At 49.9% G+C, this 70,070-nt stretch overlaps 2 protein-coding genes and 1 long non-coding RNA gene across 10 annotated transcripts; 1 reads left to right on the top strand and 2 right to left on the bottom strand.

Annotated features, from left to right (window-relative positions):
- Positions 1-5,908: 5,908 nt before the first annotated feature.
- On the bottom strand, positions 5,909-12,933 carry TAMALIN (trafficking regulator and scaffold protein tamalin). The gene is made up of 8 exons (XM_042992341.1): positions 12,618-12,933; positions 10,429-10,478; positions 8,762-8,816; positions 8,555-8,657; positions 7,312-7,405; positions 7,142-7,208; positions 6,860-6,926; positions 5,909-6,420 (listed from the first exon to the last, which is right to left on the bottom strand). The coding sequence occupies exons 1-8, from the start codon at positions 12,867-12,869 to the stop codon at positions 5,909-5,911; spliced, it is 1,200 nt and encodes a 399-aa protein (XP_042848275.1). The 5' UTR covers positions 12,870-12,933.
- Positions 11,900-21,703, top strand: LOC107180804. The gene is made up of 3 exons (XR_006219958.1): positions 11,900-11,992; positions 18,924-19,821; positions 21,050-21,703. It is a non-coding gene; the product is annotated as an uncharacterized LOC107180804 (long non-coding RNA).
- A 1,785-nt stretch (positions 21,704-23,488) lies between these two features.
- Positions 23,489-56,376, bottom strand: ACVR1B (activin A receptor type 1B). Of its 8 annotated transcripts, XM_042992337.1 has the most exons (11): positions 55,299-56,211; positions 54,853-55,001; positions 49,912-53,060; positions 39,638-39,877; positions 38,596-38,844; positions 35,186-35,416; positions 32,205-32,372; positions 30,999-31,155; positions 29,647-29,771; positions 26,306-26,436; positions 23,489-24,802 (listed from the first exon to the last, which is right to left on the bottom strand). In XM_042992337.1, the coding sequence occupies exons 4-11, from the start codon at positions 39,810-39,812 to the stop codon at positions 24,677-24,679; spliced, it is 1,362 nt and encodes a 453-aa protein (XP_042848271.1). In that variant the 5' UTR covers positions 39,813-39,877; positions 49,912-53,060; positions 54,853-55,001; positions 55,299-56,211; the 3' UTR covers positions 23,489-24,676. The 8 variants fall into 8 exon arrangements, with proteins under 8 accessions (XP_042848271.1, XP_042848274.1, XP_042848269.1 ...); XM_042992340.1 differs by lacking the exons at positions 49,912-53,060; positions 54,853-55,001; positions 55,299-56,211 and adding exons at positions 33,825-33,947; positions 56,238-56,376; XM_042992335.1 differs by lacking the exon at positions 55,299-56,211 and adding an exon at positions 56,238-56,323 and having other exon boundaries at positions 49,912-55,001.
- Positions 56,377-70,070: the final 13,694 nt, after the last annotated feature.

Below are 70,070 nucleotides of genomic sequence, written 5' to 3'. Positions count from 1 at the left end.
AATTTAGTCCATTTACATTTAAAGTCATTATGGATAGGTATGTGCTTCTTACCATTTTGTTAATTGTTTTCTGGCTGTTTTTGTAATTCCTCTCTGTTCCTTTCTTCTTCTCTTGATCTTATCCTTTGTGGCTTAATGACTTTCTTTATGGTATGCTTACGTTCCCTTCTCTTTATTTTTTGTGTATTTCCTATAGTTTTTTGCTTTGTGGTTACCATGAGGCTTACGTATCACAACATTTTAAAGAGATAACTTAAGCTTGATCTCATTCTAATGCTCAAAATGTTTACTCTCCCCCCACCTACACTTTGTTTTTGATGCCTCGTTTTACATCATTTTACCTTTGTGTCCCTTACCTGATTATTGTAATCATTGTTATTGTTACTACTGTTGTCTTTTAACCTTCACACTAGCTTTATAATTAATCTACTACCTTTAGTATATATTTACTTTTCCAATGAGATTTATTCTTACGTGTCTTCTTGTTACTAATTAGCACCCCTTCTTTTCCATAATTTTTACTTTTTGCATAAATGTGTGTGTTCTATAAATTCCAGGAACGAAACAGTCACTGAAGTTTAGGAGGTCTCCCTTATGGTAAAAATTCTGGGTCTTGCAGGTCAGCAGGTGTGATTCCTCCCCACTTCCCCCACTCCAGCCCAGTCTCTAAGCCTTCAGACTAAGTGGGGTTCCACGCAGAGAAGGTATGTTGGTTGAAATAAATTAAGTTTGATCATTTGTAAGTTCCGAATGCATTATTCATTCATTCAGACACACGTGCCTTCAATCGATGTTGTTTGAATGCCTACTCAGTGCTGGGCAAATTCAGATGGCAGAGAGCTTCAGATGGGTTGTGTGATTCAGAGGAGACTCCACTTTGTGGGGCAGGGCACTAGGCTGATGGGGCACCCCCCTTCTGCCAGATCTGGTGCCTGTTAAGGTCAGGGCCAAGAGAGATGCAGTGTTCTGAGGCCACCACCAGGGGTCAGGCACACCTCTACTCTGGCCATTTCATTGCATGGAGGCGCCCTCCTTGGTCCCCTGCCTTCTCAACCTCAAGGTCTTTTCTCTCTCACTTCTCTCAGCCCATTCCTCCTTCCTCTAGGCCATCCCATCCCGCCATCACTGCAGGGCCAAGCAGCCTCCCAACTAGACAGCCTGGCATTTCTCCTGACCCTTGGGGAGTCCCAAAGCCTCTCACTTCCCCAATTTTAGGAGTGACTGACTGGTGAGCAGAAAGTGCCTTCTACTATCTTATCTCTTCTTGTCCTGCCGCCATTCAGCTCAAGTTCTCTGGTTTTGTCTCCGAGCAAAATGGGAGTGTTTATGGATTACTCCTAATAAGTTTTCTTATGTGTGTCAACAAAGCTCTTCTCCAAGCCCAAGCCCCTTTTGTGGCCCCCAGAATCCAGTGTCAAGAGCCCCTCAATGTTTTGATGGGAATGTTCTCACCTCACTCCAGCACAGCACCCACATCCATGGAGCCTTGATCCCTCTGGACCTGATCTCCTTCTGCTGTCTGGCACATATCAGACCCTGCTCCCTCAGGTCCCCCCTTTCATCCACCCTCCATGCTCCCACTTTCCCTCCCCACACATGAGTTGCACTGCCTTAGAGGTTTAGCTCCTCTAAATGGTTTCTTACCATCTTTTTGTTTGTTTGTTTTTAGTGTTTACTTATTTTTGAGAGAGAGAGCGGGGAAGGAGCAGAGAGAGGGGTACAGAGGATCTGAAGCAAGCACTGTGCTGATAGCAGAAAGCCTGATGCAGGGCTTGAACTCATGAACTGAACCGTGAGATCATGACCTGAGCCGACGTTGGACGCTTAACCGACTGAACCACCCAGGCTCCCTGGTTCCTTACCATCTTGACATCCTGTCCTCATTCTCCCTCGGGACGCCTTCCCTCTGCCCAGTCCGGGCCCTTCAGACAAACATAGATGAGGGAATGCTGTCTCTTCCAGGTACCACCTATGTTCCCTTAACCTCTCCACTTCTTAGTTTCTTCATCTGTGAAACAGGGACAGTGGCGAATGGCTCTCGGATATGCGGTGAGGCCTAAGCGGCCGATGGCTCTGGAAGTGTTCAGTACAGTACCAGTACGTAGAGGTGCTCTGGGATAGGGTCCCTCATCCTTTCCTTCAGGTACAGCTCCTGCCTCCACTGCCACCCCCCACTCCACCCGCCAGTGGAAACCTTCCCTTGTCTCTGTGCACTGGCTACTTCTGCCCCATCCCCCACTTCTGAGCAGAGCGGTGGCCCCGGGCAGAGTGGGAGGAGAACCAGGGGACTCCGGGGCACGCTGCCACCATGCTGAGGAGATGGGGGCAGACGCAGAGAGCTCTGCAGGGGCCTCAGACCAGAACTCCCATCTGCAGGGCTGGGTCGACCTAGAATGGCGTCCACTCTTGTCCCTGGGGTTATTGGGGACCGCTCTTCTGGCCTGGGGATGAGGAAGGGCTCCCACAGAGTCCCTTGAGGCACTGAAAGGACCAGAAGACTGGTGGGAGATGAAGGAGGGGAGGCAGGGCAGGGGAATACCAACCACACACTATTCCCCATCCCTGCTCCCTTCCCATCCACCCCCATCCTCCACCAAACACGATCCCTGGGTTAATTTTTAGCATCGCAGCTCGTACATTAGTCACTCCCTGTCACCCACCTACACGGCAGGAGGCTGCTGTGCTGGTGCCGTCATCCCATCATCTGTGAGGTGGGATCCAGCCCCGCTCTGGGCACCCCCTCAGCCTCCTCCAGGAGCCCCTTCAGCCTGGGTGAGGGGTACCGACATCACCCCCAAGACTAGCCGCAGGGGAGGAGGGGAGGAACAGGCTGGTCAGAGAGAGACTGGGTGTCCCTGCTAGGAGGCAAAAGCCGGGGAGGCCCCTGCAGACCCCGCCCCCAGTAAGGTGCTAGCCTCTGCCCAGGCAGCTGGTCTCCTGGCAGTCCCAGGCTCTGGGAACAAAGGTATGAGAGGGCCCCTCCCTTAGACCTGAGCCTCTAAGAGCTGCTGTTTGTCATGGCTGCAGAGCAGCTGTTCAAACAGGGAGCTTAGGGAGGCTCCATTTGCTTAATCAAATGTCTTCCCTTCCCCGGAACGAGGGTGGCCAGGTGCAGGGACCCTGGCTGGAGCCGACACCCAGCCCCAAAGGGACAGCAGGAGAGGGGCTCACAGTTGCCAGCATCAGCTGGAGCAGAGGTAGGGCCTCCTCACCACCCCTACCCCAGGGCTGAGAGCTGGGGAGGTGGCCAGTCAACCCTCTGCTGGCCTGGCCCCAAGGAAGCATTCCTGTTTATTGAGCACCTGCTGTGTACCACAGCAGTGTTAGGCCCTGGAGGCACAATGTCAACAGGGCTGAGTTTCCTGCCTTAGGAAGGCAAAAGATCTATACAAAGGAAGTCAGTATAATCACCAATGGGGCGTTAAGTGTCGTAAAGAAAAGAAAATTAAATAAATAAATAAATAACTAGAGGGCTCAAGATAAAGAATAATGAGAACAGGAGAACTACTGATCTGATCTGGGAAAGCTGAGCAAGTGTTTAAGCTGAAGTCACTATGGAGGAATCAGTCTTGTAAAGAAGAGTGTCCAGGCAGAGAGCACAGCATAGGCAAAGGGCAGAGACAGGAAAGAGTTGAGCATATTTGAGGATTAGGACTAGGAAAAACAGTGTGGCTTAAGCATGAGAAATGACATGGAAGGAGAAACAATTTGAGCTTGAAGAGAGAGATAGGGACCTGACCCCCGAGGGCCTCCTACAAGGCATCCCAATACAATTGCAGAGGTTGTGCACTGCACAGTCTCCCAGTTGCCAAATTCTGGGACCTGCGTGGCTGCTGTCAACTCAGAGGAAGGGATGCCTTGTTGTAATTTGTCTGCCCAGAGGGACAACATGTTATGGATAAGCATAGGAAGTAGTTTGGAATTTATTCTTTTATTCCAGGGGAAGCCATGATGGATTTTAAGTGAGAAGGGTTGTGATCCGATTTCCTTTTTGGAAAGATCACCCTAATACTAGGTGAAAGGATGGTCCAGGGGCAAGAGAGGAAGCAGGGAGCGCATTCAAGTGCAGTGGGGCAGGAGGGGGAGGGTAGGAGGTGGCCTGGCCGGGGGAGGGTGCCACTTAGACCTCTTAAAGCCACCCCTTGCGTGCTGGTTACTGCCAGGGAGGAACACTGGCATGGAGCCTCAAGTCTCAGGCCTAGCTCTGCTACTTACTCTCTGACCCTAGACAGGTCACTTGCCCTGGGTCACTTCAAAGAAAGGTGGCGTCCACCTCTTGGAGATGCTGTGAGCACACACTATCGTTCTTGAGCTAGCATCTACTATGAGCTAGTATCAGGCATGAAATAAAGCAGCAGAGGAGACAGGAAAGGTCCCTGGGCTCTGCTACAAGGAGTGTGTGTCGTAATAGAGAGGGGAGCCAGGCAAACACCAAAATCCCCCAAAGTCGAGACAGTTGTGGCTGGTCAGGAGTAGTATGACAGAAAAAGCCAGTGGAAGGTGTGACTGCATTTTGGACTGGGTGAGGAGGCCTTTGGGAGGCAGAGCGGAGTACTGAAGGGGCTGATTAGGAGAAGAGTGAATGCAGAGGCCTCCAGTGGATGGGGTCTGAAACATACCAGGTACAGCAAGGGAGCCAGAGCAGAAAGCGAGAAGGGAGACAAAATGAGGCAGGCAAGGGTCAGAGAACCCAGCACAGGAGTTAGAATCTTCTTGTAGGAATGCTGGGGAACGGCTGAGGAGTCCTAGAACAATGGAGTAGTCCCTGGTTAGGCCTGTCACAGGTTGGGTGGCTGGTTGCTAAGGTCTCTAAGGGAGACCCAGGCCCTGAGGGTTCCAGGCACCGGTTATTTATTTGCACAGGGATAGTTAAGGACTTTAGACAAGCCTTGGGCACCACCTGTTGTGGGTATTTGGGAAGGGAGGCTCCAGATTCATTTAAACAAGAGGCCCAAGTTCTGAAGAGGGTGTGGGGCCTCTAGTTCAGGTTCATACATGTAAGTTAAAATCCACCAGACTGTTTCCCTGGCTGCAGGCTCCAAGCAAATAAGATGTAAAATATAGTGTGTGTGTGTGTGTGTGTGTGTGTGTGTGTGTGTGTTGGGGGAGGTGTTGGGGGGCAGGGTGTGTGTTTGAGTCAGAGCATGCGGGACCCCAATCCTGCCCCCCACCAGGCAGTCACCACGCTGACACAGATGCAAAAAACCATCAATTTTATACAGTTTGTGGTTCAGAAGCAACAATATGCAAAATGCTGGAACAGTCTGTGCTGCCCCCACCCAGCTGGACATGCCCATTCCTGTCCCCCAAGGGTTAGAGAACCCAGGACCCCTGCCCGGCAGGACCCAACTTAGTTATAGGCCCCTGGGAGGGGGCCAAGCCCTTAGGGGTCAAGGCCGGGAAGGAGGGGGACCAGCACCTTTGGCTGGTTAACTGGAACTCTGTATGTGTGTGGAGGGTGGGCGAGCGACCGGCCACCGGCCATCGGCCATTGCGGCCCCAGGCCAAGGGTGAGGAGCAAGTAAAGCTGAGGAGAGGGCTTCGTGGGACAGGGTTCCTCCCCTCCAGGGGAGTTGTTTCCCTGGACACCCCACAAGGCACTACTGACCCAGATGTAGGATGGACGCCCCCAAACCTCTCCCAACCCAAGCTCGCCTGGTTCTCCCTGCCCCGCCTCCCACTGTGGTTTAGGGGAGGAGGAGTAAAGGGTACTGGGGCCTGGGGTCAGCGGTCCGCAGAGGCAGCCAGGCACCGGCAGGCCAGCTGGGGCCGGCCAGGACCCTCTCCCGCTGCTGCGCTGGGCTCCTGGGGTCCCCTCGGACCCGGCCTCCCGCCCCTTCCCCCCGCCCCCTTTTTGCACTGGCTGGAACGAATAAATAAATAAATACCTCCCCCGCCCACCCCGCCCCTACAGCTGGCTCTCCTCCTCCTCCAGGGAGCGATTGAGTCCGGGGATGAACTTGAGCAGCCGCCGGCGGAAGCTGCGGTACTTGGCTTTGCGGAGGCCGGGGCCGCACAGGGCCTGCTCGCGGGCCTCAGTCCAGAGCGCGCCCGGCGCCCCGCCGCCGCCGCCGCCGCCGCCCCCGCCGCCCCCGGGGCCCGCGCACCGCACGCTGGCGCTGCGGCTCAGCGCGGCCCGGGGCGCGGACGCCAGAGCCTCGGCGGGGCCCCGGCCCGGCGCGCGGGTGGGGGGCGGCGGCGGCGGCGGCGGCGCGGGTGGCTCGGCGCCCCCGAAGAAGCACGTGTGGTAGACGGCGTCGTCCGCGTCGCGCCCCGCCTGCCGCGCGCCCCCGCGGGGACCCCCGGGCGCGGCCAGCAGGGGGCCGAAGGGCAGCGAGCCCGGGAGCAGGCCCGCGCCGTACAGGCAGGAGCGCACCGACTCCAATGTATCATAAATGCTCGGGTCCTTCACCACCAGGCCTGCAGGGGCAGAAGACACGAGGAAGGGTTGTCAGAGGGCATGGAGAGGGGACCTCAGCTCCTTCCTGCTGACCATCCGTGTGGCCCCTGGCCTAAGCCCCGCTTCCCTCCTCTGTATAACAGGGATTATACACTCGAGTCCTTATGAGGACCACTGTGACACAAGAGCCCCGGAAGGCATTTGAAACGAGCTCACTGAGCCTCGCTGTTCCTATCGGTAAAATGGAGAAGATACTAACGCTCGCCTTCAGAAAGCTATTGGGAGAAGGAACTAAAAATGTGTGTGCAGCGGCCCAGGGCAATATTGTACCCATAGCAGTAGCTCAACAAATTTTTCTTCACTTTGGAGAGGGAAGTAACCCACGAGTGCTGAGGGGGGAGCATGCATAGGGACATCAGTAGGGGTGAAAGAGACCCTTTGCACCCCCAATCTACTCACCGTGCACCAGCCGCTGCTCTTGGACCATTAGGGACCTGTATTCTCCCCACTTCTCATACAGGGTTTGCTGCAAGAGACACCCCCCGCCTCACTGTCAGGAGCTAAGCAAGAAACAAGCAGGAGGTGGGTATAGACGGAGGGATCAGGCAGTGCACAGAAGAAATCTGAAGGTTAAAAGCATATTCGGACAGGTAAATGAGCCCCTAAAAGAAGAGTGAGGGCCGGAGGGGCAGGAGCTTGGAAGAAGAGGGTGGAGGCTGGACGTTATCTGGGCTGCCCTACCTTTAGGTACTGCAGACGTGCCTCCAATTCAGCCTTCCGGATTGACGTCCCATACAGAGTTTCCAGCCTGAGGAGGTTGGGGAATTAAAGGCTAAGTGAGCCCACAGGGTGTGGACACACTGAGAGAAGCTGGGCTCAGGAACCCTCAGGATGACAGCGTCCAGACATACCTGAGAACATTGCCAGACGCCTTAATGATGTCAACAATCTCTCGATGCCGGATACCTTCCACGTTCAGGCCATTAACGCTGGCGATGGTGTCCCCTGCCAGGCAGAGAGGGGGTGAGCTTGTGTTCCACGGGGCAGGATGGAAGAATTGCAGCCCCCTACCCTAGCCAGGAAGGGTAGGGGTAATACACAGAACGCTCCTGAATTCCCTCCTGCCACTCCTGATGGCTGTGTGGAAACCTTGTCCTGGCCCAGCGCCCCAGCATAGGGCCCTCATAGACCCAACACCTCCACTCCCCCCTCAGGAAACTGTCCCCAAAGGCTGAGCCCTCTCAGCAACCCTGGGTTGCCTGCCCCCAGAGTTGGTTGTTTCTGTCTGGCCCACAGGCTATCATGAGACCCAGCCGAGACAGGAAGGGGTCAGGGTGAGTAGCACCACGCTGAGAGCTAACAGTGGCCCCAGGCATGAGAGGCCTCAGCTTCTGACACCCTGTGCCGCTGCGGAACCTTCTGACTTCAGACAGGGCAAGCCACATTCTCTACGGGTCCATTTCCCATCTATAAAAAGGGCGTGTGATCCCTACTGTGGCTACTTCAGGGATCAGGAGGGAGAGTGAATATGAAACTATTTTGCAAAGTTGCAACATACCACTTGGCTACCGGGGGCTGCTGGTAAGTGGGCAAGGAGGTGAGGGCTTAGGGAAGAAAGTGGTGCTAGAAGGGGACTTAGCTCTTGCAGTCTCAATCCCCTTCCTGGGGTCTGGGGACTCTAGATTTGGCTAATCCCAAGGGCCCCCAGTGGAGGCATCATTTCCTTGTTAGAGGACGTCACGCAGGTACCCCAGAGTTGGGCCGGGTCGGCACAGGAGAGGCCCTGATGTCCAGTATCCGAGCAGATCTAAGGGAATGTCGCCCCCTCCCCGGCTCCTGCACAGGCTGGGTTGCCAGACGGCCAGGAGACAAAACAGCAGCAGCGACATCTGCCATTTAACAGGTCCTGGCTCTGTGCCTAGGGAACCCCTAGGCATGTTAGTGCCCCCATTTCACAGATGGGACTGCTCCATGTCACGCAGTCAATGGCAAGTTTGCCTAGATCCCAAGCCCGCACTCTATCCATTCTTCTTGGCCTTCTCAAAACAGGGGGAAGAAAGGAAATGGGTTTCAGAAGCGATTTCTCACCCCCTCTGCTTGGGAGCAAGGTCCTACCCTCTTCCCAGGGCCCTGTGTCCCAGGCTCGGGCCTCACCTGGTGTGAGCCCAGCCAGCTGGGCAGGGCTGGAGTCATGAACCCGGCAGACAAAGGTCACCATCTCCACTCGCTGCTCCTCCCGGTGGTGAAGGCCGTAAGTCTGTAACAGACAAGGGGCCCATAAGCCAGGGGTGTGGCAGGGCCCCGCCATCTGTCAGAGTGGCCTTCCAACCCTGCGCTCCCTCTGTGCCCAGCTTCTCCCACCTGGATCTCAAAGCCGAAGGTCTGGTTCTCCTCCTTCTCCAAAGTCAGCACTTTCCTGCAAAGGGACACAGGGGCCATCTCATCAAGACAGTCAGGACTAAGAGGAGCTTGGCGGTCCCACAGCGTGGTCTTTCGCTGATGCTGGAGGTCTGCTCCAGAACATCCAGGCAGGGCTCACCGTCTCCAGCGCCAATTCAACTCTCTTCGCGGGTTGTCGGAATGCCCGTCCCGATCCCCGGCTGACCTCCGCCCCACGGAGCCGCGGAGACTCAATCTCGCCTCCAGTGGAGGCAGGCTCTGGAATGGCTGGTCCCCGGAGGGAATGGGCTTCCCGAGTTTTTCAGCCACACCTCCAGCTTTCTAGTGAGCCCGAGAGACTAGCCGACTAGCCGAGGCCCCACATACGGCCCCAGCCCTGAGCCTCTGGGCTCCACAGCCTTGGGGAGAGGGCTGGCCCCACCCCCAGAGGCCAGTCACGAGGCTCGACCACAGCTGCTCCTCCCAGCTGCGACCGGCCAGCCCACCAGATGTGAGGCTGCTGGGGGGGGGAGGGGAGCCTCGAGGCCGCCCCTTCCCGCACTGAAGGCCTGCCCACTGGACACAATGGTCTGGAGCGCCTCCAGATCCCCGCCTGCTGGGGGAGCCCAGAGTTTCCTCTGCCCACCCCCACCCCCTTCCTTCCCGCCTGGCCAGGGGCAGAGTGAAAGCAGCCTCCAAAGGCCCCTTCAAGTCTCGGCCGCTGAAAGGCCCTGGAGACCCAGGCCTGCAGTGCCCAGCCTGACCCAGATGCCCCCCAAATGCTGCACAGCAACTCTGGGCCCTGACTCCTCCCCACTGTAAACGCAGGCCTTTCCCCGCTCTGTGTGAGCTGGGGCGGGGAATAGGGTGACCCAAGTGCTGTGTTACCCCAGCGCGCTCTCAGGGTTTTCTGCAAGTGTTGGCGAACTTTTTCTGTAAAGGGCCAGAGAGTAAATATTTTGGGCTTTCTTTGTGGACTCCATTCGGCCTCTGTCATACATTGTTCTGTTTTTATTTTTACAACCCTTTAGAAATATAAAAACAACTCTTAGCTCAAGGGCCAAACAGGCCAATCCCGGCTGGCAGGCTACAGTCAGCTGATCTATTCTAGAAGCCAGGCCCAAGTCTGCATGGGCCAGGGCCAGGGCCAGCACGAGGCCCGAGGTCAGGGCCTACTTCTTCCCCTCACCTCCGATGCTTCCTAAGAGGGCCGCCACAGGCTGGGACCAGCATAGGACTGGACTTCTGCAGGCAGGGCAGCCAGACTCAAGCAGCTGGACCCAGCTGGGCTGTGGTCTGGGCCCCCGGGGCTTGCTGGGGCTGGGAGAACTCAGGGGAGCCCGAAGGCTTCTGCTTCCTCCACCTCCCAGATCCAGATCTCCCCAGGGAGGGCTAACTGGCAGGGACTGCGGGTGGCATGAGGAACACCTGATGACTCAAAAGTCCCTACCTCCTTTCTCTGCCACCCCCTTAGCACAGCCCACACCCCCACCTGCCCCTCACTCCTAGCAAGGGAGCCGTGCAGAAAGGGTGGGAGAGTGACACCCCCTGGGCTGACAGCGGTGTCGTGCTGCCCCCCCCACCCCCATCCCCACCCCAGCACCTCACACTTTTGGACCAGGGCAGGGGCTGGGGTGCTGGTGACTCACCTCTGCTGTTCGGGACTCTGGCTGAGATTCTTCCAGCGGAATCCTGAGCCCTGCGGGGGAAGACAGAGGAAGGAGCAGGTGAGAGGGGAACTGTTCTTGAGCAGGTACTGAGAATCCTATTCTGGGAGGTCCCTCCCCTGGGCTCCAGCCCTGGACCGTGCACCTCACTTCCTGCTGCCTGCCTGTCGGGTCCCAGTTCCACACCTGCTTTGCTGCCAGTGTAACTGCCCAGTACCACTCCAGCATCACTCCACAGTTCTCCCTAAGGCTCTACCCCATAACTGAGACTGGGGACACCACAGTCCTACCAGTTTCCAGATGCACGACGCTTAATGGTTCTGTGCTAGCTCCCAGGTTGGGAGGCAAGGGGGACTCTTAATCTGGATCGAATAGTCTCTGTCCTCAGGGCGTATGTCTGCAGGGCTCAGGCTTCCAAACCCAGCAAGTTGAGGCAGGGGCTCTTTCCAGAGGTTCCCCAAGAAGGGCTGGGGTCTCCTGGGCTTGCCTGTCAAGGTACTCCAGAGACCCATGCCAGTCGGGCATGTCCTCCTAATTTCTCAGCCACCGACAGTGACTTGGGGGAGCTGCGGTCAGAGCCCCAAGCGTGGAGGGGCAGGCAATCCCAGCCTGAACATGGAAAGGCAGGGGACAGTGGGGCCAACTCTCCTCCCCCAAAGTACAGGCTGTTTCAGGGAGCAACTGTGGATCCCAGCTGTAGGTGGCCAGCGACACCCACCTCCACCTGTGTCTCTCGACATTGCCATATATTTTGTTGCTCTCTGGGACAAAAGCAAAAAACACAGATCTCAAACTTGTCCTTAAGTCTCACTATACTTAGGAGAGAGATTAGGAGGTTTTGTTTGGTTGGCTGGGGGTGGGTGGGGGGGTGGTGACAGGGGATGTCAGAGCTGAGGGTTCCTGCCTCCCTAGGGCCCTTGAGAAACTAGTCTCTCTCCCTCCCTAAATTATTGGTCTTTGGGAGAAGCCATCCCAGGCCAGCCCTTGTCCCGTGTGCCCTCAACAGCCCAGGGCCTTCCTGGTCTGTGCCCTAGTTAACCCTCCCCCCAGGCTGCTCCAAGGCTAGGAAGTGAAGTGAGCCCTCTTTTCTCCAGAACCAAAGACCAGCCTCAGGGGTGAGGGGAGTTCCCAAATGGGCCAGGGTGGAAGGACTGGGCAGCATAGAGAGACCCCTTTGTCTTTCAACCCGATTTTCATAAAATGCAAATTCTCAACAAGCTGTTCATTGTGTGTGGTGGGGGGAAGCCAAGGGCCAGGGGAGGGGGGAACTGAGCAGGGAAGGCCACCCCCCCTCCTTAACCTGGGTCTTCTGTCCCCCTTTCTGAGCGCTCAGGTCCCCCCAGGCCAGAGGAAGAGCCTCGCGGAGGGGGAGACTCAGAGGGCGGGCGCGGCTCGCATCCTTCCTGCCCCGCGGGCGCCCTGCGACCCCTCCCACCGCGTCCGGTCCCAGCGAAGTCCCCGGAGCGGTAGCCTCGCGCCCCGCACCTCCGACGCAGGGCCAGGCGGCAGGCCCGGAGCCTAGCAATCCGGGCGTCCCCTCGGAAGGGTGAGCTCTCGGGAGTCCGCGGCGCTACACACTTTCTCGTCCACCCGCCTCTTCCCCCCCCCAACCCCCGGGGCTCTCGGACCCTCAACTCGTCCGGGAGAGCGGCGGGACCCCAGCTCTAGGCCTTCGCGTTCCAAATAGAGAAGCCCAGGCTGGGGGCCTGGGGGCCTAGAGACACCTGAGCGGGGGGGGGGGGGGGGGGGAGTAGGGGGCGGGGCACAGGGGTGCTTAGGGCAGCTGGAGCGAGTAGGAGAAGGGGGTGTTGGGGAGGAGTCGGGAAGGAGAGGAGCGAGACGCGACGGCGTCGCGTGGGGAGTGGGGAACCGCCGAGATTGGGGGCGGCGTGGAGGCGGGGGCCGCGGCGCGGGGAGGCTTGCGCCTTTGGAGGAGGGAGCCCGGGAGACTGGCCGAAGGACAGCAGGTTCTGAAATGTGTTGGTGGGGAAGAGCGGGCTGGGGGGGGGGGCGGGGAAAGTGGGGGACCCGGTGGCCCCCGAGGAATATATTGTGGGGTCAGCGGGCATAGATGCGGGATGTTGAGGGGCTGAGCAGGTCTCGGGGCAGGGAGGGACACCGGAGGGTAGCTAGAGCTGGGGGGCCACGGGAATTGGGGGGTGGGGACGCACCTTTCGGCGGGGCAGGGTGCCCCCGGACACGGCGAGCGCGCGATACAGCTCGGCCGGGTGATAGTCCTCCAGCGCCGCGTACAGCTCGTCCCCGGGGGCTCCGGGGCTGGCGGCTGCAGCACGGGGACCGGAGGCCGGGGTCGGGGCCGGAGCGGCGGGAGCGACTTCCGAGTCGGGAGCCCTGGCGGCGGGGTCCGGGGCGGCCGCCGCCTCCTCCTTCTGCTGCAGCTTCCTGAGTCGGCGTAGGGTCATGGCTCCTGCGCCCGGCGACCCTCGGTGGCGGCTCTCGCTCCGCGCGGCGGGAATACCAGCGGCTCAGAGATGCCAGCCGGGCGGGCGGCAGGTCGCTTCCCTTTATAGGATCGGCGAGCTGGGCGGGCTGGGGGGCGGGCTGGGGGGCGGGCGGGGAGCGGCCTCGGGTGGCTTCGCCCCTGGAGCGGCAGGCCCCGCCCCCAGGGGGGGCCTGGAGCCCCGCCCACAGCGTCCGACACCCTGCCAGGCTGGGGAAAGTCTTGACCCGAATACCAGCTAGGGGAAAACCTAGCCACGGAGGAGTGGGGCAGGGCATCCTGGGGGGGGGGGGGGGGGGGCAGGGGTCTCCCGGATACCTGAAGAGGGGATGAGTGTGTGTGTGTGTGTGTGTGTGTGTGTATCTGTGAAGGGGCTTGTGCACGAGATTTGAAAATTTAGAGATGGATGGCTTTGGAGATTCATGGAGAATCTGGTGGTGAGGGTACAGAAAGGGATCACTGTAAGGAGGTTGGGAGGCTCAGGGAAAGATTCTAAGAGATCCAGGGATCTGCAGGAGCCTTTAGGCAAGGGAAGAGTGGTGGCTGCGCTGTGCAGGGGGAAAAGGATGTACAGGGGGAAGGGTGAGATCCCTGAAGGAGGTTAGAGATAACCCTGAGCTGACTGTGCAGAACCCCCCCAGGAAGTGAGGGCCCAGGATCTCCCCTCTACACCGCTGCCCCAGAAGAGGTGAAAGGCTGCCTCCCCTTCTCTGTCAAGGGGAGAGGGAAGCGGTGAAAACCCGGGATCCCGTGGGCGTAGTTCTGGCGTGTCCCCTCGGAGAGTCTGGAGAGTGGTCCCTCCTAGATAAACTTTCCCCCAGCTCCTGATGTTGGAGCTCAGATACCCCTTTTGCCAGCAGAAAGATCTTAACTGTGTGTTGACTCATGGAGAGGGGAATGTGCCTGAGCTGAGTGGGTGCTCAGGGTTGGGGGATGTGCTCAACCATTCTCTGACCCTGTCTTCGGGACCATCCCCCCCACCCCCCACCCCCGCCCTGTGTTACCGTGGCTGCCAGGCAGTGGGAGAGACTGGAACAGCCCAGCTGAAGTCTCTGTCGTCAGTGGTGCCCAAATAAGAAGTGAGAGGAGGAAGTGGAAGGCCAGTCTTGGCGTCTAAAGAGCAGCTAGCCACCACAAGGCGTCAGCATCACAAGCTGGGGGCCTCCGCATCCCACCATTGGCCACTAAACAGAGGCTGGGGAGGTACAGTCCCCATCTGTCCCCTTCTTCTCCAGTCTTCCCAAATCTGTGTTATGCCTTAACAGCTGACATTTATTGAGCATTTACCATGGGCCGTGCACACCGTTCTGTGGGTGCTGTTACATACATGTATTAAGTCATTTGGCCTTCGTAACAACCCTAGGAAATCGGTACCTCACGGATGAGGAAACTGAGGCCCAGGGAGGTTAAGTAACGTGCTCTAGGCCACTGAGTGCCAGAACGGAGGCTCAAAGCCAGGCAGCCTGGCACCAGATGCTGTGATGCTGTGATGTGATGCTGTCTTCTTCAGTTTCTCCTTCCCCCTACATTTATGCCCTGATCCATGCCGGGTACCGGCTGGGCACTGGGGCTACAGAGTCTATGGTCTGGTTATATATACATGCGCTGTGTTAGACGGGTGGCATGAACAGTCCAGAGAGGCAAGTGGCCACATCCGACAGGAAGGAAAGGCTATCTCCTGTCTCGGTGCCCTGGTCTGTCTCAGTCGCTGTCCTTCCTTGTCTCCTTGACTCTGTCTTTCCCTCAGCCCCCCATCCCTGGGGCCCCAGCTCCTACAGGAGCTATGGGTGGGAGAGGTCTGTGCCACCCCTCAGTAATTACACAAGTCCAGATGGCAGGATGCTTGTTGGGTGGGGGGCAGAGGGTAGACTGGGGGCTGCTGGGAGCCAAGAGCTGAGTCCCTTCCTCTCCCTCCTGCCACCTCCCCCTGGGCAACACCAAGTGGCCATCGGCTGAGGGGCCGAGGGGGTGTTGGTGGGGAAACATGGGACTCTATTGTGAAGCATGAGCACAGATGGACCCCTGGACCGTCTGCTGCCTGCTCCTGACAGACGGCATCTGGGGTGGGGGTGGGGGTGGGGATGGGGAGGAGAGCAAAGGCAGGGGAGGCAGTGGTTTGGTTTCTTTTCTCTTCACTCCTGTGCGTATCCCTGAAGAGACCAGCAAAAGGGCACCCTGTAGGATCCCTTGTGCGAAGGACCACCACCTTACCTATCCCAGGGATGACCTAAAGGACACCTCCTTGCCTGAAAGCTGGACAAGTGAACACCATGGGTGTCACGGCACCCGCGTCTAACAGCCCTGTTGAGACATTCCTCCTTCAGGGGCGCCTGCGTGGCTCCGTCGGTTAAGCGTCCAGCTCTTGATTTCAGCTCAGGTCACAATCTCACAGTTCATGTGATTGAGCCGCGTGTCAGGCTCTGTGCCGTCAGCGCGGCGGCTGCTTGGGATTCTCTTTCTCCCCCCACCTCTCTGCCCCTCCACCTGCTGGCATGTGTGGTCTCTCTCTTGAAATAAATAAACATTAAAAAAAAATAGGCATTCCTCCTTCAGGTTTCCCCCTCTTCCAGGCAGAGCTCCGGAGAACCAAAGAGTAAGTGTGGGCCCAGGAAATGCAATTTCTGGGAGGCACGTGGCATGATTTCCTCCAGTCCTGGAATCTAAGAGCTGGAAAGGAAGGGCCTGCCCTGTGGCCTGGCAACGATACGACGTGGTCCAAGCACTCATTGAACGCAGGAGGCAAACTGAGACCCGTGGGGGGTGGGGGAAGGATGGAGGCAGGACAGGCCCTAGCACCCACTAGACCCAAGGTCTCCGGCCTCCAGAGACTATTTAATTCAGCTGCTAGTTGCTCCCCTGAGAGTTCAGAGAGTTCAGAGATATGTGTGTGTGCCTGCTTTCTTCTCCCAATCTCCTCAGTATCTCCAGGGAGGGGATGGGGAGCCCAGGATGCCACACTATGGGGTGGTGATGCCCTCTGGTGGCCGTGGGTCTCTGGGTGGAAAATCTTCAAACCAGAGTGAAGGGCTGTCTGGCTAGTGCCTGGTTCCATTCGGGATCTGAGTGGGGTTTAAGGAATCCCCCACCTCTCCTCTCCTGCGCAAGAGGGTCTGTGTCCCACTGAGATGCCAAGCTCCCCTTCGGTCACAGAGTTCCGGAGTCTCACCGCTGGCCCAGTTAGGAAGTTGTGTTTTTGATCTCCACCAGGGCTGCCGGGCTGCAGGTGAAGTTCAACAAGGAGAGGGCGGACAGCTGGAGGGGCCTCCTCTGTGCAAGAGTCTCCACACGCCAGACACGCGAGGTCGCTGGCGCTTTGCCTTTTCCCACCCTCCGCGACTTCCTCCTAAGCCCGGCGTCTCTTGCATGGCATCTGCTCCCCCCATCCTATCTTCCGCGGCTCCTTAAAGCTCGGGGGTGGAAGGGAGGGTGGGGAGGAGCGTGCAGCACACGCTGCCTGCCTGCTGGGACACCTCTCTCTGGGAGGCCTCCTTGCAAAAGCCCCATGACTCTGGCCCCTCAGACATCTGCACTCAATCTGTGGCTCATCCCGAGCAAGTCTGTGTTTGAGAAGAGCTCCCCAGCTTTTCCTCCGTTCGCTCCAGTTGCCCTGGCTCTTAGCTCTCGGGATAGGGCTCGCTGCGGCGTGGGCTCGCCTAACGGACAAGGTCTGCGGAAGACCCCTCCCCTTTGGGATGAGCCCCGGCCTGGATACCTAACAGTCAACAGTGCCCGGTGGAGGAAGTGGGGAGAGCCGACTCTTGTCCCCACCGTCGTGCTCCGTGTGCTCGAGCTCTAGGGTGCCATCAGGAAGCCGGGGCACTTAGGGCGAGAGCTCCGGCAGCTCAGGCCGCTCTGCAGTCTAGCTCGATGTCCGCTCCAGCATCATCATTTGCTTCCAGAACAGGGAGAATGAATAATAAATAGTGCGCTGGGATTCCCCTCTGGGTACTGCTGCTGCTTCTAAGCTGGGGAACTGGGAGAGAGACGGCCTGGGACTCAGCTGGCGCTCTGGTCAGGAATGAGGGGCTGGGCCCCCAGTTGCATGACACAGAGGGAGGCACAGACAGCCGGTGGGCAGCTGACTGGGCAGGGAGTGGTTGTTTTTCCTAATGGCGCCTATTGCCCAACAGTTTCCACTGGATAGTGTCTGTGTGTGGCGCTGGGGCCCAGGGCAGCCCGGCAGCAGGATCTGACACAGCCCAAAGAGCCGATTCTAGGGGGTCTGGGAGTAAGGGCGAAGCAGATATGGTAGTTTGTTTATGTTGGGAGACGGGTGGCCTCTGGGCCTAGTGTGGCCCAGAGGCCTGGGACCACCTTGCTTCTTGGGTGGGGAGGACGGGGTGTCCCCAGCTATGTAAACAGGAGAGATTGACAGAAGAAGGGAGGGTTAGCTCCCCAGCCTGCCTCACAGCACCCATGTGCTACTTACTCCTAGGACACAGGGCACGTGTTAGTTTACCTGCCTTGCTCGTTTCAGTGAGAAACAGAAAACAACTGTTCTTGGGGAGCCTGAGTGGCTCAGCGGGTTGAGCGTCCGACTCAGCTCAGGTCATGATCTCACAGCTCGTGGGTTCGAGCCCCGCATCCGGCTCTGCGCTGACAGCTCAGAGCCTGGAGCCTGCTTCCGATTCTGTGTCTCCCTCTCTCTCTGCCCCACCCGCACTAGCGCACAGGGGCATGCTCTCTCTCAAAAATAAACATTAAAAAAAATTTTTTTTAAGGGAAGAAAAAAACACACGCACGACAGTTCTTAGGGCCCCAGATACCCCAGTCCTCCGCCCTCTTGGCAAACACAGTTGCGTTGGTGGCTCGTCCCTGGTTCCCTCCCCAGGAGACAGGGTTGTGCACCCAACTATGGTTCTCCCATCGACTCCAAACTGAAGCTGGCTCCCCTCTTTCCCTGCCTGTTCACATGTGATCATGCCCAAAATTTGTGCGTTCTCCCATGGTCTCTCCCTGCCCTCCAGCTGTCCCTGCGCCACCACCACAGCAGTTGCCTCCTGAAGTCTGCACTGTGATCATCCCGAACACAAACAGGATCGCTTCCCCCCCCCCCCCCCGCCCCTGCTAAAACCCACCAATGGCCTATTCCCTCCATCGGGAATCAGGAACCCCACAGAGGTTTTAACTTAAGGGCAGATCCACATACTCATGCTATAGAGGACAATTTGGAGATCAAGTCCAGACTCAAGAGGAAAAAGTGCTGATTTGCACAGGCTGAGGCAGCTGTCACAGGACAAGTGATGGCACTGGTGGCCCCCAGGATGAAGTCTTATTTCCTCAGCATGTGACAGCCCCAACGGACTCCCTCATTGCGTCTCTGGCTCCCTTGCCTCTAGCCTTAGCTGAGGACATCTGTGGTTCTTGAAGGGTGACACAAGTTTTGATTAAAACCCTCTCCTCCTCTCCTCTGCCAGCAGGCCAACGCCTACAACAAAATAGAGATGTCACCTCCCTTGACCCCAACCCACTGGCGGCCCTATGCTCGCAGGACGTCCTGTATCTGCCCCTATCCTAGCATGTACTTCACCCCATTGTGGTTATCTACATGCCAGTCCGTTCTGCTAGTTTGGGAGCCCCTGGAGGGCAGGGGTGCCTCCTTTCTTTCCCCAGGCACCTGGTGTAGGCTTCCATGATACGTTACGTGTAATTCTATAACGGGACTTGCCAGAATCTGCCTTATTGTCCTCTCTGTACAAACCCTCTCTCTGTCTTGAAGGGCAAGGACCACAGACTGCACTCCGCCTGCTTTACACATTTAGGGTTGCTCAACAAATTAAAGAGAGCCTAGGCCATCCAATTGTTCCTTAAACCTTCCCACCCCATTAGCACCCATCCTTGGTTCCCAAGGAGCATTCCTAGAGGGACCCATGGCTCTCTGCCATATTCCTTAAGTCCCATCCTGTGGGACCAGGGGATGCTCAACGACTTCCGGCGCATGGTGCTGTTTGAGTAAACACGTCTAGATGTTGCTATGAAGGTATGTTTTAGATGTGATTAACATTTCAATCAGCAGACTCTGAGGAAAGCAGATTACCCTTGGTAACACGGATGGGCCTCATCCAATCAGTTGAAGGCCCTAAAAAAACCGGCAGTTCCCTGAGGAAGAAGGAATTCTGCCTCCAGACTGCCTTTGGACTCAAGACTGCACCATCAACTCTTCCCTGCATCTCTAGCTGTCGGCTTGATTTGAAACTTGCCAGCCTCCACAGTCAAGTGAGTCAATTCCTTGAACGATCCCTCCATCCGTCCACCCTATTGGTTCTGCTTCTCGGGAGAACCCCAGTACACCATTCCAGGCTTGATCCAAAGCCTCCCCCCTTCAGGCCACCTTCATTATGCATCCCTCCTAAGTTCTTGAGTGCCTCCTCAATTCTACTTTACCCTTCATTCTGTTTTGGTCCTATTTAGCAAGCACGTTCTTCAGACTGTAAACCTCAGAAGACACGACCTGCCAGGGACAAAAATTTAAGAGGTGTGGAAAAAAAACCCAAGTGAGACACTATTCCAAAGAATTCAGGTCTCCTGTGTCACAGGGGCCTTGCAAAGGTGAAACAGTGTCGGTAACCTTCAAGGCACACCAAGAGGTACCAGCAAAGTTGCCCTTCTGATGTTCAGAATGGTGCAGGTGAAGCTGCAATCCATAGCCTGGTGGATTTTCGGTCCACGCCTGGCAAGATGACTGATCCGTCACAGGATGGCTTTTTAACGGGGTTGAGATTCACTACGAGCCACCACATCTTTTTCAACAGAGAGCTTCAACAGCCACAATACCTTGTCACTTCAGAGACACCTGGATTTCTGCGGCTATCTTTGTCCATAAATGAATTATGGCTAGGGCACAAGGACAATTTAATTAGCAGCTGATCCGGGTTATTGGGCTATGTGCCAAACTTCAAACCAACTTCTTAGAGGTGAGTTACTTGATTTTCTCCAGCCCGACAGTCTCAGATGAGAGAACAATGGAAAACTGTGTTTAACTGTCAGAATTTTTTTTAGATTATTATTAAATTTATTTATTTATTGAGAGAGGTGGGGAGGGGCAGAGGGAGAGAGGGGGAGAGAGGGAGAGAGAGGGAGAGAGGGAGAGAGAGAGAGAGAGAGAGAGAGAGAGAGAGAGAAGCCCAAGCAGGCTCCACACTGTCAGTGCAGAGCCCGACATAGGACTTGAACCCACGAACTGAGATTGTGACCTGAGCCAAAATCAAGAGTCGGGCGCTTAACTGACTGAGTCACCCAGGTGCCCCTAGATTTTAAGTAATCTCTACACTCAGTGCGGAGCTCGACCTTGTAACCCCAGGAGTCACATGCTCTACCGACTGAGCCAGCCAGGTGTCCCAACAGTCAGAATTTTTAAATACTGACAGGCTGGGAGCAACGAGCACACTCTCTGATAAATTTAACAGGGTGAACATAGAAGGTCTTGCGCTTGAGTTCAAAGTACCAACTTCCCATACATGGGCTGAAGGACAAGGCGGCTGGGCTTTCCTCAGCCCATGAGATGCAGTCCTGGGGTCCTCGGATGTGACCCGCAGGAGTCAGGCACAGTCTGGGATTCGTGTCCCAGCCTGTGCTTTCAGTTACTGCCTGGATGGAATGTCGTGTGCCCTCCCGGCCCCAGGCTCTAGCTGGGTTCAGTGAGGAGCAGCTGGTGGGGGGGGGGGGGGGGGAAGGAACATGGGACCGTGCAGGCGGGAAGGTGCAGACGACTTAGGGGCTGCAGCCTGGGACGAGACACCCTAGACCCAAGGTCTTTTCCACCCTGTGAGCTACACTGACAATTTACCGACTTCTCCGACCCTCCTCTGTTCCTAATCTGTAAAGACAGGATAATAGTGCTGTTTGAGGATTGGAGCAGTTAATATACACAGATCAACTCTGGGTTCATTGCTTAGCCACACAGTAAGTTTTCAATAATGCTAACTGTTAACTGAAGGGACCTTATATGGAAGAGAAAGGGACCGCTCTCAACCACCTGTGGAGAAGTCACCTGGAGGCTTCCAGTTCCACAGAGGAGGGGCCTGCTACCGAGCAGATGGCCTGCCAGCATGGGGAGGATGCTGCAGGGGAGTCCAGTGCCTGATGCCGAGGGACTAGGCGGCCTCTAGGGTCCCGGCTAAACTTGAGCTTCTGCGCCTCTAGGACTCGCTATCCTGGGTTCCCGCGGCCGAGAGGAGGAAAAATCTGCCCCACCACCCACACACTGAAAAGACGACGAAGCACGGGAAGACTCCCACCTCAAATCACCCGAGTCCCCCGAGATTCGCATTTATTCTCCAATCTACAAGGGGAGAAGCACAATCTGAGCAGGGTTCTTAGGCAGCTTTCAAGGCTAGGTGGCTGCTGACACACCAGGATCGAGATCCTCTTTTGTACAGAGAAAAAAATGCTGAAAGACAAAGGCAGACACAAAGCCCAAGAAAATGTGTGTGGTTTGCGCCACCCCCCCTCCACCTCCCTGCCCTGCACACTCCAGGCCAGGCCGCTCCCGGTGTTTCAGGGAGGGGAGACCCTGCACTCAGACTGGCTCCTCTTCTGATGCGACCTGCTTCGACATGCTGTCGTCATTCTGGCCAACGAGGAAGGCAGCAAGGCCACCTCAGCACGCATCTGCTCCCTTCCCCGCTCCCCTGACAAGAGCTGGGCGGTCAGTCTACACACACGAAGACAGAGGGCACCAAAAAGCTCTGTGAATAAAACTTTAATAATGTACAGCAGAAATTGGACAGGCTCATTCTTATATTAAAACAAAAGATTTCCTATATTACAACTTATTTACATTTGCATACTGAAGAGGTAAAGTGTCTAAGTGGCTATTTTACAGTCCTTTCTAATAAAATGTACAAAAACAAACAGAAGTACCGAGAATGCCGTTCGGGGGCCTTGATGGCGACGTAAGAACGGGCTTTGACTTGGTCTGTGAATCCAGAATCCAGAGGTGTAGGTAGCCCTACGGATCAGGGTTAGTTAGCCCCAGGGGCCAAACACCGCGGCTTTAGGCTTTAGTTTCTCCCCAACTCTCTAACTCCTAACCCTTGGTGTTAAGAGTGATGGGGACAGGGGTGGGAGCTTCCCAAAAAACTGCTCAGTCTTCCCCGAGGTGTGGTGAGGCCAGGAGGTCCCCCTAGGGAGCGGGCTAGAGGCTTGGGAGTCCCTGGGTCGAGGAGTGTTGGCAGATCCCAGAGGCTGGTTGTGACCGGGGCACAGGAGTCTAAGTTCCATTACCACCCACACCCTGCCTGGGTCTGCTGCAGAGCAGGTAGGTGGGGGGTCAGCAGGGCTGGGGAAAGAAGGTCCCCCTAATGACACCATTGGTATTCAAGGGAAATTAGTCAGTAGCCAGCAAACTGGCCCAAAGGGTGAGGCGAAGATCTCCTTTAACGCAAGGGAAGAAGCAACACGTCAGGAAAATAAATAGGAAGACCGGGAGCATCTGGGAGACCCGTGTAAGCAGGGAGAGGCGTGCCCCTCCTCCACAAGCTTTGGCAGAGAATCACTGGGCTGGAGGCAGGCATGCTCTCAGGCTGCAGACATCATATGCCTCCCCTGGGGGCAGGAAGGGGGCTCAGAATGAATGCAGTAATTTAGGGTCTCACTGCCCACTGCAGGGCTCTTTGGGGGTATGGAGGGATCCTGGTCCTTGGTGGTCTTTTCTAAGAGCAATCATTCCAGGCTCAAAAGGCTCTCAGAACCAACGGTACAAACTTCTGGTCTTGAAACAGGCACCCACTAACTTGAATCGGCAACTTCTTCAGTGTTCCAAGAGTAGGACCCAAGCCTGTCTTGCTCACATACGTATCCAAGTGCCCAGCACAGTGCCTGACACACAACAGGTATGCAGCAAACATCTGTTGAGTAAATGCCTGGAGGAGAAGGCGCGACCGGCTGGACAATGCACAAAAGGCCAGGGCCCTGAAGCAAAAACCACTCACAGAATTGAAGGGTGGGGGGCACAGTGCAAGAGAGACTAACCTCCAGGGCAAAGAGGGAGGGACTCTCACTGCTCGGTGGGAACAGGCTCAGGTGCAAGGACAAACATTTCCAGTGTGACTGAGCTATGTGCGCTTGATTGGAGCGTTTTTTTTTTTTTTTTGTGGTTGTTTTGTAGCAATTTCTTTAAAAACAAAGAGGTAATCATCACATAGAGATGGTTTTCCTTTTATAAAAACTTAACAATATTAAAAAAAGTTAAAATTCAGACCCTTCCAATAAAATTAAAAAAAAAAGAAGAGGAAAGGAAAGGAAAGGAAAGGAAAGGAAAGAAAAGAAAAGAAAAGAAAAGAAAAGAAAAGAAAAGAAAAGAGAAAAAAACAAACCACTCCAGTTAAAAGTTATGGCTTCAAAGTTATTATATACCTAAGATACGCTGACCAAACCACCACCCATAACCGTGCTTCTAGACATCATTAAATACTATACTCAGGTTAAAATAACAGGTTTGGCTCGGGCTTTTCCCTTTCACAGGCCCCTGAAGTGGGTACGTGTCTCCCATCTCCCCTCCACCGCGATCAGATAATCCAGTAAAAGACCCATGCAGATGCCTCCCTCCCACCCCGACTCCCCCCCCCCACTGCTTGCCCCCCTTCCCCTTCCCCACCCTAAACCCATCACCACCAAAAATATACACTGCTGTTTCCAGAATCTGGGATATGAAAGACAGATGTGACATTCCAATGTGAGTCCCAGGATCAGGGCCTCAAGTCCCTTGGCCCTTCTTGATGCTGTTGAGGATGATGCCCTTGGGCTGGCTCATTTCCCACGGTTGCCGCTGACCACAACACCCGAGACTTCCACCGAGATTCTTTCCCTGCCCACCCCCGCCCGTCCCTGCCTCACATTTGGACCCAAAAATCTCCCCCGCCTGCCACGGACAACCTGGCCAGCTTTGGTTCCACGGTCTGAAATGGAGGTGCCGACACATGGGCAGGCGGAGCAGCCTGCTGGGAAGGGGGTCCTGCTGTGGTGTGGGGGTTCTGGGGGGAAGGGGCCAGGAGAGACACCTTCGGGAAGGGCACCAGGGAGACTAGACGCTGCTCACTACCAAACAGAGGCACCAGCACGCAGAGACGGCATGACAACCACACCCCCGACCTGCACATGCACAGAAAGCTCAAGCAGGTAAGTGCGCACCTACAGACACACACATACACACACACGTGTAAGGGCGTGGCACGGACCAGGCACAACAGGGGACGCACCTCGGCACATGCACACACGGCTGGACAGACAGGCGGCAGGCCCCGCCTCCACCGGCGGTCCCTCTGGAGGCCCGCGTGAGACAGGAGGGGAGCCCGGGGCCCAGAGCTGCCCATTGCAGGGGCTGTACTCGTGGCTCCTCTGGGCCACCGCAGAGTGCCGCCCGCCCCGCCGGAGCTCGTCCCTGGAGGACACCGTCAGTGCTGCTCAGCAATGGCGACACGTGGCTCCCCCAGGGTCCTCTCGGGGGGGCCCGTCGCCACCCTGGCTATCCGCCAGACGCACCGGGTTTTGCGGGACTTCCCACTACAGCCAGTTCGAGTTGTGGCATCGAGTTCTCCACACCATCCGCTCTCAGAGTCTCCGTGCCGTTAGGAGGTAAATATAAAAGGTGTCTGTGTCTCAAACCCAACATGGGAGTGAGGGAGTCTCCCGGGCTCTGTCCCTCTTTGGGACCAGGGCTCCTGGCCACCGAGGGCTGGGCAGAAACGAGAGGTAGGCCTCCGTCGTACGCTCAACGCGGCAGCTGTGTGTAGTTCCCGCTGCCAGGGCTGCGTGTGGGGAGGGAGAGGCTTAGATCTTCACGTCTTCCTGCACGCTGAGCTGTGAGAGGGTCTTCTTAATGCGCAGGGCAGTCAGGCGGGCCGCGCCGTTGGCGTACCAGCACTCTCGCATCATCTTCCCCATCACCCGCAGTGCCTGCACGGAGACCCGGAGGCCGTGTCAGCCGGACCCCGCCCCGGGAGGCCCTCCTGGCCTCGCTCCACCTCGCCTCTCAGCAGAGCCTGGCACCATCTCCCCTCCCCTCTGAGCCCGGGGAGCGCTCTGCGAGCCTCTGTCTCCCCTCAGCCCTCCCTTCCTCGGGGACCAGGAGAAAGGGGAGGTCTGGCCCGCGAGTGCAGCCAGCCGGCCCACCATCGGGGTACTCCGGACGGGGGTACCCGAAGTAGCCTGTGCTTCGAAAATCACTTCTCTCAGGTCTGAGAATCTATTTGTACGACTCCGTACTAACTGTGTTCTTTGAAGGAGCGCGTGAAGCAGGCATACCAGGAACGCGCCTGGGTGCGTGCAAGCACATGGCGGGAATCCCGGGGCTCATGTGCACGGACGGGATGGGGGGTGGGGAAGAAGCAGGACAGGAGCCCCTGAAAAGCAATCCTGTCAGAGGCGGAAAGCCACACTGCCACTGCCTGGACCACACGGGCGACCACTGTGGTCAGGCCAAGAGATGGATTTGGAAGGCCACCTATGGACCTCTACCGGTGACTGAGGGCGACAAAGGTCCCTGATTGCTGTCCTAGGCCAGTGGTTTTCAAAATTTCAAAAACTGACTGAAGAGGTTGTGGGATGGGGGAAGCTGAAGACCAGTTCTCTCAGCCTCACCCTCATCCTCTGAAACCCTGACCTGAGGGCTCCAAGGAACATTTTGGAAAATGCTGCTCTATTATGCGACGAGAAGACACCACCTAAAATGTGAGCTCAGCGATTCTGTTCTAAAATGCAGAAATGCCCTCTAGTGGTTAGAGTCCTTTCTAAAAGCAGAGCCACGAGGGCCCTGAAGACTCTAAGACCCCAGAATGCCATGTTTATTTGGAACCTGTATCATGAATTTGTCCTCATTTCAATTATTCCCCCCAAATGCTGTCCCTGACCCACTCCATCTGTATCTCCCCCAAATTCCAATCCTCCACACCCTCCTCCCTTCTGAGTTTTTAGAAAGGCCACCTCCCTCACAGACATGCCTTCTAAGTCCTGTCCCACCATTCTTCTATGCCCAGTCTGAGCTTTGCTTCTTTTCTGGATGCCTCTATTTGATTCTTCCTCAGAGCTCAGCTCGTCCCTGTGGTTCCAGAGCCATCTTTCTAGCTAGACCGGTCTAACGGTTCCCACCCAGTTTTTATTTCTGTCTTTTGCTGACCACCTCTTATCTGTGTCTTGGGGACCAAGCCTTTTCTTCTACTAGGCTGTCCATTCCCAAGAGGACCCTACAGTGCCCAGGACAAGGCACTGTGGCCCCTCTGGGATTCGTATACAACAGCACATAACAGTATATAAGTGACACAAGGGGTACCTCTGGGCATGGCCTCATTGGCAAGCTCTTTTTCTCTTTCTTTCTTTTTTTTTTTTACTTGGGAAACCCTTTTTCTAAAGTAGAGAAATCAGGCAGATGGAAAAGCCACAGGAGGCAGGGAAGCTTCCTACCTCGTAACTCTGCCACCAGTTGGGGATGTTGGGACGTAGCTTCTGGTCACATACAACCTTTCGCATTTCCTCAATGGAAGGGTCAGAGGGCACTAAGTCATAATATGGTAGCTGATACTCTTCATGGACTCCTGGGAGAAAAGAAAATACCTACCTGAGTTATCAACAGAAGGAGGGCATTACTCAAAAACCTGTAACAACACTCACACCATGATCTGTAAACACCACTTCCCACTAAGAAGAGCTAGGGCTCTTGGAAAGGTTGGTGGGTTCCAGGAATGGGATTAAGAGACACACGAGATTAGTAAGGAACATCTCTGTCATACCAAAAGTAAGCAAACTATCAAAGACTACTGAGGTCATGTTAAAAGGCACCAACCTGAAAAGCTCCCACTGGCGAAAGATGAGAATATTTAAGCAGAAGTAAGACTAATCACTTCAATGGAAGCAAATATTTTAAGTCCACCAGTTCATTATACTTTAAAAAAAAAAAAAAGGACACCCAAATCCTTAGTCACCTTTGTAAGACGAGAGGTAACAAGTTCACTGTTTTGAAAAATGGTAAATAAATGGGAAGAATCAAGTATTTTTCCTGATTTCCCTATTCAAACTACATATCTTGGTAACCAAATGGGACAATTACGGGAAGTTTCTCTTTAGAGAAGAAATCTAGCTAATATATGACGATTGACAGTATCAGAATATTGGCATTTTTCAACCTCTAATGAATATGCCCATAAACAACGATCACTGGTGGCTGTTAACATCACAAAAAGAGAAATGACTGGTATTATGTGCCTTGTAACAGAACTCTGGGGGAAAAATATATATGATTCTAGTCATTAGATGCAACTATCATAGGAAAGTCACAGGACTAGAAGAACACGTGAATGCCATGAAAATGTAGTTGCCAAAATCTAGACAGGAAAACTTTACAGGACAAATGACCTGGCTTCTCAACTAAACTGCAGAAGAAAAACAGTGGAGGGGGAAACTATACATTACAAGAAACTTAAGATGTGTATCGATCAACTGCAGTGGATGGACATGATTTGAACCCTGATTTGAAGAAACCGTTTTAAAAAAATTATGAGACAACTGGGGAAATCCCAACACTAATTGATGTTAAATGATATTAATGTTCACTTTTTAAAGTGTGATAACTGTATTGTATTTAAGTCCTTATCTTTTAGAGCTACAAACTGAAACAGTTTCCATAATAAGCTAATTTGAAAAATCCAACGTAATTTTCCCATGCCTTTTTCCAGGAAAAATTCTGCTGTTCTGAGCTACTAGGACAGATATTTTTTAAAAATGCTTATTTATTTATTTTGAGAGACAGAGACAGAGCACGAGCAGGGGAGGGGCAGAGACAGAGAGCGAGAGAGCGAGAGCGAGAGAGAGAGAGAGAGAGAATCCCAAGCAAGGGGCTCAATCTCATGACCTGAGCCAAAACCAAAAGTCAGACGCTTAACCAACGGAGCCACCCAGGTGTCCTGCAGTAGGGCAGATTTTTAAATAGAGTCTTGGTAAACATCTAAGGAATGCTTTAGAACCTATGCTCTGGCCTCAGTCTGCCGGCGTTTGAATCCGAGTTTTAAAGCTGTGTGACCTTGGACAAATTACCTACCTCTGTGACTCATTTTCTTCATCTGAAAAATTATGACAGTAATAGTCACCACCTCTTAGGTTTGTAGTACAGATTAAGTGAGTTTATACACAGTGAATGGTGAATAAATGTTAGTATTATTTACGGGCGCCTGGGTGGCTCAGTCGGTTAAGCATCCGACTTCAGCTCAGGTCATGATCTCACAGTTTGTGAGTTTGAGCCCTGTGTCGGGCTCTGTGCTGACAGCTCAGGGCCTGGAGCCTGCTTCTGATTCTGTGTCTCTCTCTCTCTGCCCCCCTTCCTGCTCACACTCTATCTCAAAAATAAATAAACATTAAAAAAAAAATTTTAATTTATTATTATAATACTTAGCCCCAATTTCTGAATGGTGTAAGAAGGAAAAAAATTAACTTATTGACAGTTTAAGACCTGTATGACCAGATTTTTCTTAATCTGTTTTATCTGCATAGAATGATCAAAGTTTTAGGGTGGCCTGGCTGGCTTAGTCAGTAGAGGATGTGACTCTTAATCTCAGGGTCTTGAGTTCGATCCCCACATTTGGGGTAAAGCTCACCTAAGAAAATAAATTTTATTTTTTATTTTATTTTTAAAAATTTTTAATGTTTATTTATTTTTAAGAGAGAGAGAGACAGAGTGTGAGCAGGGGAGGGGCAGAGAGAGGGAGACACAGAATCTGAAGCTGGCTGCAGGCTCTGGACTGTCAGCACAGAGCCCAATGAGGGGCTCGAACCCATGAACCGTAAGACCATGACCTGAGTCAAAGTTGGACGCCCAACCAACTAAGCCACCCAGGTGCCCCAGAAAATAAATTTAAAAAAATTTTAGATGTACAATTCCATGAGTAATACCTGTGTGGCTACTCCATAATTTGGATCTTCCCAAACACATCAGAGATGGAAAAGGGCAGTAATACAGAAGAGGGTTCTGCTGGAAGACTTGTCAGTTTTAATTCATTTAATTTAAATTTAATTTATTTCATTTCCAATGACCTGGAATCTCTTACATCAAAGATAAATAGCTGAGGGAAAGGTTCTAGTGGTTCCTGAACACATTCACATGGCAGAATACTTGGAAGTCGCTGTAAAGTACTGATGTACTAAGTTAATGATAAAAACTGTTTCCTGCTAGGTCTGATACTACCTTTTACTAGATTCTGGCATGGGTTAACAGGTGCAAATGCCAAAAATGTAAGAAAAAATTACAGGAAGAAAAAACCTCATTTTGAGAAAATTCTAGATATAAGAAACTTTCTGCTCCAGATTCAGAAATTACCACTATTATTTTATCAACGAACCCCCACATTTCCCAGCACTGGCTAGAGAGCCATGTCAGAACACACTTAGTGCCTCTTATGTAAAGGAGACCCCCTGAATTAGTCTGGAACAATTCCTGCCCAGGGCTTTCCCAACCTCTTAAGGATCAATAAGGACGATGTGTTTTAAAAAAAAAAAAAAAAAAAAAAAAAAAGCCAGACAAGCCTCCGGAACAGTTACTTCTATGCAAAACACTATTCAACAGAGTCAACACACCCTTGTACAACCCCCTCCAACGTTCCCTCATCTTTGAGAGAACCCTAAGTTGTGACAGGCTCTGGCACTAGGCATCCAACAGGTTGTAAAAAGAAAGGAGGCAGTAAGGCACCAGCACCCTCAGGTGATCTAGCATTCTAGACTGGGAGGTAGGAACAAGAGAAGGCCAAAAAGAAAGGTACCTCCAGAATTGCATCTTCGAGCAATCTCCCAATACACAAGGCCGAGCGCGTAGATATCGGCGCATTTGAAGGAGTCAAAGTGCTTCATATTAATGGTCTCATCGAGTACTTCGGGGGCCATGTATCTGCAATAGCAAAGGAAACAAGATCATGCACAGAAAAGGATTTCGTTACTTAAATCAAAGTCGTGATTCAGGGGCCCTCTGAACGTGGGAATGCATCCCCCCAAGAATGGCCCTTGGGGAGGAGCAAGTCATCGAATTTCTTTATTGCAAACTCCCATGTTTTGGATTAGAATCTAAATACTTCAGCACAGGTTAGGTGATACCAGGCTGCTCTTATTTGTACCTCTATTTTTTAGCCACCGGGATTTATTTTAATCATGTCTTGATTTCTTGGCAGAGGGATCTGTACTGCGGGTCACAGGGCAATAACAGTGCCCAGTATCTGGTTGCCACTAGGGTCTTGGACTTTATTAAATGTAGCCAGTGATGGGTTGAGTTTAAATTTCATTTTGAACCTCTTTTGTTATCTTACCTAATTACACATATATGAAAATTAATTCTAGCTGATCATCAAAGTCTCCCTCAGTTAATTAGTACTACTCAAGCCACTCCCCTCCCCCCTCCCCTCCCCAACACACATACAGAGTAAGGCAAATCAGGGGATCACCTCAGGCCTCACACTTTGGGGCCTGGGTAGCTCATTCATGTCAAAAGGGGAAAACCAGCAGCACAATTTAGTGAAGTTCATGGAGATTTGACAGATAAACAGATCTCCTCTTCTGTCCCATTACAAGACAGTTCCATTTTCAACACACAAAGTCAGTCTGCAATCACAATTCCTTACTTCTTACTTCACTTCTGTATGAAGTGGGAAGTAGGCCCATCATCCTAAAGGTGCCCCCAATCTCCACCCTAAGATCACCTCTGCTCTGGCTTGGCAGACTTGCTCTCTAACCCCCAAGCAAGACACAATCCCTGCCTCCTCGGGGTCTCCGCACAAGTACCCCTTTGGACTGCATATGCTTCCTCTTGTCCTAGCCAAGCCGGGTACCTGTCCCCCCTCCAAATCTTTTTCTAGATTCTCTTTCTCTGCTGCCTCCCCCTGCCCAGGAACAGCTATGTGTATATAGTTCTACGAAGCTGTGCTCATGGCACTCGTATCTGTTAGATGCAACCAGTTCAGCTTTCCACTGTGGGGAGTGGGGCTTCAGTTCGGCTTTCAGTTGTCTGAGAGCAAGGGCCACACCTCCTTTTCTATGCCTCTTTCTCCCGTGCACATGGGAAAGGGCACACAGGTGCTACTCGGTACAAGGGTAGGACAATGGCAGAGGCCCAGGGCCTTCCTACCGTTTGGTTCCCACCCTCTGATTTGGGGCAATGTCAATGGTGTCAGTGACCGCATCATGGCGGACAGCCAGGCCCAGGTCTGCAATGGCGCACATGCCATTTTTCTTCACCAGGATGTTCTTTGATTTTAAGTCTCGATGAGCAATTCCAGGCTTCCCTGACAGAGAAAAACATAGGGATCTTTACAGAGAGATAGTATAAATGTTAAAAGCATAGTCTCTGCAGCCAGATTATGTGGGTTCGAGTCCTGGCTTTGCCTCCCACTAATCCAGTAACCCTAAAAAAGCGACTTAACCCGTCTGCACCTCTGCCTTCTCATCCATAAGGCTACCCCAGTCCTTACTTCATGGTAATGTGAGGATTAAACGCATTAGTGTAGGTAAGTGAAGAGCTTAGAAGGGCATGCGTATTAGCTGTTACCACTATCACTACCCCCGCCCCCACTTTCCCTGAACGGATATGCTCCAGGATAGAACTGCTAAGGAATTCCAAGGAAAGCTGCTGAACTGGCCAGGTTCTGTCAAACAGGTGAAGATCAGGACTACTATTACTACATTCACGGGAGCTAGGAACAGGATCAAACATCAATGGTTGGCTTTCTGTCAGGGCCAGCACGCGCTGTTGCCCTGGTCAACCAGGAATCAGGGAGCACACCACACCTGCTACCTTGACGAGAACCATGATCCCCCAGAGAACTGACGCTACAGTCAACAAACGAGGAAGCCTGAGGTCTTCTTCCTCCAGGAGAACCCTCCCAGGTCAGTAAAGACCAGTGTCTAATCCACCATGCAGTCCGTAAGCCAGCTGCTTCCAACGGTGAACGTTGAAATTACCAAACCGGTGCTCCTTTGCACTAGCTTGTTTCATCTTCTGGGTTCCGTGCTTTTACCCGTGTACCGTGGGCTCCTGAGAGGGCAACTCAGAACACTAGCTCACCAACCAACACCCGTGCCAGGCCATCAAATGACAGACAACGGAATCTTTATGTTCTAGAGCCCCTGAGGGCATTCTAAAGACAGAGGTGAAGAGACCCCAATGGAAACACCTCTTGTTCTCATGTAGAACTCAGACCTCTCTCCCTTAGATTAGGCCACAGTTCCTGAGGCTCACCTCCAACTTCCTCAGTAAAGACGAGTTCTGGGAACTAAATCAGGATGGTACAGGCTTTTAAAGTCTACTCAACTTCACTCACCAGGGTTCACTCACCTTGGGTACCCACAATCTCCATGTGCAGGTGGGCTAACCCACTAGCCGCAGACAAGGCCAGCTTAATCATCCCCTCGATTGTCACCGTGTACCGGTTAAGATAATCAAACAGGGAGCCATGCTCATGGTAGTCTGAGACGAGCCACAGCTGTGTCCAGGTGCCATTATCTGCAGAGAACCACAGAGGAGTTCTGGAACAGGCACAACTACCAGCAAAAAGGTTAAAGCAGGAAAGAAAGAATATGTAAACGACACAAACTCCAACTAGACTCCTGAATTCATGCTTCCAGCCTCCACACTTCCTGAGGCCCCCCTCTATACCCGTTTCATCTACACTTGTCCACCAACGTAGGGCTCCAGGAAGGACAGAAGAGCAACATTCTCTTAGACCTGCTCCCTTATTTCTTGCAGGTGGCTGTCTCAGTCTGAAAAAGATCTACTCATCTACACGTTAGACCATGACTGGCTGCACCCACCGCTGCCAAGGAGGAGGGCTTCGCAGACCCTCCTCTGTGCTCCAGGACCCTGTGAGCACAACCTAGCCCCAGCAGCTGTCTCATCTGTAATGTTTGCTTTCAGTCCACTGCTCCCAGTAGGCAATGAGCTCTCTGGGAGAAGAGCAAAGAGCTCCTTTATGCGTTACTGTATTCCAAACAACAACAACAAAATGCTTAATTTATTTATTTTGAGAGACAGCATGTGCATGCACACGCATATATGCAGGAGAGGGGCGGAGAGAGAGAGACAGAGAGAGAGGGAGGGAGGGAGGGAGAGGGAGGGAAGGAAAGAGAGAGAGAGAGAGAGAAAGAAAGAAAAAGAAAAAGAAAAAGAAAAAGAAAAAGAAAAAGAAAAAGAAAAAGAAAAAGAAAAAAAAAGAAAGAAAGAAAGAAAGAAAATCCCAAGCAGGCTCTGAGCAGTCGGCACAGAGTCCAACATGGAGCTCGATCTCACAAACCATGAGATCATGACCTGAGCAGAAATCAAGAGTCAGATGCTCAAGTGACTGAGCCACCCAGGTGCCCCCCAAAATGCTTTTCAATGCAGGAAGGGCACACTTCCGAGTATTCCAGAGAGGTCATCTTATCCTCAGAAGAGCAATGGAAGGTGGACAGCATGCACTTTTATAAGAAGTGACAGGTAGGAGGCGGCGTGTGGTGGGAAGGAGGAAGGAGAAAAAGAAAAACCCAAAACTGGTAATCTAATTAGGTTATGCTTCTGTCAACAGGAAGATTGGAAATTGGATTGAGATCTCCCAATTCCAGGCTGGTGCTAGTTCCAGGACACTATACTATATATATCATGCTAAAAAGGCAGAAACGAAGGAGTCCGATTTTTCTTCTCCCTTGGCCCTGATGTGAGTTTTTACGGCCAGATCCCTACTAACACAAGCTGCCAGAATCAATAAAGGGAGTGGCTCTTGGAAGAGCACCAACCTTGGTTTCTCTGATTACAAACAAGGGGTCCACCCAACACACCATTCCTGCACTCCAATCAGCCCTGAAGTCGTGAGGACCCTGGCAGTTAAGTTAAAGTTAAGGGAAGACGTCTTCTGATCCTTGAAGCTACATGTAAAACTGAATGTTATCAAAGGTGCTGCTGTTTTTAAAAAGCACAGCTTACGCAGAGGGAGTATACAATTCTCTCTTCCCCTTCTTCCCTTGTGTTTGAGTCTGAGCCTCTTCAGCCTGGGGGCAGCTGAGGCCGTTACAAACCCCCACAGCAATATGAGGAACCAGCAGTCCGAAGTCGTTTTCAGAAAGAAAAATAAATACTTAGCATCTTCCATAGGCTTTGTAGACACTAACTTCTAAAAATTGCCATGTCACAGGAGCAGACTGTGTCACAAGGGCCAGAGAGACTCTTCTAAAATGTAAACACAAACACCTCAGGGTCTTTCTGACTCCAAACGCACCACCTGCCCATGTGTCTGCTGTCCCCTCTATCCGGAAGCTGCAAGGGCAAGGACTGTGTCCGGTTCTCATGTGTGGTGATCGGAGCAGCAGGAAGTAGTCAACAAACGTTAGTGAATCAAAGAACGAAATTCCAATTACTACCCACTACCTCAGAATAAGATGTAATCCTCTCAAAAAGGTCCTTCATAATCTGGTGTCTACCTCTCCACCCACACAGCCAACCCACGTCACTTGTAGGGTCCCAAACACACCTTCCCTCTACACGTGTGTCTCAAGTGCCCTTCCTTCCCGCTGATTTTTCTTCCTGACCAACTCCTGATACTTCCTGATGCCTCAATGAAGTTCAGGTATGACCTCCCTGATGCCCATCTCGGCCCCAATTTGTGCTCACCAGAACAGTGTGCTGTTTGACTACCTCCTATAATCAACTGTTAGTTTGCTTCTTGCTTTGCTAGTCAGTGAGGTCCTCCAAAACAAGGATGCTCCTGGCCATACAAGAGACTCAAAAAGTAAAAAATCAGAAGGGAGAGGAAGGAGGAGCTCAGGGACTCAGGTACAAGCAGACCAAACACTGAGCTGGAAATACCACCGGGGAGCAACATTCTGAGTAGCCAGGTCATCCCTGCCATGCCTGCTCCACTGCAAGGGTGGACGATGCTGATTATGTCACAGAACATGGACCGCATGCTTTTCCGGGCTATCCCTCCCTGGCGGGGCAGAGGCCACGGTTCTTCATTCTAGTGGTTTTCAAGGTAAATTAACTGGAACCCCTACAGGGACTCCACTAGGGAGGAGGGGAAGGGCGCAGGTGGGCTAAGGGGTTCATCTTGTTTATCTGCTTAGTAACTGCTTGCTTAATAGCCTGGCTTTCTGTGTAAGCTTTGCATAGAAGAAAAGCTGGAAGGACCCACAGCTTATTCAGATTCTCTTTCTACTGGTAACAACCACGAAGGCAAACAGAGCAGTGCAGTCCCACAGCTGTTCAACTTCCCCAGTCACCCCCTGCATCTAGGACTACTGTTGGCTTTGGGACATGCTCCCAGCCCAGCTCCCAGCCCAGCTCTTTACCTTTATTGTCAGCAGCAATAAACCCAAGGATGTTTTCATGGCGCAGCATGACTGTCTGGTAGATCTCTGCTTCCCGGAACCAAGACCGTTCTTCACGAGAAGAGAAAATCTTCACCGCGACATCGCCACCCCTCCAGCGGCCACGCCACACTTCCCCAAACCGGCCCTTGCCAATAATCTCCTGTAAAACGATGGTTCGGGCCACTGTGCGCTGGACAAAAAGGGGCAACCCTGGGGACCAAAGAATGGAAAGAAAGCAGATGCCGTAAATTTGCTAAACTCTGCAACTCCCACCCTCACTGCCACACTGGAAAGGCCGGTACCACACAGTGCCCCCACTCTACCCTGGCCCGCTGACCGTGGAGAGCTGAGGGTGCCCCACACCACGTCCAGGTAAGCCAGCAGGGGTGAAGCCAGGCAGAGACTGGGAGTGAATGAACACAGAAAGGGAAACACATGCGATCAGCTGTGCCTCATTTAAACAATTTCTCCTTTCAGTTAGTACGGACGACAGACTTGCACACAACCCCTGATCAGATTTATCACCTCTGCAGCCGGCCTCTTATGGGCCAGTCCACCCATATCTGCTTTATGCAGACTGAAGAGGAAAGAGGGCAGAGAAGGTGAGAGAGACGGGGCTTGAGCCCCAGGGGTGCCTCCGGCCATTCTGCTCAGTGGCCACTAGAGGGCGGTGCCATGTGGCCCATGAGAACCAAACTGGGCCTACAAGGCTCCCACCTCTTTCCTAAGAGATCAAAGCTCTCTCTGCTCATAGGTCAAGCTCCAGACACAGAATTCAAGACTACCCATGCTTATCCTAAGATTAATTTTACTGTCTTTGTAGGGCTCACTTATTGCTTCATGCAATCTATCCAATCACACTTACTATCATGACTGACTCTGAATTCTCACTTCCTCTCCCAGACCAAATAAACATGTTATTAATCCCTAAGTCCTGTGGATGTGGATGCTTACTACACACTAGGCACTATGATAAAAGCTTTAGATAAATTATCTCCTTTCCTCACAACCACCTATATAAGTTAGATGGTGTTATTATCCCCATTTTACAGATGAGAAAACTAAGGCTCGAAAGGGAAAGTTAAGGGGTGCCTGGGTGGCTCAGTCGGTTGAACGTCTGATCTCAGCTCAGGTCATGATCTCATGGTTCGTGAGTTTGAGCCTGGAATCAGGCTCTCTGCTGTCAGCACAGAGCCTGGAGCCTGCTTCGGATCCCCTGTCCCCTTCTCTCTCTACCCCTCCCCTACTTGCTCTCTCTCTACCCCTCCCCTACTTGCTCTCTCTCTCCCCCTCAAAAATAAACAAACATTAAAAAAAAGGGGGGAGGGAGTTAAGTAACTCATTTGAACTCACACAAGCTGCAAGTGGCAAAGAAGGGATTAAAACCTAGACCTACAGAACTGTCTGACTCCAAAGTTGATGCTTTTAACTTTATACAACAGTATAGAATCACCAAAATGTCTCCCATCAGACCCCTCCTCTCCATCCCCGCTGTGCCCGTCCAAGTTCTGTCCCTTCTTTAAAAGACTCCCAACTGGTCTCTCCACCTCCCTCGTCATCCTGCTCCTGCCCTGCATACCCACAGACAGCCCTGCCTCACCCTACCCTCCCTAACAGGAGGTTGGTAAATGAGTGAATTCACCCTCCACACCACTGCCAGAATTCCTTCCACAGGAAAATACGAACATTTACTTTGCCACATGAAAACTTCCAGTGGATGCCTCTCACCTTACTGGATAAAGCACAGCACCCAAGGTCCTTCCTACCTGGCCTGGCCTGCCAGTCCCCGTCCTCCAGTTGGACAGGCCATGCCTAAACACACAGTGAACTTTCGTGCCTTTTTGTCCTTTTGCTCAAGGGGTTTTCCTTGGCCTGGAACGTTCCCCGTCCTCTTACTTCCTTAAACCTCCAATTCAGTCTTCAAGACCCCTTTAAGTGCATCCTCCCCCATGAGGCCCTTCCCAGCAATCCCTATCTCTTCTACTCAATTCTGGGTCAGCTTTTTTCATCTTTGTTTACCCTGTTTTGTTAAAGGGAATCGAAAGTCACATAAGCAGCATGGACTTATTGCTTTAAAAACCACAGTATTAAAACTCCAGCACCTTGGAAACTCTGCATATTTGGGATTGATAACGGACTAGACCATCCAGGGAGAAACAGTTATTAATCATTTTACTCCGGATGACTAAGTAACCACCATGGACCTTCGCTAGCTTCAGCTAGTTCTCATCTTAAAAAAGACCCCAGAAAACCTGAGCTACCCTCCTGTGACAGCAAATCAAGTCACAGAGTCAGTCAGGCAGTTCTAACCACTGCCCTACCTCTTTCAGCAAAGAACAAGACATATATTTTCTCTCTTCCTAAAAATATGCAGCTTTTAAATATATCCATCATTTTGGCACTCTCTACTGCAGAGCTTAATAAAGGCAAAACCACTGAAATTCAGGAGATGTCACAGCTCAAAGTATTCCTTGTGTTCAAGGAGGAATGTCTGCCCATGACTGATGGCATAATTTCCCTACAGAACAATAGTCTTGTCACATGGCAAGGAAACCTACATAAACACGTACAAAATTCTCACAATATAATTCTGTGTGTTTTAGCTAGAATGGCGATAGTGACCTTTGCAAATGATTTTTTTTTTTACAAGAACAGAATACCACCATCACTAAAATAATTGTTTATCTTCATAAAAAGACTCTTTTGTAGTCATTTCACATCTAATAGCCAGCTGAGGTATACCCTGAGACCTGAGCGACCCCAGCCCCTTTATCCTGAATTCTGGGCTCACATCAAGGTCCAGGGTTCAGTTCAATTCTCTCATCTGACAAAGACTCGGTTACCAACAGGCAGTACAGGAAATGGTGCTGATAGCCTGCTGCAAGCCCAAGTTGCCTTTATTTAACCTCCCCCAAAAACCCTTGGGCAACTGGTACAAGTCAATGATTCACCAAATCCCAGCTCTCAGCTTTACTCAGTGTCCTTAAACTCCCCTTGTGGTTGCTCAGAGATCAATGATTAGCTGTCACCACACCAAGAGAAACCCGGCACACTCCTGTTTCTCAAAAGGGGCCCTTAAATTGAGCACTCCACTGCTCAGGTGGAACCAGGTGAATTTTAATAGACATACAGTTACAAGACTTGAAAAGAGGCAGGGTTTCTGGAGTGGAGAGTTTTGCACTTGACCTTTGGAATCCCAGGGAATGAAAGATTTGCTGTGAACCCTTTATCTTATTACATATCAGACTCTAAAAGAAGGGGAATTATGAAACCAAACGCCTCAGTGCTGGCAGAAACAAGGGCAAGGCCCAGTCTTCAGAAATGCTCTATCCTGCTGGGGAACAGTGACGAAAACCAACAACACACAAAACCACTAGAGAACTCAGTACCTGAACCAGACCCTGATGTGGAGAGATCGTAGACAAGATCCTGGAGCGTCTTGTCTTTGGAGAGACACATCTCACACGAGGGATCTTCCATATCCAGTCTCTGGCGATTGTGATAGACACGCTGATGATAGTTAATGACAAGGAAAACAATGATGATGATGAGAAACAGGAGGAACACTGGGCCAGCAATAATGCCTACCAGCTCCACGGGGCCCCACATGGAAGGGTGCTCAGACTCCTTGAGGTGACCTGGGTCAAGTGAGAGAGGAGAGGGAAAGAACACAGTAAAAACATGGGAAAGCTCTGGCCTTATTTGTCCCCGACACCTCCCTCCACGTGCAAATACCCTTTCCCTCTCCCTGAATTCAAGGTGCCCTCGATCTCCCAGGTCTCACTGGGCTATGTGTCTGCCTGATGTTCTCAAATGCAAACATCTCCAGTGAAGGGGCCCTTTTCAGCAGTCACGCTCACAAGGCACTGTGTCACCGCCTGCCTTTCATGGGCCTATCCCGCCTCAGTGTCCCAGACAGACACCAGGTTCTGTGCCTCCACTCGTGACAGCTGTGCTAAGCTCTGCAGCCTTAACTACCCGCTCCTCCAATCTCCCCAGTAATGCCTTCTAAATGGCACATTTGCAAAGGGGTGCCACTGAAAACTTCCCAGCCTGGATCGCTGTCCTTCTCTTCCAACTCCAGCCTCTCTTCCTGTCCCACCATCACCCTCACCCAGCAGCTGCCTTCACATACCTTTCCATGGTTCTGCCTGGCTCTCCCACCCCTCACCAGCTGCCCATGGCTGCTCAGCCAGTCTCCAAAGCGCAGCTTCCACCTCTGGGACAACCTTGACAGTCTGCCTCCCTCAACCTCTTGTCTACAAATCTGACCTGGGAAGAATCCTATCCCCTTGTCACCTTAGGGAACATCAAAAAGGTACTTTTACCTATTACCAAACAAAGGGATTAGGGAAGAGTAGAGAAGGACGAAATGACAGGGGTGCCCTACCTCCAGGATGAGCCAATAGTCCAACAAGGGTGTCCACTCACCACTGGGCACCCTAAGGTCGATCCTGTTGCAGAAGTCAGTATAGCAGCAGTGGGTGTTGCGGAGGTCCTCAGAGCTGAGGCAGTAGAAGGGTTTCCCGGCGGGGACCAGCTCCACTTTGGGGATGCAGGTGCGCACGTGGTGCTCCATCCCATCCAGGTTGAAAATGGAAACCATGCAGGCCCCATCTGTTTCACACGTGTAGTTGGCCTGGAGGCAGCTGGTACATGCACACTGCAGAGCTGCAGGAAATTTGGGAATACGGTGACATTAACGGTGAGATCCTATCCTAGGTCCCTTTCCAGACTTAGAACATAATCCTTTAGCATACTGGATGTTCCCAAATAAGGAGCTTTTATAGAGAGAGGGCCAGAAAGAGGACACCGTCAACGGGAGCACAAACTTTTCACCTGTTTATTCAGTGCAGAAAGCAGGCTTGCAAGCCCTACCATTTTCTTCTAAGTGTCCTCCCTATCTTATGCCTGTGAGAAACAGAGAAAGGACCTTTTGAACTTTGCCTTAGACTTATCACACATTATTTTGTGGCTGGGAAAGCAGCTTTCCTTTAAATAGACGCCTGAGGACTAGAGGAAGGTGCCTTCCCCTTGGAAGACACAGGCCACCACCTCCTGCCCCACCCCAAACCATCCAGGCTTCCTCACTTGACAATGGCTTACCGACCCCATCTCCTTTCTCCAGCATTAGGCATGCCCACCGTTTTCTGAATGCAGTATGCATGCTCTCACACATTCTTTTGCTGCAATGCTTTTTTTCCTGGCTACTTCTCACAAATCCTCTAAAATTCAGCTTAACCATCACTTCCTTTGAAACGCTTCCCGCCCACTAGTCCAACATCCTCCTCCTCCCTTTAGTCCATGGCAGGTGCACCTCTCATGAGGGACAAAAAGAATAACCTCCAAAGACGATATTAATGCCCTCCTCATCAAGTTATTGTGAGGATGAAATGAGCTAATATATAAAATGTGTTCAATAAATTCAACCTACTCTGGAAGGCCCCTGGATATCACATTTAAAATATAATATCCATCTATCCATCCATCCATCCATCCATCCATCCATCCATCCATCTTTCCAAATAGGCAGTGTATGCAATCATCTCTGGGACTAATGAGTTCTTCTGGGTGTGTTTTATACATAAGTGTGCCCTGTTGACAGGAAATTACTGTAAATGAATTTGGCGCCTCTGAAAGCCAGTTCAGCAGCCCTGGAATCTGAAATCCTTTATTTATCCATCTAACAAGAATAGCACAGACAGCAGCAGTTGGTTCTCCCCAACACTGTCTCTCATGGGCCTAACCTAGCCCTGACCTCTTGGAACCAGCGGGAGTGCGGCTGTGGCCACTAGGACACTTAGGTTGGGATTTAGCGCCGAATGAGGCGCCCACCCATCAGGGAATGGAGGTGGCAGAGCCCACCCAAGTCTCGGACTCAGTGAATAATATCTGGCTACCAGGTGGGAATATATTCAAACCGAAGCCCCTAGAGAAGAGACATTTACGACCAATCCCATGAAAAACTAGCCTGTTGTAACTTACCCCTTCAGGCTGTAAACAGTCTATCTTTGTCTCTTCCTGCAATACACTAGAAGGCATCTCTCGGCTTTTCAGTTCCAAAGACCGATTCTAAATATCTCAGTGTCCAAGCCCCCTTCCCCAGGCTTTCTATAAATGACACGATCCCTCGCCATTCCCACCCAAGGAAACAAAGCAGAGCGCACCCGCACACTGACAGGTAAACAGCCGCTGTGGATCCTCTACCGTAAGGCCTTCGATCAAAGCCCTTTCTTCTGGGAGAAATTCCAAAGCACGCAGCTACCTGCTGAAGGGTAAGAGTAGCGTTCTATTTTAAGGGCAGGAAGTTTAAAGCAGGTACCCTTTAGACTAGGATCCAAATCATAAAAGGAATTTTAAAAGTAAGTTCTTCCTAAACTTCGATTCCAACCCTTTTTAGACACAGGAAAGACGAAGAACTCTCCTCGTTTTCCCCCAAATGCCTTTATTTGCTTCCCCTTTTATTCTTGACAGCTGAAATTTACTTCCGCAACTCTCTGAATACTCGAGCCAAACCTCTTCTACTCACACCGGAGTCCTGACCGGTAATCCAAGAAAGCTACTGCCCCTCCCCTTGGTGTGGACATTCAGGCACAACGGGGTTCCCCGTGGAGCACACACCTCTCAATACATGTGCCATGACATCCAGCACAGAGAACAGCATTGGGCTATTTTGGGAAGCAAGAAGGGAAAACGAACAACTCCAAGAGGGCTATTCTGAGCACAGTGGGACACACAGGCCAGACCCGTAGCCGCCTTTTGAAAAAAAGCTCACTTCTGAGTCTGTCAATTAGACAGGAGAGCCAAGAGTCTCTGATTCCAGATATTTATTCTCCCTTCGTTGGTTCACGGCCTCTTTCACAGTGATTCATTCTGGAGAACGAACACACCCACACGTGGCTCATTATTTTTGGGAAGTACTTAAACAATCTTGGTGTAAGACAGGAAAGAACAAAAGTGGTGAAATCTATGTGAGACGGGACGAAGAACGGAACTGGGAGCGGGGCCATGCGGGTTCGTGATAAGGACTTAGGCAAGTCCCTGAATCTATCTGAGCCTCAGCCGCCTAACCAGAAAATACCATTTATCTTACAGAGATGGTATGAAGATTAGCCAAACATCCGCTAAGTGCTGTGAGTATTCTGAGAAAGACTCTCCCTGCGCACATCTGTGTACATCTATACATTTTACAGAGTGAGGGAGAAGTCTGAAAAAGATGGATTTTAAGATAACCATCACTACTGCCCACACCCCTGAAAAGGTTTCAGTTACTACCAGTAGAGCCACAGCAGGGTATCATGGCAGGCACAGGTCAGAAAGAGCCAAGCTCAAATACCAGCGCTAACATTAATCACATGACCTGGAGCACCCTGGTTTCCTAATCTGTAAAGTGGGGCTGTTAATAATTATTTTACAGGACTATGTAGAACTATATGAAATAATACATTTCAAAAGTGCTTAGCAAATAGGTGTTCAGTAAATTTTAATCTCTCCTCTCAATGTAAAACTCAAACACACACACACACACACACACACACACACACACACACACGCACAAACGTCTCTCTTTAACCACTAATTAGGAAGTGGCAAGTTACAGTAAGACCACAGCAGGCACAGCAAGAAACTGCTGTTCTGGTCTCAGCTCTGCCAGTAAGTAACTAGTCGTGTGGCATTGGGCAAGTCATTTAACCTCCCTGAACCTCACTTTCCTCATGACTGACCAGAAAGAAGGGAGTGAACTAGATGACCTCTACATCCTCCAGCTGAAATTTGAATCCAGTTTGTTTTTAAATTCACACTGTCTGAATCACTGATTCAACAATGGGAAGTGGTGCTTTAAATGTTATATACTTTTTCCTGAACTTTAAAGACAGACATTAGGGCTAGTCTTGCGTTAATGTTCGTTTTTCAAAATAAGTGATAATAAAACTATAAAAATACCTGAATTTATTCCATAACCAAAGAGTTATGTAGTGGAAATGACACAATTTGGAAAACCAATCACAGAGGAGTATCAAAATCACTCTAGACACAACCAAGTTAAAAAGTGGTCAGAACGACAGTCTCACTAGCCCAGCATTTTGTTATAAACAAGTCAGTCAAACCGGAACTAAAGACAAAACCACCTAAGCGAGATTTGAACGTGGCTCTAAAATATGATGAGAAGGTGGTATGTGGGAGGATGTAGATGCAAATTTGATTCATGAGAGAGGCTGTGTTTGGCGGAAGACCAACAAGTCCCAACTTGAGCAGCCTCTGTCTAGGTGCATGTTATGGAGACACTGACGTGGCCAGCTCTCAGCAAAGACAATCCCACCGCAGGCAGGACACTGGGGTTGGGTCTTCTCTCTCTGACCCGCTGGCCTACACGGGGAGGACACGCAGCAAGGGTGTGGCTCATGGGAATTCCCAAGCGCCACCATACAGGCATGGACTCACGGCCACTCAGCCCGCTATTCTGCCCTAGACCGCATCTCCAGGGGACAGGGTAGGGGGGCGTGCAGGGTGGTAGCACCAACCTCAAAAGGTAAGAAGCGAGCCACAAAACGGCCACATTTGTCCGGGTAGATAAAGGTCCACAAATGTTCTAAAATGTTTTAAAGCGACAGGATTTATGATTTTTAGCTTATATCAACTGCTCCTTGGGGAATTATAATAAGCTTCATCAATTTTGTACTAGAATGGAGCACTGCCCTGTTTGGGCACACTAAGCTTGCCTCTTTCAAACCTCACTGGGCTCACCTTCTACTTTAGTAGCCACCGTGGTGCCAAAATCAGCTGGCGTAGCCCTTTCTCTTCATGATCTTGCGACTTGATCATAAACTGCCTCTTGGCCCTCCTCCTTCCAGATGACAGCATCCATCAGACAGACCAAACTGATAAGAATAGCCTATTACAACCCATGATTATTTTAATTAATCTTCTCTGGACCTTATCCAAATCCTCCACAGCCTCCTTAGGATAGAACAAAGACTACAACTCTGTGATCCTAAATAGCCAAAATGATCTTGGGGGGAATAAAAAGAACAAAGTTGGAGGACTCACACTTCCTGATTTCCAAACTTACTACAAAGCCACAGCAACCAAAACAGTGTGGTACTGTCATTAAGTATAGACACGCAAGGGGCGCCTGAGGGGCTCAGTCGGGTAAGCATCTGACTCTTTTTTTTTTTTTTTTTAATTTTTTTTTTTTTAACGTTTATTTGTTTTTGAGAGAGAGAGAGACAGAGCATGAACGGGGGAGGGTCAGAGAGAGAGGGAGACACAGAATCCGAAACAGGTTCCAGGCTCTGCGCGGTCAGCACAGAGCCCGACGCGGGGCTCGAACTCACGGACAGCGAGATCATGACCTGAGCTGAAGTCGGCCGCCCAACCGACTGAGCCACCCAGGCGCCCCCTGACTCTTGATTTCAGTTCACATCATGATCTCACGGTTCATGGGATCGAGCCGCAGGTCCAGCTCCACACTGACGGCACGGAGCCTGCTTGGGATTCTCTCTCTTCCTCTCTCTGCCCCTCCCCCACTCGCATGCTGCACGCAACCGTGCACTCTCTCACAAAATAAATAAACTTAAAAAAAAAAAAGGTATAGATACAAATCAAAGAAATAGAACTAAGAGTCCAGAAACAAACCTACACATCTGTGATCAGCTGATTTTTGATAAGAATGTCTGGAACATTTAAGAGGAAAAACTAGTCTTCAACACTTGGTGCTGGACACCTGGATACCCACATGCAGAAGAATGATGTCGGCCCTTTCTTCACACTGGACACAAAAATTAACTCCAAATGGATCAACAACTTAAATATACAAACTATAACTTATATTCTAAAACTTCATAAAGGAAAACAGGGGTAAACTTCACGACTTTGGATTTAGCAACGGTACCTTCGATAGGACACCAACTGCACAAGCAACAAAAGAAAACCAGATAAACTGACCTTCATCAAAATTAAAAACTGTAAATCAAAGGAAACTATCAAGAGAATGTAAAGACAGCTATGGAATGGGAGAAAATATTTGTAAATCACATATCTAATAATGATCTAGTATTCAGAATGATTACAAAAAGAACTCATAACTTAACAACACAGAATAAAAAATGGGCAAAGGACTTAAATAGACATTTCTCCAAAAAAGATACACAAAGAGCCAAAAAGCACATGAAAAGATGTTCAACATCATCTCAGACGCAAATGAATTTTAAATGAAAATGAAAATCAAAACCACAGTGAGACACCACTGCACACCCACTAGGAAGGCCATAAGAAAAAGAAAAATAACAAGTGTTGGTGAAGATTCCGAGAAACCAGAACCCTCATATCGTACTTTGCCAGTAGGATCATAAAATGGTGTAGTCACTGCGGATAAGTTTGATGGTTCCTCCGTCAATTAAACACTCAATTACCATATAACCCAGCAATTCCAACCCTAGGTATATCACCAAAAGACTGAAAACAAGTGTTCAAATAAAAACTTATACATGAATGTTCATAATAGCACTGTGCATATAGTCAAAAGGTGGAAACAACCCAGATGTCTGTCAATGAGCGAAAAAACAAAATGTGGTGTATTATCCAGCCATAAAAATGCATAAACTATTGATATACACTACAATATGAACTTTCTTTTTTTATTTTTTTAATTTTATTTCTTTTATTTTTATTTTTTCTTTCTTTCTTTCTTTCTTTCTTTCTTTCTTTCTTTCTTTCTTTCTTTCCTTACTTATTTATTTACTTATTTGTTTTTGAGAGGGCACGCACAGGCGCACGTCCAAGAGGGGGAGGGGCAAGAGAAAGGGAGAGAGAACCCCAAGTGGGCTCCACAGTGTTACCCCAGAGCCCAATGTGGGCCCGAACTCAGGAACAGCGAGGTCATGACCTGTGCTGAAATCAAGAGTCGGATGCTTAACCAACTCAGCCACCCAAGTGCCCCAATATGAATGAACTTTGAAAACACTACGTTAAGTGAAAGCAGCCCCATACCGTACGGTTCCATTGATATTAAACATCCAGAAAGCACATTAGTGGTTGACAGGGGCTGGGGGTAGTATGGAAAGGAGGAAGGGAAGTTACTGCTTAATGGATTACGGGACTTCCTTTGGGGTAAAAAGTTCCAGAACCAGATAGTGGTCATGGCTTGCACAAGGTTATGAGGTTACTTAACAGCACTGATGATGGTCGTACTCTGTCTCTTTCTCTCAAGAATAAATAAATGTTAAAAATATATATATTAAAATGGTTAAAAGTGGGGGCGCCTGGCTGGCTCAGTCAGTAGAGCATGCAATGGCTGATCTTGGAGTCATGAGTTTGAGCCCCACATTTGGTGCAAAGATTACTTAAACAAATTAAAAAAAAAAAAGAAAAAGAAAACTGGAGGTATAGTGTTCTTCAGATTGTATCCTTCCTGAACCCCCATGCTCTCCAAGATGTACCAGCAACCTCTGAGCTCCACAAGGGAGGAAGCACTGTCCTGCTTTGCTTCACCTTTCCTCACTGGCGTCTAGCAAATAGCACTGGGCTTAATAAATCTCAGCCTAATAATCTGAGAGGGAAGGGGAGCTCTGCCACAGTGGCTTTTACCATCCACATACATACGTTTCTACGTGTGTACTCTTAAAAGAACTCCACTGCTTGAAAAAGACAAAGGAAAAAGACAAAGAAAGAAGAAAACCGGTGTTTAGTAACTTCTGATCTAGTCAACTGCCCAAATGTTTGGGAAAATCCTGAATCAGGTTAAAAAAATGGAGGTGTCTGGCACTAAACTGTCACAAAATCGAGATAACGTTTGGTTCTCCTGGCAGGGAGTGATGGGGGACAACAACTGGGAACTGACAACATACCAGCAGCCACAACTCTAACCTAAGTAGAAAAATCTTGCAGTGTTGAAGTAAAGCAATCAGCTGCTGCTACTGGTTGGTAAAAAAGACCCAAGTTACATTTTCACCCTTCACCATCATCAAAATTAGATTTAAAAACACATTAAAGCAAAACAAAAACTCTCAAGTATCCAAGAGCCAAAATAAAGTCAAGTTTTACATGTGTAGTTGGGTAGTACCTAAAAAAAACAAAACATATACTGGTAAAAAGCACTTATGAAAAAAATGTAACTGACTTAATAAAGGAAGTTATTTGTAGGAGGAGGGAAAAAACCCAGAGATTTAACAATAAGACACTTGATAAGCTTGGTATTTAATTCCAATCTGGGAAAGGTCTCGGAATGGGGTTTGCATAAGAGAAAGGTGTTTGAAAAGCCAGCTCCACACTATATCTATTCTACCAACTGCCTTGCTGACATTCTACTTGGAGACAAACCCAACCTTAGAGAGCTGTTTAAACAAGTTCACCCCTAAGCCTCAGGTCTAGAGAATGAAAGCTTTGTTCTCACTCAAAAGAGACGTTTGATGTTTATGGTAAGGAGACCTGTCATTGCAGCTTAATTTATGGCTGACTGTAAATACCTGAGTATCTACAAGGGCCCACCTGCTGCCCAGGAAAATGTCAAGGTAAAACTGGATTGAGTGGCATCGTTACTACAGAGCGTGCCCGGTGTTCCTAGGAGAGAAGCGTATGGACTCAGCTGTCATGTTCAGACTATCTACTAGTAACTGGATACTTCTCCTTCACCTACAGTTTATAACAAACATATAAAATCATTCTGTTTTCTTTCTTTGTTGTACTGAAATAGATGTACATGTGGCTCATTAGGGCAGGGGACGATATTTATGAGTGGTGTTTTGTATTTGCTCCCTGACCTATTTCCTATACTATGGATGAGTGGAGAGGAGACAGTGCACGTCACAGTTCTGAGCGAGAAGAGGGATAGGAATGGTTTCAGGCAACTGGGACAATGAAGGAGAAAAAAATCAGCCAGAGCTGAGAATAAAACTAATGAGGCTGAGATCAAGTGCATTTGGCTGGCATAAAACGGGTAGGTGGTAGAATAAAACAAAGATGAAAGAGGTGAGGTAGGAAGAGAGCTTATCATGTTCCAAGTAACTCACAAATGTCTGTAGCATTTTTAAGTGACTAGGATAAAAACTGTACATATAGGAGATACTAGAAGTACAGCAGGGAAGAACTGGAATATTTTACCTAGGATATTGCTGAGAGGATGGAAAAGAACCGAATGGATTCACTTAAACAAACTTATTAACTACTTAAAATGTGCAAGGCTCTGTGACAGGATAAAGCCACATAAAGAATAAGCCAGTTCCGGGGCGCCTGGGTGACTCAGTCGGTTAAGCATCCGACTTTGGCTCAGGTCATGATCTCACGCTTTGTGAGTTCAAGCCCCACGTAAGGCTCTGTGCTGACAGCTCACAGCCTAGAGTCTGCTTCAGATTCTGTGTCTCCCTCTCTCTCTGCCCTTCCCCTGCTCATGCTCTGTCTCTCAAAAATAAATAAACATTAAAAAAATTTTCTTTCAAGAATAAGCCAGTTCCTAGCATCAATTTTTAGGGGGCAGAGTCTGGGAGGTTGGGAGGAGCAGGATGGACAAAAGAGGAGGATGGACTCATCGACCAGGGGAAGGCAAGAGGACAAAGATCCCACACTGGAGGATGGGTCGATTTGGCTAAGAAGAGAAGGCCAAGGCCAAGAAAAGCACAAGGCATATTAGGTCCACAGCGAACAGACCGACGCAAGGTTCCAGCCAGAGACAAGGATGGTAAGGGAGACCAGGCCAGATCAGATGCACTGTGATGCCCGGCTAAGGGTCTGGGGGTTATCCTGGAGGCCACATACAAGCAGTAGAACCATGAGATACAGAGGGCATGCTCTCCAAAGTTAAACCCAGCAATAGCATGGAGGACAAGTGAGAGACTGGAGGCAGAGACTGGTTAGCCAATTACTTTCATAGTCCTCATAGTATATGGTAGAGTACAGGATGCAGAGCATACGCTTTGGAGTCTGACAGACCTCAAGCTCAGCACTGAACCTCTCCATGCCCCAGTCCCTTCATCTGCAGAACAGGGATAAGAGCGCTCAGAGAGCAGCTGTACAGAGTAAGTGTACAAGTCCTTAGCGTAACCCTTGAGTATATGGTAAATGTTTGGTAAACCAGATGCCCTTATCACTTCTGCCGTCCCGGTGTGTGACAAGGGTCTAAACTCTTCCTAGTTTTGTGGTTGTTCCAACAAGAAGAAGAAGGAAAGTCAGTTTGTGTGTCAACCTCTAACGGGCAAGCACAGACTCTTCAGTACCCCTCTCACCATTCAGCTTCATCCTGGATATTAGAAATGAATGCTTATTACAATTCAATTTTATCGACCACAAATATAAAATGTGATATACAAATGTACACCAAGACAACACATGATGATCTAGGGCAAGGCAGGTTCACCACAACTACTTAATAAAAAAAGACCTGCTTCAGTTCGGATTCCTCAACTCAAACATTGCAACCACCTAAAAAACTTATCTCTAAAGCACCCATAATCTCCTCTCTCCTCCACTGACTCACTCACTCACTCACTCACAAATATCTAGGAAAAGGTAACTGGCAGTAGACGAAAGCCACATGCGGTCAAAGAATTTTTCACACGCGAGCTCCATCACCAGCATGGCTGGGCACCAGGTCTCAAGTCCCCTCGAACCCATCCTGGCTAGCTAGTTCCCTTCCTGCTTTCCTTCCCCTCACATATCCATCTAAGCCACCACACGCACACATTTTTGCAAACACCACTTATTTACTATCTCACAGATTCTGTAGGTCACAAGTCCAGACACAGCGTGACTGGTGTTGGCCAGGGCTGCCTTCTCATTCAGGGCTGGGACCTCTTTCAAGCTCACTGGTTGTTGGCAAACTCCACGGCCCTGTGGATGGAAGCCTGAAGTCCCTATTTCCCTCCTCGCTGACAGCCAGGGACCACTCTCAGTTCTGGGAGTTGGCCCGCAGTTCCTGGCCACGTGGCCCCCATGGGCAGTTCACACATGGATGTTTACTTTCTTCCAAACCAGCCAGATCACTTCCGACTTCCTCTTCTGCAATCAGCTGAGAAAAGTGCTTCCAAAGGGCTAGCGTGGTTAGGTCAGGTCTACCACGACAGTCTCCCTAGTTGAAGATCACCTGATTTGGGACCTTAATTACATCTACAAAATCCTTTCAAAGCAGTGCCTAGATTCATGTTTCATAACTGGAAGGTGGTATATTCCAAAGGCAGGAAATCTTGGGGGGAGGGGGCAGAGGGTGGAGCATGGTAGGCAGAATCACCTTATATAGTATCTTTATTTATCGTCCACGTGACCTGCCAGAAGGTAAGCTTCATGAAGGAAGGCATTTTTATTTCCTTCGTCTACTGTTGTACCTCTAGCACCTATGATAGTGCCTGGCATATGGTAGGTGCTCAATAAGTATGTGTTAAAGGAATCTTCAGACCACTAGAGTAGTACTCTCTCTATATTTATTTAGCTTATTTACAGGCTGTAAATGGGACTTCTGTCTATATTCAAATTCTGGTTCAGTGAAACCATTTAGGAATTCTTGGAACTCCACACGATATAATTTTATCTCTGCCACAATTATCTGTATGGCTCTCACGAAATACAGGTCATCCATAGGTTCCATACTCATTAAAATTTATTTGTAACCTCAAAATCAATACTCTCGGCGTTCTCACGGGCATTCACATACATGTGCAGAGTGGTAAAAAACGTGAGTCGTCCGACACATGTGTTCCCGGCTGACAGTGAACAAGGGGACGACGCTCTGTCTTCTTGCTCCAGCTTTCATACAGTAAATATATATGCGTCCTTTTCATAGTATACTCTGTGCCACACTTTTCCCCTTTCTGCATTTTTTTCTCTTGGTGATTTCACCACTTAAAACGGCCCCCAAGGGTAGTGCTAAGACGCTGTCCAGCGTTCCTAAGTTCAAGACGACGGCGATGTGCCTTACGGAGACAATATGTGTATCAGATAAGCATTGCTCAGGCTTGCATTGTGGTACTGTTGGCCTCAAGTTCAAGGCTAATGAACCAACACTATATATTGAATAAGATGTCTTTAAACAGAAACACACACATTAGCAAGGTTATGCACTGACTGCCTGACGAAAATGTGGTGACCAGTGGCTCACGGGAACCTAACGCCATCTCTCCCCTAGGAGCAGTAGTTCAGTATTTGCTAATCCGGTGTTCCAGTCAACTTTACACAGCATAAGTACCATGAATAAAGACACTGGGCTACATTAGCCTTGTTTTACAGATGAAACCATGAAGTTGAGAGAGACGTGAAATGGTAGCTCACAGCACACTCTATCTGGCACATCATTCAGTTTTATTTTCTCTGGAGCACTCATGACTGAGAACTGTGTTTACTTATTTATTTTCAGTCTCAGCCACTGCTACTGTCATGACAGTTACGGATTCGGGGATTTTTATCTCTCTTGTTCTCTTGGGATCATCTCCCCAAGCCAAGAACCATTCCACACACATACCCAACCTAATGAATAAAGAAATCTCCCATACGTAATTGTGTAAACATCAGGGGTGACTGATACTTTTAAAGGGAAGAGCAGTTACTTTCATCACGCTAAATTCAAGGTATTCAACGAGACAAGCGCAGGCTTGGGATGAAGTGGAGAGAGAAGAAAACCGAAAAGAACACCAGAGCTGCCTGAGGAGGCACTGTCTCTGAAACCCAGATAGCAGGTAAGATGGTCTGGGATGGAAACTTCACAGCTCAACCAAATGCTGGCGGCTCTACCAAGTAAGGGAAAGAGAGATACGCTCCGAAATAGCATTTTTGCTTGGTGTTACATTTATACTTGGCGGAGAAGCCGGCAGGCAGAGAGAACAGGCAAGAGCAGGGACAGTGCCTCTGAAAGCCTAAGCGCAGGTCAAACCAAGTGTGTGAGAGAAACTGAGGAGAGCGAACCCCAGGAGCAGGCAGGTAGGTAGGTATTTGAACGTGGCCATGAGGCAGTGCCTACAGAGTGGGAGAGGTGCGGGCCACACTGTGGGTCTGAGGGGCTGATTCCGACCAAGGCTTTGGCATTCCCAGGCCAGGCCGAACTGATGGGGTACCAACGCCAGCAGCACTTCCGGCGTCGGAGGGACCGGCGAGAAAGGGGACTCCAGGATTTGCTTTTTATAAATACAGAGAGGAAAATTAGATAAGACCCCCTTACATCAACTCCTCCTGTAACAGACCAGTAACACAAGAATTCAAGACAAAGAGGCGGGATTCCAGAATTCATGTTCACCGCTGCTCTGAGCAAATGCTGAACAGTAAACAATAAGGATTTCAAAATTAAAACAAAAGAGCCACTTTGGTATTCTAATTTAACCTTCACAAATAAAGAAGATCTAAAGCACCATGGACTGAGAATTCCATTCCACCTCAACACCCTGTACTCCTGAGTTATTATGAGAACAGACTGCAACACAATTCAACTCATGTTCCAAAATGCAACAAGCAGCTTCAACAGGACATGCCGAAAGCAGCAGCACGTCTCCTCGTTTACTGATTCATATTTTGGTAGCAAGGTTACAATTAGCTCACCGGTGGAGAATAAACCTATTTATAACACAGCAGTCCACCTGAAAGACACAATCATCTAAAAAGGTTTTTAGAGGAAAATGAAGTGCAGCTTCTTCCTGTACTGACTGCAGATTCCCAAGGTCCTTTCGGATGAAGTCCTCAGTCTAACCTTCCTGTGTTCACAGGCACCATTCCAGCCACCTCTCAGCCTCCATGTTCTTATGTAACATTTACATAGTGCCATAAACATACCCAGAGTTGCGTAAGAATTAAAACGTTGCCAAACCAATAAAACCTAAAGCAGGTCGCTCCCTCCAGACTGTCTTTGATTAGCACAGGTACGCTGCCCGGGATACGATGTAAGAGCCTGTCAAAAGACAGAAATTAACTTGAGGAAATCTGAAACGGTCCACAAAAATATGCACGAATCAGAAGAAATCAACCACGCGGTGGCATGTGGTGCCCCTATCAATCCCAAGAGTATGTTATTCTGCCCCGTAAGATAAAAAGTAGCCCAACATTGCTCCTTCACTGAAGTCAGAAACTGTGTCTAAAAATACCTCCCAGCCAACTGGCTATCAGCAAGTTAGTCTCACAAATGTCCCAAGAAGAACTACACACACCATTTCCTTACTTTACAGAGGGAAAACTGAGGCAGTCACGGAAAGGTTAAGCAAGTGACTTGTTCAAGGACAACCTGTAAGGGAGCAAAGTTCTAGGGCTGAGACCTGGCCTCCTCCCTCCATCTGGCTCCAACCTTTAACCAGAGTAGCCATTTTATTATGTTTTAATCACATCTGTTCCAGGAGCTCTTTTAACAAAAGTAACCAGAGATTCTCTTTTTCTCTACAAGAGTTCGCTCTCACTGTACTTCAAATCCATGTCCCCTCAACAAAATTCTAAGACTTGGCCTGAAATTAGATGAAGTCTGCTCACAGAAATTCAAAATATTCCTATCAGAACCTCAAATGTCTCCCTCGTTGCTTTGGTCTTAAGAAACGAATGTCATGTTCTCCCACCACTAACAAATGCAATTGTATATTTTTAAAGACTGTTGTGGAAATTCCAAAAGTAGGCCTTAAAACCTGCTATACCCATCAAGTGGTTGCTGTTTACAACCTGGAACTCATTCTCCTTGTCACTGGCCTTTCACAAAGTCGCAGTTCATGCCCTAACAGAAACACCTATCCCTTGCTGCCCTCATGCCACGTCCAAGTACCAGGCATCAAGGCTCCCTGGCTCTGCCACTCCTCCAGCCCACCTAGGGGAGCACACAGAGGAAATGCAGGGGAGGAAAGCAATCAACTTCTTGTTATCCCACAGCCTCTATTTTCCCAGAACTGACGTTTTACTTTCAGCCTTTTGCAACAGTGGTCTCTGTAGCATGCACTATTGGCAACTAGATGTGTCCCGGAAAAAACTGTAGTGTCTGGCCAAGAAGTTTAAAGGCCTTCGAGAATGTTTGCTGGACACACAACCTAATTTCCAATTTACCAAAAAAAGAAACTAACTCTCTATTATGCCCACCCATCCTCATCCCAACAAACATCCATTTTAGGAAGGTTACAAAAAATGAACTCTGTCCTATTCAGAACCAGTTGGATTACCAATTAAACATTCTTAACTAGGCTCACCACAAGAAAAACCCCACAGATATTACACCAAATCAACAGGGAAATGGCTGTTAAAAAAATCTTACATATATTAGGGCCAGTATAAAAAAATTCTATGGAGAGAACTGAAAAGATTTACTCAGACACATACAAAATGACAAACCTGAAGACTGAGCCTCCTTATTTACTATCCTACTAGAGAAATAACATCATGTTACACATTCCCAGAACATGGCCCATAAGAAGGCCCGGCAAACATTATTCACGAAAACCATGATCTTACCACAACCGACGGCCTGTGTTCATACACCTTCACCATGTTTATCAGATCCCACAGCATGTTACCCATACACAGAGCAGCGAGACCCAGGAACACACACGAGGTGCTTAACAGAAGCATTAGCCAGTGAACAAAGACCCCACTGCACAGGCTACACCACTGGGAGCAAATATCAAAGCTGGAGATAATGAACTTGTTTTTGAGACTCCAAAGTAGGATGATGTCTTTTCTTGTTTGTCTGGTTTATTAAAGAAGCCTGAACCCACCTGAGAATCATTATTTTTAGTAGAGAGGACAGCCACAGTGCACACACTTGATCTCCCATAGCTGGAAGGTTAGGGGCTGCTGAGAAGTCAAAGCACAGGCTTTGTACATCGGGAGCGAATACAATCCTGATCGTCTCTCCCAGATCCATCTGCGGGTCAATAATCACTTCAATATAACTGCCAAATATAACCTTCATCTGCTACCCCAATGCCAAAACACATTTAAGACGAGTCTCTTAAGTTAAATATTTTAGGGTTTCATCTGCTCTTTTCTGCCCCCAAAGCCTCATAAACAACACACCCAGCCGGGTGTCCCACAGAAAAGGTGCCCACCTCTAGAGTGGGAAGGGTGGGGGTTGGAAGGTAAGGGGCGTGTGAGGGTGGGGGAGTGCGTGGGGGGCAGGGCTGGGAAAAGGGATTGTGTGGGAAGGTAAATAAGTACTGACCAAGGGCCGGAGTCGGTCCAGTGGTGGGATCTTTAAATAATCTTGGGGGTTGGAGGTAGGTTCTAGGATTTCACCTGAAAGGCATCCACAAAGTGATTAACTGAATGGGCCCCCTGGAGTGGGGTGGGGGAGGCGAGGCGGAAAGCAAATACACCTAGATGCAGATTAACCGTTCGGGAACTAGGTTTCCTAGGGTTAAAGAGATTCCACAGCCAAGCTACAAAAACGTTTAGGGGCCTGTTGGTCTCGCTTCCTCCCAACAGCTTCCACGGGGCATGTGTATGTGGGGGGTTTTGCCCCACTGAACTCAAAGGGGTTGTGCGCAGGGTAAATGTGACTCCCTTTCCCAGAACATTAGGGAGGAAGGAGAGGGAGGGGAGGGAGGGGAAGAGACACCCCAAGTGCAGGTCCTGAAGGAAAGGTTAGAGACCCCTTCCCCTGTCATCTGAGGTGCGCAAGGGCTCGCACCATCAGGGTACCTCGGAGAAGCAAAGACCCATCGCCCGAGCCCCTCAATCTTGGCGGGAGAAAAGACGCCCCCCCAAGAGCATCTGGTGGGAGGGAAGGAAGACCCCCGCCCCTGGACACGCTGAGAGGCAGAAGCACGGATCTCCAAATCTTAGGTAAGGGATCCCGCTCTCCCCTCTATGGAACAAGGGGGTGCTGGGAGCGCGACCCCGAGAGCTCCCCAAAACCAGTTCCGTCTGGAAGGGGGCTCGGGTCCCCAGGGGCCCCGCGTGAGCTCGGTCCTGGCAGGGCAGCCACGCCTCGGGGGTCTGGGGACGCCGACCGAGGGTCACCCCGACTCCTCCGCGCCCCCCACCCGGCCATATTGTGCGCGTGGGGAGGGGGCGCGCTGTAGCTAGGGGCCGCGGCGCGAGGCCTCGCCCTCTCCCGGCCTTCTCCATCCCGGCCCCCGCCCCCCGGCCCGGGACTCACCCTGGATCCCCCGGGGCCCGGACCCGCCGCTGCCGGCGAGCAGGAGGAGGACAACGGGGAAAAAGGAGGAGGCTCCGGCCGACTCCGCCATAGTAACCGCCGCCGCCGCCGCCGCCGCAGCCCAGCAGCGCCCAGCGCGCGCGCGCGCGCCCCCGGCGCCTCCCCTCCTCCCTCAGCCCCGCTCCCGCCTCCCTCTCCTCCGCCCGGCGCCGGCACGTGCGCTCCCGGCCGAGCCGGCGCCGCGGCCGCCGCGCGCGCCCCCGAAGGGCGGGGCCGGGTGCGCGCGGGCGCCCGCCTTAAAGGGGAGTGTCCCTGTTAAAGGGGTGGGAGGGGCCCGCGCCTCGGCCACCTCACGGGTGGGTGCGGAGCGCTCCGCGGAGAGGCCCGCGCCTGACACGCGGCCTCCACCCTGGCCTGCGCCCCGCCCAGCGTGCAGTTATCAGCACCGACCCCCTCCCCCGCATCGAATGTTCGGCGAGTCGCGTGCGTGTTCCCGTTCCCTTCATCCCCACTGCGGAGCCTCAAGCCCCCATCACGTCCCGCGTCCTGCCCGGGTCCTCGCAACCGGCCTCTGGCTGGGCTCCCTGTCCCGCGCGGCCGCCTGCCATCCGCCGGACGCAGGCAACCTGTGTGATCGCAGCCTGGGGGGGCCCTTTGCAGGACAGAGCCAGGTTTTTAATGCTACCGCTCAGTCTTGGTGAGGGTACTTCGGGACGCACTCCCATTCTGCCCGGAGGTAGAACCCTCACTTGATAGAACCCTTTTGGGTTTGACATTATATATCAAACGCCTTAAAATATCCATACCTGTGGACTGCTATTATTCCTTATCTGTCTTCAAGAAATGATAGAGATGAGGACAAATATGTACGAAAAATGTTAACAGTTGCATGTTTATCATTGTAAAAAGCTGGAAACTTAAGTAGGCAATAATAGAAGACAAATAAATGCTGGCCCATCAATATGATGGAACATTATTTAGTAACTAAAAAATTACAGAAACGAGTAAGGTGAGATATTTGTGAGATAATGTTAAATCAGCAAGCAAAATACCAAACTATTTACAGCATTATTCTAGTTTTGTTGGTAATGTATAACTGTACAGAAAAAAGACTGGAAAGGAATTACCCGATATTATCAGTAAGTATTGCCAGAATATTTTTTTTTTTACTTTTTCTTGAAACATTTCAATATTTTCTAAATATTTTACAAATACACAAGTGTTGGGGCACCTGGGTGACTTAATTGATTGAGCATCCGACTTCAGCTCAGGCCATCATGATCTCACGGTTTGTGAGTCTGACTTCGGCTCAAGCCGTGATCTCATGGTTTGTGAGTTCGAGCCCTGGCTGGGCTCTGTGCTGACAGCTCAGAGCCTGGAACCTGCTTGGTATTCTCCCTCTCTCTCTCTCTCTCTCTCTCTCTCTCTCTCTCTCTGCCCCTCCCCCACTCATGCTCTGTCTCTCTCTTAAAAATAAACAAAAAAATTAAAAAACAAACAAGTGTCACTTACAAATTTAGAAAGAAGTGTTTATAGAAAGCAAACTGAATCGCCCATATCTTTTTGAAAAGAGTTTACTTTCTTTAGCTTGAGAGTTTGAACTCATGAAGAAGGCAGGGTCTTTGGAACCAGACTTCTGGATCTGAATTTTCCTTTTCTAACTAACTGGCATGAACACTCGGGCAAGTTTCTTAATCTAAGTACAGTATGTCATCATGTGAGATCTAGGGGTGGACAGGGTGACTGGAGGTAGGGGGCAGAGTTTCCCAAATGGAATCCTTACCTTTTAAGTTGTCACCAATCTGAAGAATGCTCTTCCTCACCTCCAAAAGAAAAAAAAGACTGCAGCCACACCCCCCAGACACAACTGACATGCAAACACACACGTGCAAAGTTACGCAGAGACACTGTCTACAAGTGGGTCAGTGGCTGGATGAGTAAACACCTTATTTTTATACTGCTCTCCCTCACTACCCCAAAATGGGCACACACACCCCAGTCCATCTAACTGGTCTCTCAAACCCTGCTCCACCCATACTTAGGGGACCCAGCTGTGATGTGCACAGCACTGGGTTACTGTGTTAGTTTCCTAAGGCTCCCTTAACAAAGTATCACAAATTGGGTGGCTTAAAATAACAGAAATTTATTCTCTCACAGTTCTGGAGGCTAGAAATCTGAAACCAGGGTGTCAGCAGGCCCATACTCTCTCTCTAAAGCCTCTAGGGAAGAATCCTTCCTTGTCTCTTCTGGCTTCTGGTGATTCCCAGAATCCTTGGTGTTCCTTGGCTTGTGGAAGCATTATTTCATTCTCTGCCTCCACCTTCACATGGCCATCTTCCCTCTGTGTCTGTATGTCTGTGTCCAAATTTCTCTCTTCCTATAAAGACACCAGTTGTTGGATCAGGGCCAACCCGAATCCAGTATGAGTTCAACTAATTTTAACTTGATTACATCTACGAAGATCCTGTTTCCAAATACGATCACAGGTTCTGGGTGGACATGAATTGTGTGTGTGGCGGGGGGGCATTATTCAATACAGTTACCTTAACCAAACCCTGCAGTTGAGGAGAGAAAACTAACCCCTCAGGAGCACATTGCTGAGGCCGAGGAGAAGGAACTGTGCTTCCCCTAAACCTTGCTGAGTGCTGCCATTGTGGCTGCAAGACCCAGGAGGAACCAGTGGCTGCTTTTCTCCCAGACAGCATGGTCGGCTAGATACCTGAATATACAGCCTGGAGAACCAGAACCCTGGGGCAACAGCCCAAAAGCCAGCTCCACCATCTCACTTGATAGCATTTGACTTTGGGCAAGATACTTTACCTCCCTAAACCTTGATTCTCTCATCTGGAAAACGGAGCCGATGATAGTTCTATGTCACAGAGATGTTGCGAGGATATTGTATGTAAAGCACTTAGCATAGCCTCTGACACACAGGAAGGGACGTAAAAAGAATAGCTGTGATGAGGATGAGGATGATTTGACCTTTACTGCAATCCTGTGAAGTGGCTGAGGCATGTCAGTGTGTGTGCAATTTACAGGTGAGGCAGTTGAGAGCTAGGGAAGGGAAGCACCTTGCCCAAGCTCACGTATAATTAAGCGCTGGAGCCACAGCCTACTTACTGGTCCTGTGCTCCTTTGACATCATAGCATCTCATGCTTTCCCAGGAACTGGTCTCCAAGAGCCAGCTGAAGGTGGGGAAATTAGACTGGCAGGGGTGTGGGACGGGTTGGATCGTTCACACCCTATTCCTGAGAATTTGGCACACCCCCTCAAATTAGAGCTTTCCTAGATGATGTGCCTACCTTCCCTTTTAGGTCCTGAGCCGAGCACTAGAGAGCCCAATCTATCGGTGTCCCACTCACAGATCGGCTCTCTGACCATCCCTGAAAGTTTCAGCAAGGTGTCCATTTCTGTAAAAAAAAAAAAAAAAAAAATCTTCTGTGAAGGTTTCTCCTTCATCTTAGGACTGGACCCACATCACACTCTTTAAACTCCCTGTCTGCCCTGTCTCTGAACTTTGTCATGGGATTCCCTGGAGCTCCCCAGCCTCCAATGACTGGACCATCCAGTGTTACAGCTGCCATCTTAGTCACAACGCACCAAGACGTTGTCATCTTATGGGATTTGGCATAGTTTGCCTTGGTGGATAGCAGGGTCATTAACCTCAAGAAAGTAATGGCTCATCTTCATTCATCCATTCTACAAGCACGCGTGGAGCATCTATGGTATACAAGGTGCAACATGTAAACTTGGAGAAGTCGTGCTCCTTGCCTTCATGGAACTTACAATAATCAAGACAAGCATTTCTAAAAAGGCAACATGTGATATATGCTATAACACACACCAGTAAAGGGGCAGTGGGGGCACTCAGGAGGGTCTGGATGCTTCAACGCTGCAGGGACAAGCTGAGGAGGTGGGAAAGGTTTCACGGAGAGGCCATGCTACAGTTGACTCTTGGAAGATCGATGAGTGTCCCCTAGATAGATAGGAGGCTTGTGGAGGCAAGAGAAAGCAAGAGGTTGTTCCCCGCAGAGGGTGCGACACAATCAAGATACTGAAGTAAAACTGCCTGGCATTTAGGAGAACCATGAGCGGCATGGCAGCACACCTAAAGGGTGCAAGGTGAAGGGGGCTGGTGGTGGAGCTGACAGGTAATGTTGAAGAGCTAGACAGATGTGGAAACATACTTTGGAAACATAGTTTTCTTAGCAGGGTTCTAAGCAGATGGGTTGGTGTGTGTGTGTGTGTGTGTGCGTGTGTGTGTGTGTGTGTTTTATTATATTTGTGTTTTAGAAAGACCACTTTGCTGAACCAAATGAACTTGAACTTTGTGCTGGTGGTTGGAGGAAGGCAAGGCTGGTGGTAAGGTAAACCAAAAAGGAGATAATTCCAGCAGTCCAGTCAAGATAGGGGGACCTGACCCTAGGCAGCAACACTGGAGATGGGAAAGAGATGTGAGGGCACCGGGTTGGCTCAGTTGGTGGAGCATGCAACTCTTGATCTTTGGGTTGTGAGTTCAAGCCTCGCACTGGGTGTAGAGATTACTTAAAAATAAAATCTTTTTTAAAATGTTTATTTATTGGGGCACCTGGGTGGCTCAGTTGGTTAAGCAACCAACTTCGGCTCAGGTCATGATCTCACAGTTTGTGAGTTCAAGCCCCGCGTCGGGCTCTGTGCTGACGGCTCAGAGCCTGGAGCCTACTTCAGATTCTATGTCTTCCCCTCTCTCTACTCCTCCCCTGCTCACACTCTGTGTCTCTCTGTCTCTCAATAATAAATAAATGTTAAAAAAATAAAAAATAAATAAAATGTTTATTTATTTATTTTGGAGAGAGAAAGCACATGCAAGCAGGGGAGGAGCAGAGAGAGAGGGAGAGAGAGAACCCCAAGAAGGCTCCATGCTGTCCACGCAGACCCAACACAGGGCTAAATCTCATGAATCATGAGATCATGACCTGGACCAAGAGTCAGCTGCCTAACCAACTGAGCCACCCAGGCACCTACTTAAAAATAAAATCTTAAAAAAAAAAAAAAAAAAAAAAAAAAAGAAATATAGGTTCAAGAGATTTGAAAGAGGTGGAAGCTATAAGATTAATTGGATGTGGGAAGTGAGGAAGAGGAAGGAAATGGGGATGGCCCATATGATTCCAGGATAATCTGGCTTGGTTGACTGGATACTTGGTGGCTCCATTCAGCAGATTAGCAAGAGCAGGTCTGGGAGAAAGATGAGCTCCCCATTGGGTGTACAGAGTTTGAAAGGCCTCCTGTAGGCACCTGAAGCCATGGAGATATGGATTTGGAAGCATATCATAATTGTTCAAATAGCTTAGGGGTGTTGCTGGAAGTACAGCAACACTGGCAAGAAAGAGGAGACAGAGAAAGAACAGTCAGAGAAACAGGAAAAGAACTTGGAAAGAATAGACTCATGGAAACCAAGGCAGGAAAGGGTTTCAAGAGATCAGTGGTTTCTTTTTTTTTTTTAATTTTTAAATTTATTTTTGAGAGAGAGAGAGAGACATAGCATAAGTGGAGGAGAGGCAGAGAAAGAGGGAGACACAGAATCAGAAGCAGGCTCGAAGCTCTGAGCTATCAGCACAGACCCGGATGGAGGGCTTGAACTTGCGAACTGTGAGATCATGACCTGAGCTGAAGTTGGACGCTTAACCAACTGAGTCACCCAGGCACTCTTAGGTCAGTGGTTTCTAATGTTGAGAAGAGGTAAAATAGGATGAGGGAACAAAGAATGTCTAAGATTTGATTACTTGAAGCCCATTGGTGATGCTTACCTGAGCAGGTTCAGTGGAACACGGATGGGGTGGAGGCCTAACCTCAGGGGGCTACAGGTGAAGGCGAAGTGAAGGCTTAGAAAGACTGTCATCTGTTCTTTAAAGAACTTGGCTGTGACGGGAGAGGGAGGTTTGGATTTCTTTCAGAATGACTGACCAGTTTCCCTGAGCAAATCTTCTGCTAAAGAAGCAACTCAAAATGCTTAGTAAACTACCAAGAAAGTATAGAATACTTGAGTCAAAAATGAAGGAACAAAAAGAGGGGAAAGTAGAGCAGCAAAGCTGGCTTTCACCTTGAGAGCATTTGCTTACCAGGTGAACTTGAACTTTGGTTTTCAAAGGCAAGGGAACAGAAGACAAAGCCCAAGTGCCCAAGGTGAGGAGACTAATAAGCAACTATCTGCACAAAGGTGACCCACAATGGGTAATAATATACTAGGTTGAAGGATGAACTAGAAATAATTGACTCCCCCAGGAGATAGGCAAGGAAAATTGTTGGACTTGAACCTTGGCTCTGAGTGAGAATGGGGGAAAATCTTCCCTGAGAATTCTCAACCACAAGCTGGCCTGCGTGATTGAATTTCATTCCAGATTCGCCCTACCTGGGTGATGTGAAAAACTGCACACTATTTGGATTCAAGTAGTCCTGTGCTGGTGGTACCTCCTGATTGTACCTGGAAGAAAGAAGAGCAGATCATCTCTAGAGGAAGCCACCTTCATCTCAAGCTACAACAAATTCTCACAGACAAAATTGCAAGAAATATAAGCTCTGTAGTCAAAAATCCAAAAAGCAACTAAATAGGGCCAAGAGAAAAATAGGAGGTGACTTAGAATTGCATACAATAGTTCCCCCCCTGGGGCGCCTGGGTGGCGCAGTCGGCTAAGCGTCCGACTTCAGCCAGGTCACGATCTCGCGGTCCGTGAGTTCGAGCCCCGCGTCGGGCTCTGGGCTGATGGCTCAGAGCCTGGAGCCTGTTTCCGATTCTGTGTCTCCCTCTCTCTCTGCCCCTCCCCCGTTCATGCTCTGTCTCTCTCTGTGCCAAAAATAAATAAAAAACGTTGAAAAAAAAAAATTAAAAAAAAAAAAAATAGTTCCCCCTGTCCACAAGGGATGTGTTCCAAGACCCCAGTGGATGCCAGAAACTGAAGATAGTACTAAACCCTTTATATACTATGTTTTTTTTCCTATACATATCTATGATAAAGTTTAACTTATAAAGTAGACACAGTGAGGGATTAACAACAATAACCGACAATAAAAGAGAGCAATTTATAAAAATATACTGTGATAAAAGTTATGTAAATGTGGTCTCTCAAAATATCCTATTGTACTGTACTCACCTTTCTCCTTGTGATGATGTGAGATGATAAAATGCCTACAAGATGAGATGAATGAGGTGAATGATGTAGGCTTGTAATGTAGTGTTAGGCTACTACTGACTTTCTGACAATATGTCAGGAGGATTGCTTGCTTCTGAACCATGGCTGACCAAGGGTAACTAAAACTGTGGAAAGGGAAACCATAGATTAGGGGGGCTACTATACTCATAGAAAACATCTTTCAAAAATGAAGGCTAAATAAAAAAATGTATAAATTATATATGAATTCACGAGTACTTTATTAACTGTCAGGTATTTGCTAATAGAAGAGAAATAGATTATTTAACTTCCAGGTTAAGAGAAGGAAGAAAATAGAATGAGAAAAATAATCCGAAAGGAGGCAAGAAAGGAAAGCAAAAAAATAATTTTAAGGTAGGATGAATAGAAAACATAAACAAAATGGTGAAAATAAATTCAAATATATCCATGATTACAATAAATATGAATGGGCTAAATAATCCAATGTAAAGACACAGATTTCCAGCCTGGACAAGAGAGAGAAAAGGAGATTTCCAGAAGGATACAGAAGGTCACAGGAGTGTTTGCTGTGTTTTGTTGGTTTAGTAAGAAGGGAGAGATTGCAACTTAGACTGCAGTAAAGGAGCCAAGATGAGTTCAAAGATACTGTGGAAGAAGAAGGAGTAAGTGATGGATCCAGAACCTACGGTGTATGGGGAACACAGGATCAAGATCCAGAGTAGCCTTGGACAGAGGGTGGAGGAAGAAGGTGAACTAAGGGAGTTTATAGGCATGAGAGGGCCACCTGGGTGTTCTCAGCCAAACTGCAGTCATGGCCCTCTGTTGTGGTACAATATGGTCAGGAGGCAGGATGGCATATCATGGTGGGTGTGCTTAAATAAAGTGGTGAGCATTTGTAAAAGCCACTGTGGAGAATGGGAGTGGCATGCAGGGACATGGAAAAGCAGAAAGGGATCACCAGAGTGGCACTGGGGCCCGACCAGGGTTTCAGAACCTAAAACTGTGTTCATAACAAACTTTGGTACAGTTTCCTCTGGAAATACTTAGCAGTCCTGGGTGGGCAGAAGAGGGGACATTTGGAGGATGAAAGGTGAGAAGTAGGATGATAGGTATTGGTAGATGAAAGATGGGACAGAGAGTTGAGAGAAGCAGAGGGAGGGCAGTGTAGGAATGGAAGGCACCTGAATGTGATATGGCTGGTGGGTGAGGATGGGAGTCTGGCCAGAGGGGCCAGCCTGAAAGCCCCAGACAACATCAGATACCCGATGCCATCAACCATGTGCAATGGTCCCAGAGGATGATGCTGACCTCTGGTGTACTGGAGAGAAACTCTCCCCTGGCTTTTCTCACTCGCTGCTCCAGAGGCCATTGCATGATTTTAGAGTTTTTTCTTTAACCCTCACACTGACCCTGTTCCACTCCAGTGCCTCCTTGGTAAACAGGCCTGGTGCCCTCAGCCTTGATGATTCATGCTTCAATTTCTACGTGAGCATGCCCAATGGCCAAACAGGATGGTTCTCCTGGTCATTCTCCTTTTGTTGGGGACCTCTGAGCTTTTGCCTGTCTGGCCCCCTCTTCTCCACACCCTTAATGAGACTCCAGTTCAGAGCCTCATACCACACATCCCTGGTACTGCTAGTGCCACAACCTCTCTGCCGCCTGGCCACCCTCCCTGTGGTCACCAGGGACACCGCTGCACATCCATGTCCAAGAAAGCCCCTTGCACTTTGTCATCTACCTTCCTGACAGCATATAGGCTCCCTATTGCCCAAAACACCAAGCCAAACCCATGACATTCTGAATCTGGAGGAGATTTTAGAACTTATTTTAGTCTGATCTCATTTTACAGGTGGAGGAATTGAGGCTCAGAGAAGATAAATGACTTGTCCAGGATGGAACCAAAACTGGCAGTCAAGCCCTCTACCTGAGGAGAACTTAATATCCATCCAGACTTACTTAAAAGTAGAGCACAGAAAGCGACCACTTATTCTCCTAAGAGCTTTAGATGGATGATTTGTTTTATTTATTTATTTTAGTAATCTCTACACCCAACACAGGGCTCAAACGCACGACCCCAAGATCAGGAGTCCCATGCTCCACCAACTGAGGCAGCCAGGTGCCCCCCAGGTCTTCAGATGGAGTAGTCAGTCTTCACAAGCCCTCCAGTGTAGAGATGAGGAACTGAGGCATAGAGAGCTTCAATAACCTGCCCAAGGTCACTCAACTGATTAATCCCCACCCTGATAGCTCTCCTATTGTCCTGGCTTCTGTCTCCCTCTCCCTCGCTCTCTCCCCCTCTTGTATACACACACCCACACACACCCCTCCACCACCCCACCCACACACCAAATCCTCACCCATAGTCTTCCCCCTGCCTAGACAGCTCTTGATCCCTCTTTTCCATCTGGATGATGAGAATCAATGCCCCCTTCTCCTGGGTGAGTACATGGGTCTGCCCTCCATCCACAGATGATTGCACTAGGGTTGGGCATCTGAACCATGGAAAAGCAATAAGTAGACTGGCTGAACTATTTAATTTTTCTCTGGTGGGCTTCGAACTAAGGAGACACAATAACTGAGTTACTTAGATGGTGGCAGGAGCTAGAGTAGTACTCTCGGCCATGAGGCATCAGGGTGAGCTGGGAGAGGAGAGTGGAGTGGAACAGAGGCAGGGAAAGAGAGAGAGAGAGAGAGAGAGAGAGAGAGAGAGAGAGAGAGAGAGAGATTACTGAGATGTGCCTGTGGGTATGTGCATGTGCACACACGCCCTCCAGACTTACCCATTCAAAGAATACCCAGCCCAGTGTCTTCTGAGATCCCATGAGATCTGGCTGTATTTTCCAGTCCCAGTTTCTCTGAGATTCCCATGTCTTTCCAGAGAATTCTCTTTTCACTTCCATTGGTTTGAGTGTACTGGTCCTTGTAGCCTGCAAGCCTTAGCTAGAACACCAGTTCAAGGAATTGTAATGATTCAGAACGAGCTCAGGGCCTGACTCCTCCAGGAAGCCTTTCCCTTCCTGGCTGTGTTCCTCTCTCCTTCCCCAGACAGACCCTAAACCCTACCCCTTCCCCTTCCCTCCCGATGTTTAGTAAATACCCACTCATTGACTGGACCTTCTAACTTCGGGGCACCCATTTCTAATTTCGCTATCTGCAGTTGGACTATCTTTATTGCTATCATTTTATGTTCTAGCAAATCCATGCATCCATCCATCATATATTTATCCCGGGAACATGTCTTGAGTGCTACGTGCCAGGCACCGGGCTAGGCCTTGGGAATGGTTAAGATGAAAGTCCTAGTTCTTGCTCTACAGAAGTTTATAGTTCAGGAGAGAAATCCAGAGTCTCATCACCAAACTGGTCATACCAATAACAACAATACAGCCTCTGGTTTCATGATCCCAGACACACACACACACGCGCACGTGCACACACACACACACACACACGCGGGCTCTGTCTTATTTTCTCCTCCCCGTTCCTTCAGCCCCATCCTCACACCAAGTGACCACCCCGTCTCCTGCCTGACCTCACACTAACACTGCTCTCTGCTCAGGAAGATGCCCTGGAGTTCTCTACCCTCCACGGTCTCTCCTTTCTGATCATTCTGTGGTACGGGAATTGACACTATAGTCTAGAGTGTGTGTGTGTCTTTATGCTATTTTAAGACCCCAGCACTCTGCAAAAACCTGGTGGAGAATACTGCCAAAGCCAAAGGGTGGGGGAGGGGGCCGAGCAACCTGAGCCTGGGGCCGGGCGGGTGTCTGCGAGCCAGGTTAGCGGAGCCAGCTGCCGCGACTCTGCTCCAACCTCCCGGTTAACTGCTGGCGTCCCGGCGGACCTGCTGGCCCGGCCCAACTCCAGCTCCACGTTCTCGTTGCCGAGCCCGGCCCTCATCCCTCCCCAGGAATCGCTTAGGAGTTTGCACACCAGGCAGCATGTAAAATTGTTGTGTTTCTGGAAACACACACACGCAGAGAAGCCTTGAAATTCTTCTTGGAACGGGTCCAGGGATTTATTTATGAAATTCCCAGGGGGCGGGAGAGACAGAAGTCTGGACTTTGCAGACTGAGTGCTGTGCCGCCATCCCATCAACATCACCACCAGCTCTAGGGTGCACTTACTAAGTGCCCACCACATGCCTGGGCCAGCCTGCAGGGGGCTGTGGTTGGGCAGGAGGCATGCTCAGGTGCGCAATACTCAGTGGGGACCGTCTCCCCCGCCCTCTCCGCGAGAGGAGAAAAGCAAACATGATACTGACGCAATTTGGCCATAGTCCCCTGGTCTGCAGCCTCTCTCCCCCTTGCTCACTACACTTTGGAGTCCATGCTGTCCTGTGGATGGACGTGCGGAGCCTCTAAAAAAGGCTCATGGCTAGTTCTACACAAGTGAGAAACTGGGAGCTCGCTGTAGTATGCTGAATCTTCTACTCCCACCCTTGGCAGTTTGGCATGGAACAGAAACGGGGTTTATGCCGAGGCAGGGTAGGGTCTGCCAGCTGTGCAAGAGAGCCGAATAGGGGGCACCTCGGTAGCTCAGTCGGTTAAGTGTCCAACTTTGGCTCAGGTCATGATCTCATGGTTCACGAGTTCGAGTACCGCATCAGGCTCTGTGCTGACAGCTCAGAGCCTGGAGCCTGCTTCATGGATTCTGTGCACTCCCCCACACCCCTCCCCTGCTTGTACTCTGTCTCTCTCTCTCTCTCTCTCTCTCTCTCAAAAATAAGTATTAAAAAAATTTAAAAGCCACTTAGGATGGTTTCCAGGTCATCCCCAATGATGTCCTGTGGGTGCTTCAGAGGGGAACTGGATAGAAGCAAATGGTCAGGCTGATGGAGATAACGAGAGAACCTTAACTCTGCTTCCAGGAGAAAAGTGTGTAGAAACTTCTTGGTATAAACAAGCCTTCAGATCTCTGCCCCTTATCTAGCCCACTATCTAAGAGTCCACTTGGCAGAAGAGGCTTCTGTTGCCTCCCTTGACTCGGTAGAGGTGGGAAGGGATGAACCTAAATGTCTTTTGTTTCCCATATATACCCTGTCTTTCAAGGGAAGGCACAGGATCAATATCTGTATAATGACTAATCTTATGCAAATGTGGTGATTTTACTTCAAGAACTTTGAGGTAAGGTCCCAGATGAAAACAAGGAATAGTCTTTCAGAGATAAGATAGAATGATAGAATTAAAGACCTCAGTGTGAAACCTGAAACCATAAAAGTCCTAGAAGAGAGCATAGGCAGTAATCTCTCTGACATTGGCCCTAGCAACATTTTTCTAGACACCTCTCTGGAGGCAAGGGAAATAGAAGCAGAAATAAACTATTGGGAGTTCATCAAAATAAAAAGCTTTTGCACAGCAAAGGAGACAATCAGCAAAACTAAAAGACAATGTATAGGACGGGAGGGGTTATTTGTAAATGGCGTTTCTGATAAAGGGTTAATATCCAGGGGTGCCTGGGTGGCTCAGTTGGTTGGGCGTCTGACTTCGGCTCAGGTCATGATCTCACAGTTCGTGGGTTCGAGCCCCGTGTCGGGCTCTGTACTGACAGCTCAGAGCCTGGAGCCTGCTTCGGATTCTGTGTCTCCTTCTCTCTGCCCCTCCCCTGCTTGCCCTCTGTCTCTCTGTCTCTCTCTCTCAAAAATAAATACAGATTAAAAAAAAAATTTTAAAGGGTTAATATCTAAAATAGGGGTGCCTGGGTGGGTCAGTCCGCTGAATATCTGACTATTGATTTAGGCTCATGTCATGATCCTACGGGTTCATGGGAATGAACCCCAAGTTGGGCTCTGAGCTGATAGCACAGAGCCTACTTGGGATTCTCTCTCTCCCTCTCTCTCTGCCCCTTTCTCGCTTGTGCTCTCTCTCTCTCTCTCAAAAGTAAATAAATAAACATCAAAAAATAAATAAGCAAACATTTTTTAAAAAGGTGTAGTATCCAAAATATATAAAGAACTTATACAACTCAACACGCCAAAATCAAATAATCCAATTAAAAATGGGCAGAAAACACAAACAGACATTTCTCCAGCAGACACATGAAAAGATGCTCAACATCTCTCATCATCAGGGAAATGCAAATCAAAACCACAGTGAGCTATCACCTCACACCTGTCAGAATGGCTAAAACTAAAAACACAGGACATAGGGGTGCGTGAGTGGCTCAGTTGGTTAGGCATCCAACTCTTCAGCTCAGGTCATGATTTCACGGTTCGTGTGTTTGAGCCCCACAGCGGGCTCCACACTGACAGTGCACAGCCTGCTTGGGATTTGATCTCTCTCCCTCTCTCTCTTCCCCTCTACCAGTCGTGCGCTCTTTCTCTCTAAAAATAAATAAACTTAAAAAAAAATAAAACAACCAAAACCACAATGAGATACTATCCCACACCTGTCAGAATGGCTAACATGAAAAACTCGGGCAACAACAGACGTTGGCGAGGATGCAGAGAAAGAGGATCTCTTTTGCATTGTTGGTGAGAATGCAGGCTGGTGCAGCCACTCTGGAAAACAGTATGGAGGTTCCTCAAAAAGCTAAAGATAGAACTACCCTATGATCCAGTGATTACATTACTATGTATTTACCCAAAGAATACAAAAACACTAATTCAAAGGGATACATGTACCCCTATGCTTTTGCCGCATTATTTACAATAGCCAAATTATGGAAGCAACCCAAGTGTTCATCGATAGA

The sequence above is a fragment of the Panthera tigris genome, chromosome B4 (assembly GCF_018350195.1).
Source record: "Panthera tigris isolate Pti1 chromosome B4, P.tigris_Pti1_mat1.1, whole genome shotgun sequence".
Taxonomy (NCBI): Eukaryota; Metazoa; Chordata; class Mammalia; order Carnivora; family Felidae; genus Panthera; species Panthera tigris.
The sequence above is the reverse complement of the archived record's forward strand: the minus strand, read 5'-3'. Positions and strand labels throughout refer to the sequence as shown.

What these genes read in the sequence shown, in the direction of transcription:
- TAMALIN (XM_042992341.1), bottom strand. Translation starts at nt 12,869, where the DNA reads ATGACCCTACGCCGACTCAGGAAGCTGCAGCAGAAGGAGGAGGCGGCG. An exon ending in CCTTCGGCTTTGAGATCCAG is followed by an intron (nt 8,658 to 8,761) that starts GTGGGAGAAGCT and finishes TGTCTGTTACAG; the next exon opens with ACTTACGGCCTTCACCACCG. An exon ending in AGAGCAGCGGCTGGTGCACG is followed by an intron (nt 6,421 to 6,859) that starts GTGAGTAGATTG and finishes CTGCCCCTGCAG; the next exon opens with GCCTGGTGGTGAAGGACCCG.
- ACVR1B (XM_042992340.1), bottom strand. Translation starts at nt 56,328, where the DNA reads ATGGCGGAGTCGGCCGGAGCCTCCTCCTTTTTCCCCGTTGTCCTCCTC. An exon ending in TATTGCTGCTGACAATAAAG is followed by an intron (nt 33,948 to 35,185) that starts GTAAAGAGCTGG and finishes TGAAAACGACTT; the next exon opens with CGGACTGCTGGTTCCTCATA. An exon ending in GAATTGTATACTCCCTCTGC is followed by an intron (nt 32,373 to 33,824) that starts GTAAGCTGTGCT and finishes GGTTCTCTGCAG; the next exon opens with ATAATGGCACCTGGACACAG.